General features: G+C 28.4%; 2 protein-coding genes and 2 pseudogenes across 6 annotated transcripts in view; 2 read left to right on the top strand and 2 right to left on the bottom strand.

Moving 5' to 3' along the window:
• Positions 1–8,247: 8,247 nt before the first annotated feature.
• On the bottom strand, positions 8,248–8,750 carry LOC112689467 (annotated as a pseudogene).
• A 15,391-nt stretch (positions 8,751–24,141) lies between these two features.
• Positions 24,142–27,253, top strand: LOC112689737 (annotated as a pseudogene).
• Positions 27,254–27,763: 510 nt separating this feature from the next.
• On the top strand, positions 27,764–28,297 carry LOC112689744 (craniofacial development protein 2-like). Its single transcript, XM_025563579.1, has 2 exons — positions 27,764–27,884; positions 28,011–28,297. The coding sequence occupies exons 1-2, from the start codon at positions 27,764–27,766 to the stop codon at positions 28,295–28,297; spliced, it is 408 nt and encodes a 135-aa protein (XP_025419364.1).
• Positions 28,298–55,805: 27,508 nt separating this feature from the next.
• The window catches only part of LOC112689440, a 132,017-nt gene continuing 115,733 nt past the window's right edge, over positions 55,806–72,089 (bottom strand). For 4 of the 5 annotated variants that reach the window (XM_025563161.1, XM_025563169.1, XM_025563184.1 and 1 more), the window contains one exon: positions 59,214–62,582. In XM_025563161.1, coding sequence (XP_025418946.1) covers positions 61,794–62,582 — 789 coding nt within the window. In that variant the 3' untranslated portion in view covers positions 59,214–61,793. Of the gene's footprint in view, positions 56,095–59,213; positions 62,583–72,089 lie in introns of those variants that run through there. The other variant, XR_003149127.1, reaches the window with a different exon arrangement.

Below are 72,089 nucleotides of genomic sequence, written 5' to 3' on the forward strand. Positions count from 1 at the left end.
ACATTTTTTTAAAAACATTTTAATTAAACTATAATAATTAAAACATTATACATTAGGTATTTGTAAATAATACATATACAATATTCCATCTGTTATTTTTTGATATTTGATATATATATATATATATCTTTTATCTGTCACTGAAACACCATACAAATACCTTATTGAAATATTATCAATACTTAATTTATTAATTGGTTTTGGTATTGGTATCTAGAAGTATATTATTAATAATTATTGTACTTAAAACAATTTATGTAATTTTTTATGATTATTCCGTAATGATTAGTTTCTTGCTGTTTATAAGTATGAAAATCCACTAATTATACATCATTTGTAAATATTTTTCAATAAATTGTCATTTCTCAAAATTTGCATTTTTTTTTTCAATAAATTATTAAAAAGAAATTCAAATTTGATTTCCGATATGACATAATGTAAACATTATTAACCAAGTTAGACCAACAATTTTCTTCAAATTGCACTCCACAGAAACTAAATTTATTGCATTTATCGGATTATCCTGGAAAACTTTATATGTATCATGTATATATATATATATATATATATCATTGGACTGGTCAGAAAAAAAATGCAATCAAAATAACAATATTTTTTTTTATAGATATTATTTATTGGTAAAGTTTTTAAACATCGATGGACGTGATGTATAAGTTAATATCATATTTGATGTATTTAATATTTTTAATATTATTATATTTATTAATTTATTATGACTGCGTATGGTTATTATAATAAAAATTAATATTATTCATACTTTTGTACTTACAATTTATAAATTATCGAATAGTTTATAATTGAACATTTTAATATAATTACAATAAATATACAAAGAAAATAAATATATGTATATGTTAAAAGATAAATAAGAATGAAAAATTGCTAATACTAAAAATTATGATATATAATCTGAAATCATACAAAACAGCAAGGCTGGGCATTAACGAGTTAAAACGTTAACTTAATTTTAATTAAGTTAATTAACTCGTTACTTTTTTTGTAATTAACTTTTAACTTAATAAGTTACTTTTTTTGTAAGATAAACTTGTTAACTTTAAGTTAATTTTATTTAAAAGTATTGAAATTAAGTTAATTTTAGTGCAAAGAATAATGCAAATTATTAAATGAGGTTTTTACTATTTTTATATGAATTTCCTGTAGATAAAAAAAATATAAAAATAACTTTAATAGTTATTTTATGGGATATATTTTATCATTATATTTGTATAACATTGTTATTGTATAAATACTATAAACCCATGGAAATCCTAAGAATATTCGATGAAAATAGTAAATACCCTGAGAGCGAGTGTCGATAAGGGATTAATCACAAAACAACTATGGTATAATTTTTAATTTAATTTCATTATTAAAATTGTAAATTGATTTGAGTATGAGTTCAGGACTAAGATTTATTTTAGAAAAGTAGATTTTTTGATAGTTAGTTATTACTTTTATTTATCATTTATTTATTTTATTTATATATTTTAAATTTCCTCAGTAATTTTCTTGAGCGTAAAAAAACTAATATTATGTGTGCAATTTTTTATTTTTCCAAATTAAAAAATTTTAACTTTAAACTAAGTTAAATTACTTTTTTTTTTTTAAGTTAAATTTTTAACTTAACAAGTTTTAATAAACTTGTTAATTTTTAATAAAAAATATAAGCAACTTTTAATTTAAAATAACTTTATTATTTTAAAATAACTTAACTTACGAGTTCCAAAAAAATCGTTAACTTGCCCAGCCTTGCAAAACAGTTGATTTTACTGATATTTACAAGCTTCTTTATTTATTGTTCTATCATCTAAACGTACTCAAGGATTTTATAATTGCACATTTTTTGAATAGATTTGTGACTTGACTGATCTACGAGGGGAAAAAAGGATGGCACTAATTCTTCTAGTGTGATGGCTCCCACGGAATACGGATGGCGTCACGGAAGTCGCGGCGATTGACGGTCCCGGGATATTTTTACTACTAACTGATGTTATGGTTAACCGTGTGACTACTGTATCAAACCAAACCCCAAAGTGATTATTGATAGAAAAGTTACTTTTTCCACATTTTCACATCAAATCGTATAGAACGTACCTTACACGAATACTGGTTATCATGAGACCGTGTATCACTCTTTAAAAATCAATGCTGATCCGTGCGAATGTGTTGTAGGTATGTAGTTTGTTCGGTATATTTTGTTTTTTAAGTAACATAAACTAATGGAATAAGGCTCGTTTGATTAATTACACACGTATAATATACTTATATATATATATAAAATTATACAGATAATTACGCACATTTAATGAGTATAACAGAAATTTGGGCATTGAATAATGTACCACAGTGACGATATTCATCTTCAACGATGTTTTTAGACGTTTTTAATGTAATAAATAAAATTGATTGACTTTTCTTGAAAAAAGTAATTATATATATTTCTTTTTGAAAATTTTCAGAAGTATTATGGTATAGTAGTGGTTCTAAAACCGGAAGGCACAAATATTTCTCGGGTGAGGTACAAGGCAAATATTTATATTTTATGTTACACTATTATATATATTTATTTTTAGATCAACAATGATTTATTTATATTTAAATAATAAGATAAATTTTATTCATTCATTGGAGACGAAATTAAACGTTTTTATTTTGATGGATATGTGACCCAAAATGTTTGGGAATCTCTGTGATATAGTATGTTTCGTGTATTTCAAATATTTGAATAATTAAGTCATGGCTTTGTGTTCATTCTACTTGGGATTGTTATGTTCATTTATAAACCACTGAGTAGTAAATATATCCTTATTCAAAATATATGATGAAACATACATACATAAAAATTGTCTACAAATGTAATATCATAAATATTGGCGTGGTTCAGATACCAGGATAGTATTCTGAATGCACACATTTTATAAGTATAAGGAAGGGCCGTTTATTTTTTTTATTTTCTTACCGTGAAAATTCCTTTAGTATAAAATATTTATATAAGCATACAAATGATATGTATGAAGTTATATAGTACCCTTAAAAAAAAAAAAAAATAGTTAACATTTATTTTTCCAGAAGTTAAAAAATAAAATAAAAATTTGAACCAACTTACTCTACAAGTAAAGTCGAGACTTTTTATGAACTTGAATATTAATAACCAAATATAATGTTTTCTGTTTACAATTTCGATGAAACAAATTATTTTTACTGGAGAAGAAATTGTCCAGGAACTTCGGTTATGTAACTCCTATTAATCTAAATATGTTACTAAATGTTAATACTTAATTTCGCTTGTATTTCTTTTTACAACACAATATAAAATATTATATGTATGTATACATACATACATATATATATATGTATATTAGGGTGATCCTTAGTTATAGAAGAAGACATTTTCTTTTTAATATTCTTTGGTCAGGTACCCGTCATTTTATTAATTATAATCACTAAGTAATTAGGACTAAATTTGGTCATGATTGAGGCACCTTCCCGTGCCTCAAGATGGTTGAAAATTTGCCATAGTGGGTAGTGTTTTATTTTGTGATTTTTATTTTGTGACAAAAACTATAGTACTTAGCGAAAAAATGTATATAATGTTAATTATATATTTTAACGTTGCTCATAAAATATATATTTAAAAGATTTGTCGTTAGTCTGTAATTTTTCAAGAAAAATAGTAAAATACCAAATATATATTTTATTTGTTTCAAAGTAGTTTTTTATATTTATTCAAGTGTATTCGATAAAATATTAAAAATACGAACAAATTTCTTAAATAAAAATCGAATAAAATTTAATTTCCTGAAAAAAAGGTAATTTATAATAGCCAGATTTATGTAAATAATTCTATTTTTTTTATTTTTTTTTTTTTATTATGGAAAAAGCCTCGGTAACGTGACCATTGGCTTGATTTTACATGATAATGGTAACTTAAATTAAATTGTACAGTTCAATATCTTTCAAAAATAAAATTGCATTTTGGATGGATTTTTCGTCAGGGCCCAGTGCGTCGTGAAGGTGTTCCGGTATGTTAAATTTTTGTCGTGCCTCTTTTGTGTCTACATTCGGTAATAATATGTTTGATTGTAGTTGAAATTTTACATGTAAGGCATATTTTTGGTGGCTCTTTTTTCATGAGGTGGCCATGTGTGTGATGCGTATGGCCTATTCTAAGGCGATTTAGTACGACTTCCTCTCTCCTTTTGAGCGACATTGGGTTATTCTATTTTTCGATAGTTCTTTTTATCTCATTTAATTTACTATTCATTTTAAGCCATTTTTTTTGCCAGTTATTTTTGATTTGGTTGTATATAATATTTTTAATATCTTTGTCGGATTTAATATTTCACACGGATAGTTGATGTGGGTTATTGGCTTTTTCCTTGGCAAGTAAGTCCGCTCTTTCATTACCAGTTATTCCGCAGTGTCCGGGAATCCATCCAAAGAAAAAGTTATCGTTAAATTTATTAGTCAAGTTGATTATTTTATTAATTATAACATTATCGTTATTAATATTACTAAGACTAGCTAGAGTGCTCATGGAGTCTGTTAAAATGATGTACTTATTATTATGCAGGTTGGTACTTATTATATAAGATAGGGCTTTATATATAGCTAGTGCCCCAGCTGTATATATGCTACAATTATCCGACAACCTTTCGGAAAGTTCAGTTTGTCGGAAAACTGCAGCAACACCTACCCCTTTGTCTGTTTTTGAGGCGTCGGTATATATATGTATGTGGTCCGGTAATTTGTTTATTAATTCACAGAATACATTTTTGTATGTAAGATTTGTGGTTTCTTTTTTATTGTAAATCGCTATCGACATGTCAAACGAGTATTTTGTCGTTATCCATGGAGGTTTTACAAGTATTTCTCTAGTCAATATATTATTTATTTCTAATTTAGTTTTTCTTCTTTTTCTTTTATTCTTTTGTACATGGGTTGTATTAATCTTTTGTTATTGTTAAAAGTATTTTTGAATCTGTTATTGAATACTGTGTAATAATTTGGTTTGTTCGGGTTGGTTGCTGTTCTTACTGCGTATTACAACATCAGTTGATTTCTCCGATTATTAAGTGGTTGTTCTCCAGTAATATTGAATTTGCTGTTTATGGGACTACTTCTAAATGCATCGGATGCCATTCTTAGGCCAGCATTATGAATAACGTTAAGCATTGTCAGTGCTGAGTTTCTCGATGTCATATACTCGTATAAGGGGGATCCGTAATCCAAAATTGATCTAATTAGTGAATTGTAAATGTTTATCAGGGTTTTAGAGTCTGCTCCCTATTTCGTGCCTGAAAGTACTTTGATAATGTTCAGTCTTTTTTTGGCTTTATCTTTTAGCTTTTTTATGTGTGTGGTCCATGTAAGTTTTTCGTCGAAAGTAAGACCTAATATTTTTAAGTGTTTTGTGTAAGGAATTATTTTGTTGTCCATTTTTATAATTGGTTTTTTTTTAATTTTTTTTTGTGTGAAAATATTATAAACTGGGATTTTTATGGTGAAAATTGGAACCCTGTATTTTTGCTCCAATCGTTTAACGAGTTGGTGTATGTCTGCAATTCTTTTCCTAATGTGTCAATAAATTTGTGTCGAAAGAAAATATTGCTGTCATCCGCATATATTGTAATTTTTCCAGGGGTGGGTATAAGTTTAGATAAGTCATTTATTGCGATTAGAAATAATTTTACACTTATGGATGAGCCTTGGGCAATTCCGTTATTTAGGTTATATAAGGATGAATGTTGTCCATCAACAACAACTTCAAATCTTCGGTTAATTAGGAAATTGTGTATGAAATATAAAATGTTACCTTTAACACCCCAGTCTAGTAAGATTGAAGTAATTCGGTATCTCCAAGTCATATTGTACGCTTTTTGTATATCGAAGCTTACCAGTCCCATGTATTGTTTGCATGCAATTGTTTCACATATTTCTGTATCAATGTTTACAAGGCAGTCGTAGGTCGATCTATTTTTTCGAAATCCAAATTGTTCTTCGGCGAGTAATTTATTTTTCTCTAGAAACCAGTTAAGTCAAACGCTGACTATTTTTTCGACTATTTTGCTCATTGTGCATAATAGCGATATAGGTTGTATCCTTGTACTACATATTTATTTTGGTTAGGTTTAACCACCGACGGAACGGTTTTTTGAATAACCAAAGTAACCTTTAAGTTCAGCAATGTGGTTTTCGGAAAAATTTGTTTCTTGTAAGCAGATTACCAAGGGAGAGTATTTATGAATTAATCTTTTGAGATCGTCAATTTTTTTATAGAATCCATTAATATTCCATTGTAATATATTATGATCTGTATTTGTTTTGTTTAAATTAATTTTATGCATGCTAATTATTGTGTTTGATATGGATGTTGGGTATCAGTTGATTATGAGTGTATTTGGTTATACATATATATATATGTAAGATATTGTAATATTTGGTGATAGAGTTAATGGCTTTACTAATCAGTTGGGTTATCATTAGATAATGAACGGCCTTCCGTATTTAAAGTAGTTGCTACGTTGTGTTCTAAATTAATTGATTCAAATAGTTTGTTTGATAATCGTGTTTATCTATTTTTCAAGCTTTGCGATTTAATTGCCAGCCTGACCAACTCAATTGAGTTTAGTAAAGTTTTGGTATCTGTTCCATATTGTTTGCAGATATCGATAGGGTCTGAGTTACCTTGTATTATTATATTTTTAAGTTGGTCTAAGTTTATATTTAGATCTTTATTATTTTCTTTTATGTTTCTAGCCGGTTCAATATGATTATTAACGTTGTCGATAAGTTTTTCTGTTGAATTCGATCTTATTAGTGTTTTAGATTTTTTGATAATTTGATATTTTTAAATTTTTGTTGCAGTAGATACGGTAATAGTTTGTTTTTTCTCATCGGTGGTCTTTGTTCCGGTTTTATTAATTACATTAATTGGATCTTGTGTGACGTTGGAAGTGGTAGAGTTTGATGCCGCTCTTTTAATACCTCCTTTATCGGTTGTTATCGTCGTCTGGTCAATTTCCATTTCTAAATTTTCATTATTAATAAGGTCATTATTTCTTATCTATCCAACTGTCATTAATGAGGTCAGTAGGTTCGTTACTATCTCCAATGTTGTTGGTCTGTGATTCAATGCTAAACGGACATTTTGAGGCTACATAGCCGGTCATCTTGCAACTGAAACACGTTACTTGATCGTCAGATATGAATACGGTGATTTGTTCCGTCATAGTTTATGAGTATGGAACTGGGCATTTTGGGTGTATCTTCTGCTTTAACAAATAATTGTCTTCTAAAACTAAGTATGTGGGTATATCCCTCAAGTTGTATACCTTCTCTGCGGCAGGTGATGGGGCTAGAGGGGATAATATTATGTTGACGTAATGCTTCTAATATAGTACTATTAGAGATATTGTTGTATACGTTAGCTAGTATGAATCGCTTATCTGGGTTATATAAGTGGCGAATAATAATAGATTTATTTTGTATTTCGATTGTCTTATGTTTAGATATAAGCTCGGTAACTAATTCTTTGGAGTTTAGGAAGATGCAAAATCTTTTTTTTTAAATTCTGGAAACGGAGATTATATTTTTGGGTTCAATGATGTCCCCAATCTTTTTTATGTATTCTATTTGAGAAACTTCATCTACTGCATCGAATACAATGGCGCTTGTTCTTTTTTTGGATATGAGCTGTTACCTAATGTTTCGGCGAATGTTATTGTTGGATTATAGGTGGTGGTGGTAGGATGGTTGGAGCTGTTGTTTCTGTTGGCTAGATGATGTCATATTACTTTTGGTTGTATTGGTTGTAGCTTTTGAATTTTGAGACGAATTGCCATTTGAGTATGGAATTTTTGAGGTAGTAACCTGTAGTTTGTTAGAAGTTGTTCTAATTTGGGGGAGGTGTACTTCGGTGAAACGGAGGTTCCTTGGATAGGAGGGGACTTACGATGAGTTAAACTCATTTTGTACGGAGGTATATTAAGATATTTACGTTATATTAATTCCTCACCTTAACTCGTATATGTTGGTATTATTAGTGGAAAAATCGGATAAAATGTCGTGATTTAGATAACGCACTAAACTTTTGTTTTCTCGACTGTCGCTATCGGAGTGTGCCACGGTATTGAAATTATTCTATTATAGCAGTTATAATGAGATTGTATTTTAACAATCCCATTTTATTATATAACATATTTTTTACATCCAAATGTATTTTAATTATTTATTATAAGTTTGTTTAAAATGTCATTACTAAATCCCGGGTATTGCTTCCTATAATCTTCAACAATCTAAAATTATAAATAATAAATTTTAATAAATTCTTAATTATTCCACGAACATAAAATACTAAAAAATTACTTGTAATACATATTGTTTTTCTTCCTCTTGTTTCGTAAATTTGTCGTTAAACTTCTCCATCAATTTCACACTTATTTCTGCGCTATCATTGACAACTTTTAATGTACTTATATTATTCTTTGCTTTTTTATACCCGGTGGTTGTTTTCCATAAACTTGGATCCGTTTGTAAAAAGTCCTGAGATACGAAATCTTTGAAAGAACTGTATCGATTTATTTGATATTAATGCAAATGGAAGATCTTTACATACAAAATGTTGAACGTCATCAAATTGGAAAACAATTTTTTTTTTTTTTTGAGACTCTTTCTTGTTCATCAGTATTGATTTCATCTTTATTTATTTCCAATATTTGTTTTGCCATTTTAGATTTTGTATTGTCATCAATGCGATTATCAAATAAAGAAAATACGGCCCATTCATCATTTAAGTACCAAAAATGGTTAATACATTTTTTTTATTGTTACTTTTTCTAGTTTTTAATTATGTTTTTTATAATTAACTTATTTTTTTTAATAAAAATAATATCATTAAGTGGAGCTGTTATTAGATTGGGAGCACATATCTATGCATCTAAATAACATTTTACAGTGAAACAACATATTTCTTGTAAACCTCTTTTTTCAATTATCGAGAGCTTTACTCGTTGATAAAATAACAACATTTTAAAACAATATATCCTTTTTGCCATCCATCGAGCTAAATGGTAAGTACCAGGTGGTCAAAAATGTATACCCCGTGGAGGTGTTTTACCTAAAAATATCATGACAAGTTCCATAAATTCTTTATAGTCATCTTTTTGATAATTATCATCGATTTTTTTTTGTACAAAATAATAAAACATCTTAAACTACATATTTTAATTCTTCAAATACTTCTGGGTGCGATGTCCATGTATGAAAATTACGTAAATCTAAATGCACTCAGTTACTTTTAAATCATTTAAATAATGGAATATCAGATAGTTTTGATGTATCAAAATCAGCTTGTAAAACGATTTCAAAAATATGGTGACGATAAGCAAAAAATAGAATATTTCGGTTTAACTTTTGTTCAAGAAGAACACATGTACCATTTAGACGACCACTATTTGATACAGTAGTGTCAAATACAAAAGCTTCAACTTGATCTAATAGACACCAATCGTTTAAAGTATAATACACAGCTGAACATATTTCATTTCCACTCCCAGATGGTAATTGTGGAACTCCTAATAATTGTTCATCATTAGGAGCTGTGATAATCACAGAAAGACAATCTATTGTGTTCCTTCTTGTTAATTCTGGAAGAAATTTTGAATTCCAATGTACAACGCAATATTGTAGATTTACATTTAAAAAATTAGATTTTATAGTTTCAGATAATTGTTCACAACACTTTTCTTGAGCTCTTTTAATTGAAAATCAATTAATTATGTACTCACTAGAATTGACATCAAACGATTCAGCTGCAGCTGTAAGTAAATGCACGGCATCTCGGTCACTTACTTTGCATTTATTTAATGCCGCCGATAAACGGTGGTTTATAATTTCCTTTCTTGCTCACTTGATTGTTAATGGGCCAAGACTTTCAAGATTTATAATTTTATCTTTATCAGTGAAGTTGTCACTGATGTATAGTCCATAGACACAACTGTAGTATAAAAATTATTAGAAACATTGTTTTTGAAAGTAATGATTTAAAATTATTAATTAACATTAATTTTAAAAATATAATTACATAAGCTAACTGTTGATTTCGATGAGATTTTGTGTTTTAATTCTGCTTTTTGTTTTTTTAAAGACAATTTTCAAAATTCAAGACCGGTTAATTTTGAATTTTTACATCCATCTATGCATCCATGACGTCCTTTTCACGTTGTTTTATTAAAAATAGTTTATCTTCGTGAATTTTTATAATATGTAAAGCATTACTATGCGCAATGTCAAATAAGCCATTTAAATTGTCTTTAAACGTATTCATATTTTTTTTTTTTTGTGTATCAGTATTTCTATTTTTATTTTTATCTAATTTTCTGCATTCGTTATAAAGCATTTTAATTTTTGTTACGCAATTTGATCGATCTTGAATTGGTATACGCGCTTTTCTCCAAAAAATTTGACATTCATCAAACATAAGACTAGCGCTATCGTGTAATATTAGTTTGACTGTACACATATTGTAAAAGAGAACACTCAAAATATCTCTTTTTCATGGAATCTTACTACCAGTTATTTGATTTTTCATAATACCAACCAAGAAAATGAATTGTCTTGACATAATTGAATATGTAAATTAAAATTTACACTTTATATAAGAACAATATTATAAATATTTTACAAGTTATAACTATGCATACTTTGAACTTTTTGTTTGTACTCCTCCCCAATAAGACATTTCTAAATACGCCCCTGATTATAATTGAGTCTTCATAGATATTATTAGAATATAAAATATTGACCAAAAAATAACATTTTTTGAAAATATCTTTTTTTTTATCTAGACAAAAATAAAATTATCTTTTATCTTTATCTAGATTTTTTTATTTATTTTATCTATTATTTTTATCTAGATGAATTTGACACGACCTCAAGTCGATGTAGATGTATTTTATTCCTTGGTGAGGTGGCCGGTCAAGTTTGAGTGGTGGTGTTATGGTGAGTTTAGAAATAAAATCGAATGAACACAATATGATGGGCAATTTGATATATATATATATATTACACAACGAAAGACCAACCACAAAACAAAATAAGAAGTCTATATAAAATAGGTAGCTTGGCGATGGTGGTAACAGAACAGTAAAGTCACGGTGATCGTTTCTCTGTCACGGTCGCGAGAGCAAAGTTGATGACTTGAGGCGACTGGTCGGTACGTTGCCACCGGTTCCAATAACTTTTCCCACCTCTGCCCGGTTTTCCGAGGTAGGTGGGTAGTATCGAAAACGGTGTTGTCGTTGCCCTGGTTGAGGCTGGGTAGAGAGCGGGTACGGCTCCACGATAGTGGTGTACTCAATGTACTTGCACCACAGCGGGACCGCGTCAAATTTGGACATATTATCGTTCATCTTTATCTAGATAAATTTTGCATTATCTATTTCTAACACTGTCAGTGAATAACAGAAAATTAAACATGTTGGCTGATTTCATTTTGGCGATAAATATTTAATGACACCAATATTGATAATTATCAAGTATAGTGGTAATAAATAGTTCTTAACACATGGTTATCGTCAAACAAATATTCTTATTACTGAAAATGATGATAAATCTAATATATCTTCTACGTATTTAATTAAAATTATTGTTTTCAAAATTATTATTTTATATAATCCAAATATTACTACAATACAATGGTTACTATACTGAAAATTTAACCATCACCTTCTTTAAAATATTAAATTGTATTCGATTTTTATGTAAGAAATTTGTTCGTATTTTTAATATTTTATCAAATACACTTGAATAAATATAAAAATCTACTTTGAAATAAATAAAATATATATTTCGTATTTTACTTTTTTTCTTGAAAAATTACAGACTAACGACAATTTTTTTAAATATATATTTTATGAGTAACATTAAAATATATAATAAACCTTATATACATTTTTACGTTAAGTACTATAGTTTTTGAATTAAATTCACAAAACTACAAAACTATCCTCTATGAAAAATTTTTAACCCTCTTGAGACACGGGAAGGGAGTGAGTCATCATGACCAAATTTAGTTCCAATTACTTACTGATTATAATGAAAAAAATGGTGGGTACCTGGCTTGAAATTTTGAAAGTTAAAAAATAAGGATTATCCTAATATATATCAAGGTTGGGTAAATTTATGTATAAAAGTTTTATACACTATAATGTATTATACATTTTTATACACGTATAAAACGTATAAATTGTTATTTCAATTTTTTTTTTCATAAAATATTTAAATTATTATTAAATATTTTTTAAGCATATCTAGAGTATAAATAATTTTTTTTTAGTGTTTTTACTGTAATTTGGATAAATTCTTAGAATTTTAATTACCTAATTTTGTATTGTTTATGTAGGTAATTAATAAATTTTTACTTTGAAATGTAGGTTTCATTTCATAAGTAATTCTTATTACTTATTAGTAATAGAAAATTTGTATTTAGTATTTACTATTTACAAATAAATCCGAGCCCTAGTTATTACCTATTACCAAGTAAGTAGGTAATTTAGAATGCATATTGATATTGAATAGAATAGTGGAATACTCTTAAAAAATAAATAGTATAATTTATTATGATTTAATCTTTCTTGATTATTTTGTTATCTTTTCAATAACGAATATAGAAAATTATATACATATATATATAGTACGTGCTATACATAAAAAAAACAGTTCAATTTGTAGTATTTGGATCTTGCTTTTAATTTGTATTCATTTAAAATTAAAAATATTCAATTAGAACTTAGAACTTAGAAGTGAACAATAAAAATTAAAACTAAAATTATTTAACTAACTAGTTATTCAAGTAAGAAAAAAAGAATCAGTATTTGCATATTAAGTGTTAACAGAGTAAAAAGTAAAAACTTAGTCACTTGTCATTAATTAATATAATTATAATATTTGACATAAGTTATTGGTAATAACTTATAACTAATTAATAATTATTCATTTCAGTTATTTGCTTAATTATTACTGGATCTTTGATGCGATTAAAGCCCATATTCCATATATAATGTTATGGTCGACCTCCAATTGATTAAAATGCAATATTTAAAATTTTAATTGTTAAATCTAATTTCTCAATAGAGTAAATAGCAAATAGAACCTAAATGCTAAATAAAAATTATAAACGATAATTCAAAATGATGACTGATAAGCAATTAAATAACTGATTTATTGAAATTAACAGTGTGACCAATGATCACAACAAAATTATATTTTATAATTATAATAATTGGATTATATAGTATTATACACCGATGATGTATAAAATATCCATGTATTATATGTATAATACATAGTATAATACGTAAATAATATACGTTTAATACATGCCAACCCTGATATATATATAAAATATATGAGCTTGGATACAAAAAAAAACATAAATACTTATCATAATATTGTATTGTTTCATCTAGCCACGTTTAATAATTTATCTTCCCGTCTATTTGTTTGTAGGAACTTCTTTCAAAAAATGTTATGATATGTGGAACACTATAAAATATACGGTTTATTATATAAAATAAGTAATGTCTAACCATCTGAAATGGCAGCCGTAGTATTTCCGTAAAACGTTTCGTTCACCACAAATACGTTCGTAAAAGAAAAGTTTGTCTAAAATTTGGTGGTTATAATATATCCAATGTTTCAGCGATGATTTATAGGGAAAATGTATTCATTTAAAGACTACTTTTTCTGTCTGGTATTCGTAGACTCTATTATTTTTTTCATTCTAAACTACTGAAATAATATATGAAACTTCTTTTGGATGACTTATTCAGATAGATTTAATTCTAAGAACTTCAAGGAAACTGTTATCAACAGCGTTATTCGTGAAAGAATATAACGACAAAAAAAAAAAAATGGTTGTGACTTAAATTAAAATTATTCAAAATCCGTTCGGCTTACACGTCTTAGTTACGGTTGGCTAGTTAATGTTTATTTTTGCAGTTCTGTATACCCTCAGGCTTGATTTACCGGCAAGGATTAAATGGAACAGAAGATATTCCAAAATAAGGCAGCAATAAAATTATAGCTGGCCATATTATTTTCCACTGTAGCGTATAAATGAAAATCAAATCGACTATTCACTCCAGTGATACTTTTAAGCCTCAAAAATGCATTTCGTTTCATAGGTTGCACGTGATTTTAATCAAAAGATTAAAATATTTTTTGTTAATTCGAAATGAACGTACTGGGTCAAATAAATCTGATCTACTATAGACCTTTTTATGATTGCAATAATTATCCCACCAAAGAACATATTTTAATTTTGTCTATTAAGTTTGTGTCATTAATTAAATTGTATTAGTTTGGGAGGAAAAATAAAAAATAAAATAAAACCTTATATAAAACCAATCGATGGGGGTGAAATGTATACGTTTTCGGTACAAGTAAAATCAATATTCAAGTATAATGAAAGAAAATATTGCAAGAATACTATTCACTCCTATCGTATTTTGATTAACGCAACGAGTAATAGTTTACGGTTATTGAATTAATAAATTAATTATATGAAATAAGGACTTAGTTCATAATATATTTTTTCATATTTTTTCCGTTGAACTGGTAATTAACCATAAATAATCAGAAACTTTTTAGTGAACTACTTGGACATAAAATTATTATATTTTTAATAGCTCAATCTCTATCAAAATCTTTAATATTTACATAATACATGGTATACCAATAAAAGAAAAAAAAATCAATTGCAGTTTATACTCAGTTTTTGCAACTAAATTAGGGTCACCAGACGTCCCATTTAAAACGGGACTGTCCCTTTTTTGAGTTCCTGTTGTCCTGACTAATTTCGAGTGTGACGCTTTTTATCCCGTTTTTAGAAGATTGTCCCGTTTTAATACCGTTATTTCCATATTATTTATTATATAATGTATTTATGCTTGTAAATAAAATATCTAAATATGTTTAACTATTGAAAACTTTGATAAAAAAAAGATATACAGCAAAAATAATTTTATGGAAAAGGTTGATGATTTGTATAGTGTATTTTTATGTCATGTAGAAAAATGGAGCTGTCATTTTGAACTGTTCAAAAATTTTCGTTGGACTCAATAATTAGATATTCCTACTTGGGTAGACGTTCAAGATAGTATTAAATATCTATTTAAAAATAAAAAACTTAATCAGAATTGTAATGTGTATGAGGAAAAGTTTTTTTATGAATATAATCGTGTAGTTCATGTGATATAAGTTAAAATTGTAGAATGGAAAAAATGTTCAAAAAATATCACAGAAAAATAGTGTTATGTATTTAAAACACTAGAAAAAAATAATATTTCTTTCAACAACTTCTCAACAATTATTGAATACTTATTGGTTATTCCTGGAAAAAATACATCTGTAAAAAGAATTTTTTTAATAACAAATGTATTGTAGACAAATGAAAAAACCGTTATAATGTTGAAACCCTTAGATCGATAATAATTATAAAATAACACTTCAAAAACATAACTTATTCACAATTTTATGAATTTCTTTTAAAATACCCAAAATTATTAAATTCAATACTTTCTTCCGAAAAGTACGAGATGGCAGTGGAAAGTGTAGAAGAAGGCTTCTTCTTTCTTTTTTTTTTCTTTCTTAGAAGAGTAACTATATGTAACCAGTGGCGCACACCTCATGGGTCAAGGGGGTCAGTCGATCTCCCGAAAAAAATTGGGCGATTAAAAATATTTGCAATTTTTTAGATTTTATTTCAATTTTGAATATGTGAAACTCGATTGTACCTAGGCTCATGCCTTAAGTGCTAATTTCCACTACCTCAAGCTCCAAAATTACCTTCATTGGAGTTGCTTTGATAATGTTCATGGGTAATGGGTGGGTATCAGTGGCGAAGCGTCATAGGAAACAATGAGACAATGTCTACCCACTTTTAATACGGATACATAATTTGGTTTTATTATATTTTATTTATTTTTATATAATATATACTTCTATATTTATCATAGTTTTACTTTTGTGCCATACCGTATTACTATTCTTAAAATAGATTAGTTGCGGAACGTTCACGCGAGCTGTTGTCCATTGTGGCATAGTGGTTAATTCTATAAACATCCAAATACAGATATAAAAATTAATATTATAAAACGACGCTTTGCAGCGTCTCGTTTTTCAAGGCACAGTGTACAGGGGGAATAGGTTATTGAGTGAAGGTTATCATTGCGCTATGAGGCATGTCTGGCGTTCGTATTTATTATTTCATTTTAATATACATTATTGTAATCATCATTGCTTTTCGCGTTGATGCGTTATCGTTCAACGCAATTTTGTTATCGTGGTTATTGGTTGGTTTTTATTTTACGGTTTATTTATTTCTGGTGTGATATTCGTATTTAAATTTTAAAATATTGTACTATTATCATTCGCCACTATGCCTGATGATTTAATTAATGAAATGTTGAATGATGGAATAGTAAACTACTCATACGAAAAAATATATGAAATAAAAAATAAAATACCGTGTCCCTTTTATCATAAATACATATAAAGTTATAAATGGGGAGGGGGGAAGATGTAACACATTATTTTAATGTCTCCCCAACTTAAATACTCGTGCTTTGCCACTGATAGGTATATATAATACGTCTGACCCATGTCGGTAAGAATGAGTGTGTGCCACTGTATGTAACAATACATTGTTTAATATTTTAATTGTAATATTAAAAATTAAATTTTTCTAACTGTTTAAAAAATTATAATCGTTTTGAAATGCTACATTAAATTTTTTGATGATAATTAAGAGAAAATATTATTTAATAATAATTAAAAGAAAATATTTTATTATTTTAGGTTATTTTATTAAAAAAAGAGTAAAGTAAAAAGAAAATAATTGTTTATAATATGACAAAGATTTGGACTTTAACTATAGAGATTTATGTGCACATAAGATATGTGTAAATGAATATGAATAAGGGATTTTTTTAGGGGGAAAAGTAATAGCTGTCCCATTTTTTATTTTTATAATATGGTCACCCTAGACTAAATAGAATTAAAAAATATATTTCTTTTTTAGCTGTATTTGTATACATCGCTATTTCATCTAATATATATTCTTATACAATTATGTGATTATTTTAAAAATGATATATTAAATGTTTAAAATTGTGTTATCAAGAGGTATTAAAATTGGCTAATTTCAAATCATTTTTCATTTAGGTACAAAGGTTTTGAATAATTTACTTTTCTAAATAAATCTTTTTTTTATGAAAATCTAATAACTATTGTTTTCTGTGCTCGAATAAAATAATAAATAATAATATAATTGATATTTATATCAACAAATGAAATGAAAACAGCAAACTCTGTATAATAAAATAGTTAAGTTATATTAAATATATATCTATATCGAATAAAAACCTAAACCTTATCAATGATTTAATCGTTAATTACTATAAAATCAATAGATTTCGCTGCTAATTTAATAATTTACGAGAAGTTGAAAAACAGGTAGTAACCGGAAGGCGTTGAGCATTCATTTGAATGTTACAACTTGCAAGTTATTTGAAGTCCAGTATGCTTGAATACTCAGAATGGAGAAGAGGAAATAGCTGTTATTTATTAATAGTAGTTGTCACGAATATTAAAAACTTTATTGTTTCTTATACGAGAATGTAACTATAATCAGCATAGTGGTTTATTAAGTATGAAAAAAATATACAAAATAACTGTATGAGAGGAGGTTTACAAATATTATGATGATAGTCTTATAACTTGTCATGGTTAAATATTAAATTAGTTTGACATATGCATATATATCTCTAAATGAAGAAACTCTAAAAAAAAATATTGTATTAACAAATTGCACACATGAAATAGTTATTTTGAAGAAAATGAAAGCTATAGTTCCGGAAAGTATAATTAAAAATACAAAGAGTTAATTATCTTACTCTTAATGTAATATAAATATTAGTTTTTTAGTTACATCGAACTGAAAAATATACTACTATGTGTGAAAATGGATGTAGGAGTAATTAATCATCGGGACTCAAATAGAAATGACTTGCCGAATTTTACTATAAACGCTTGTACGTTGATCTTACAGTATAGGCATTTCGATTATTTATTTTTTATCAGAATAGTATTTAAACAAAAATATTGGGAAACACATCATTCAATTCAATAACTAATTTTTTTTATAAATAATTTCACTAATTTGTATTTTATTAATAAATTATGAAATTCTCTTAATAATAAAATAAAATAAAATACATAAAAATAAAAAAAAAAACTATTAATTTATTGTACTTGTAAATAAAAATTATGAGCTATTCCCCTTGAGGTTTTTAATATAGGTCTTACTTTATATTCACCTATTGAAAATCTTTTTGTCTGATTCTTATATTTCCGTTTAATACTAACTTTATTTACAACAATAAATCATTCGATTTTCATATTTATTTAGCTTTCTTGCTTTTTGAGAATGTCTATTGACTCCCAAATAATTGGAGAGCAGTATTAAATTAAAAGCCCACTATGTCATTCTTTTATAGAATTATTTGTTCAAGGTACATTATCTTTGTGATGTGTGTAAAAATTCCATAAATCTATTGCATATAATGGTAGGCTTCTCTGGTTTCTACGGTTGATGCGTTCAATACAATAAATTGTTCGCGATTAATAGATTTAAATCTGAAAATACGTAAAAAAAATTAAAAAATAAATATGTATCAGCTGAAATATTTCAAAATTAAATAAATAATTATTAAGTTAAATTAAATAATTATAATAGTTATAAGAGTTGTAATAGTTATTCATGTGAATATTGCTACTTAATGTTTGATTTAAATTATTGTGAAATTTAAAAATCCGAGGTAAATTTGTGTGGTTTTTATTCAGATATACTAACTATATCACAACGAAAAAGATTTTAATCTAATACTTTCAATTTTGGTTTTTCTTCGTATACGTTGTAACGTATTAAGTAATTTAAGTTCTTGTTGATCTAAGAAAGATGCGCAGCTTGTACTATTTAGTGATGGTAAACTTTAATCGATGTGCAAGAAAACAAACTAATGTTGTACTTAATATAAAAGCGAAACAATGTAATGTTATAGTTGTATTACAAACATTTTAAGCCGAACGAAAATGAATAGAACAATTAATGTTTACACACTGTGAAGTATTTTATGAATATTATATTTAATTTTTCGGATTGTATACTAAAATGAACAATTATGATACACTTGTGTATACTTGGCCTCGATGCTGTGATATTTTAATTAAAAATTCTTATTACAATAATAATGGTATTTTATTATACAAAAATTATATACGGATAAATGAATAAAAAAAATAACTTAAAAATTTTATTTTATCAACAACCACTTTCTAACATTATGTTATAACAACCATGGAAGACAAATGTTTTTACCTTGTTCTCATAATTTGTATTTTAAATTCTTTCATATTAAATGGATACTCTGCAAATATTTTAATAATAATATTAGAAATAAGTTATATTTTCTATAATAAAGTAAAGTATATATTTTTTTTAATTAGATTTTGAATTAAAAAAAAAAAAAAAACCATAAAAAATATCGTATGTGTTAAAATTGAAGCAAATTATTAGATCAAAATGTTCACAGTAATGTTATTTCTATGACCATCTAAAATAAACTATGTAAGAATACTAATTGTAAAATATTGAAATCATTATTTTTTATCATCATTATAGAATCTATAATATAGATGGACAATAATTTTTGTATTCACATAAATTGAAAACAGTTCTAATTAATATATATTATTTTTGGAGCACCGTATGAGGTTGGTCCGGGTATTGACTTGTGTGTCGTTGGTGAAAGTGATTAGACTCCTGGGATAAAACTGCACTTTTTCTTACTCTACTCGTTCCTATAACGCTGATATTCCTGTCACAATAATCTGTAATAAATACAAGACGTGTCGATTACGCCTCTCCCGTGACACAATTTAAAATTGTTACATAAAAAGAGAGATGAAAGTCATCTGGACAGGATTTGACTATTGTTTGAATTTTATAATTTACAGCCCATGTTAAAGCTCAAGCTTAAAAACAATTGTAAATCAAGTTTAAAAAATTGTGTATTCCATGAAAAATCCGTATCGTGAAAAAAATACACAATCTGTTTAATAACAATGTGCACAGCTGTTATTACGAGGCTGAACAAAATAAATTATTTTGGCTTTAAATATTATGGTTCTTAAATTTTGCAATATTAATTATTAATATACGTAACGTAGTGTAACTAAATTCAAACGATGCATCGAATGATTAAGTAAAATAAACTTGACAGAGACCAATAATGTAAAACGGGCCTTTATAAAATAAAATTAATGATTAAAATCAATGGTGGTTTGGATAAAAAATAAAAATACAAATATTATATATTAATTTTTTTTTAAATTATTAAATTATACGATTAAATAATAAATGATAAACTATGCACTACAAATTGATAGTTAATTAATTTAAAAATATAAATTATATTGAAATTTAATTCTTTAAATACATAGAAATCTTAAAGATGCCTTAAAAATGGTTTTAAAGTAAAAATCACTTCCAATTATTGTAATGATATATAAGAAATTAATATCATTTTTTCGTTTATAAAAAAAAATTAATTTGAATAATTTATTTTTTAGTCAATTCAAAAAGAAAAGAAAGTAGAAAATAAATGCAAGTTGTTCAAATAAATTGGATAAATGTTCAATAAAATAATTTCGCACTATGTTGTACTTACATTTAATAAATCAACATGCTAGTAATAAGCAATGAATATCTTCAAATCGTAATTATTGTATTGTGGATTCATATAAATATTACAAAACAAATTTCTTCAAATCATATTTTTTAATTGAAATAATTATTTTATTTCTTTCTTGATATTTTATTATTCTAAGAACTTGTAAAATATTCGAATAAATACAAAATACACTAATTATGACCAAAGAACATTCGGAAAAGTAAATTTTGCATATAAATATATCAGTATCGTTGAAGAATTTTGTTCCCAGTTGATATTATGGTGTCACTGTTGTCATTAATTATAGTCCGATACCATATTAATCGTATAGCCATACGACCAAGTATCTGGATGCTACATTTATTAGAGACACGGTCATATCGCGAAGTATTGTTCAACAAATATACAAATATGAATGATATGCTCATCACAAAAAAAGACTACGATTAGAAAAACTACAAATCAAACCAGAAATACGTCAACTGTGGAGCAAACGAATCGTATTATCACCAGGATTGCCCATTAAATTTAAGAGCAATCACCCAAAGGTGTAGAAAGACAAACTATGGAACGAATTCTTCATGATGGATTTAAAAATAATTCAAATAAATGCATCAAGAAGCCACAAAGTCAACAACGAACACCTACACTCAAGTCAAATGAACGACAAACTAGTTGGACTCGAAATCCTCCATACAGAATAATATGATACAAAGGGAAAAGAGAGCATGACCACTTGGACAGCAATCGTATAGGTATAGTACTGAAACCAGATCTCGAAATGATAGTACTACAACACATGAACAAACACTTTACAATCGCTATCGTCGGTAGATTTATTCTTCATTTCATTCTACCCTTGTGTGGTCGGAAATTAGAATAGACCCATAGTAACTCCTAATAAAATACAATAAAAAGGAGGCAGTATAGTATATAGTAACCGCTACTACTGAACATTGGTGAGTTTTGTAACAAAACTAACGTCAATGGAAGGTATTGATGATGGCAGTTTGAAGTTATTTCAAGTGCTGGTTTATCAACTGCGATGTAGAAGGAGAGGGAACCCATCCATTATAATTTATTGTAAATCAATATGGATCAAGTAAAAGAATGTTTAAGAGTCACAATTATAGACATACTCGGAAATGTCAGTGTCGACAGGGAAAGTTTTATCACTTTTCAGTTCGTCGGTAAGCGAAATCCATGGAAGAATATTGGGACATGGAACATTATATCTATGCTAAATACCAGCAAACAGTGTTGTTTGCTAACCAAAATATTATCTATATAATATATATAAGAATAATAATATTATATATAAGAAATTAAGTTTAAAAATACCAAAACTATTTTCCCGACATGAAAATACAAACAATATGTCTTACCAAGAAATAATAATAACTTATTAATAATACACGAATTATGATTATGAATAGAAAATCTATATGTATAAAAGAAAGTCAGGTTATTTACAGAATTTATAATTCAAGAACGGCTGGTCATATTTTGAAGATCTCTGATTTATTGGATTCTTCTCCGTACAAGAATAAAAATAACTCTAATCATGGCAAGAATACAGACAATTATCAATATAAAATTATCTAGATAAGTAAAAATTTTACCTTAGATAAGTAATTAGATAACTTAGTGTTATTTATCTAGATAAGTCCCAACACTGAATGTAGGATACTAAAAATTAATGTTATTAATACTAATCATTTTAATAATGAAAATAACAGATAGATCATATAAAATTATAAAGACTTGTGCTTGATGAAATAATAAAAAATTATTATTAACCTGTTTCTTATGCCCTACATAGTATTATAGTCTATACGATAATATGCATATTATATATATTGTCGTAATCTTATTTCTTAGTAATATGTAATGTAGTATAATAATAAAAATTAACTTAGGAGACAAAAAAATACTTGATATTCTATTTGAACTTATCATAACTATCTGTAATACTCGGTAACATAGAAACAAAACAATAAAATAAGAATAGAATAAAAATATAATAAGAGTATAAGAATTATACTAACTTTAACTTATTACCGTTTAGTTCATTGGTGAATAAACACATATTTACTTTGTTGCGTGTACTGTTTATTCCCATAAAACGTCACCAAAGAAATGTAGAGGTATTGCTACTGTTAAACATGCCCGATCAGGTAAAAATGCAAAAAGAAAACGAATGATTTATGTTTGTAATTGGGTTCGTAAAAATGATCGTTAAGTTAAATATAATATTTGTCTGTAGTACTTTATAACTGTACATCAAACAATCACTATTATACTTTACAATATAATACACGTATGATTTGTCAACTATTTTGTTTATTGGAAAAAAAGTAGTGAGCAATCAACAACTATTGTTGAAACGCCTACATTAGAAGCTGATGGATCACTTTCACAAATATCATTTGTAATGTATGACACTCCAAAGTATGTAAAATTTTTGCTTTTACATCAGATTTTTTGTTTTCCCATTATTAAATTATTGTTTTCCTATACAGACAGACTGTAGTACCTGTAAAGAATTAGTATAACATTGTTGTAAAACAGGTTACAGGACTGAAATCGATTTCATGAAAATATAGTATACGACATATTTTTTAAGTTTTTACTCAAATGATCGGTTGGTTTTCTTTGTTTGGAAACCCCTTTATGTATTTTTATTATTATCTTCACTTTTTAATTTTGTATAAACACAGATCTTATTTAATTTTCTTTTAGCAATGCGTTATTTCAAGAAAATAATAATGATATAGATATAGATAATGCTCAAGACGTGACTAAAACCGAATATGTGTAATTAAGTTTTTTTTATTTTTTTTCTCTAGTAATTCATGACACTTGATTAAGTACGTTAAAAATTATAGAGATTTAGTTGGAAGACTCATTATTGACATTGGCTATATTTTTGAACAAATAACATTTTGTCGAGATAAAGGTGGCACAGATTATTCATATCTTGATATGACATTTATATCAGAGATTGGATCAAGATATTTTTCTAAATTAAATTTCAATATCAAATTTGCCATTATGATACTTCAAAATATTCCAAAAATTCATATGGAAATACTTGCCAATAAATAAGTCAATAGTAAATTGTAGTATTTTAGTATGTTTATCTACGTAAATAACTAAATTTTATAATACGTACCGAATAGTATTGTTTATCGCTAAAGGAATTGGATACGCACAGCTAGCTGAATTTTCTGCGGCTGTTGAAATACCATGTATGAAAAATGGGACTTACATAAATATACATGACAATCTTAGTACTGGTATACATAAAACCGCATGGGATTAAATGAAAAAAGCTGGTGTTGAAGAGAGAGAAATGGTAATCGATAATGATGATTTTGATGTAGATAGTACCCCCATGTGTTGTGTAATCACTGATGGCCAATGGCCAAAACGCAGTTATAAGTCTAAGTATAATGCATTATCAGGAAGCGTACGATATTATTTTTAAATGTTCTAAATCAAAAACATTGTCTAAATTAAGGTTTAATAAATAATCTTGGGTTGAAGATAATTATTGTTATTATTAATATTAAATAATATTTAGGTAACTATTATTGGGTACAGAAATAAAAATTTTTTATTCATTGGAATACGAAATAAGTATTGTGTTACATGCCAAAGAGCAAAAAATCGGAACGAAGTAGTCAAAAAACACCTATGTTTTTTAAATTGGAATAAACCTTCTAATGCTATGGAAGCTAGATGGTGTGGTCGAAGGATTTTCGTGCAGTTTAGAGATGCACGGTTTAAAATGTAATAAATTAATCGGTAGTAATATATATATAAATTATTATACAATTTATTTTATGAATAACTTTTGGTTCTTAAAAATATTTTTGAATGAAAATTATGTAGGTAACGGAGATAGTTCTGTGTCTAATAAGTTAAGGGAAATTTTGCCTTATGGACGAGACTTTTTTATTTAAAAAATAGAATGCCAAAACCATCTATTAAAAGGAATTATATTTAAAAATTGTCAGCCATACCATTAAATACGATATTTCCTATTACTTTGCGCAAGTTAATTCAGTCTAATATTTTAAGGTTTCGTTCTGAAATCAATAAGGCAATAGAATTCAGAAAACAACAACTAACACTTTCATCATAATAAATAACCGGTATACATTTATAATTATATTTTTAAAACCCCTTTCCATATTTTATAATATAACGCATGTTTAAACATTTTCTTCTTTATTTGTAAACCTTAAAATATATATTTCAAATAGTGTGTATTACAGATTAGACCAACATACAAATTGTGCCAGGTATTTTTGTCAAGGTAAAATTATTGTGAAACAAACTTAGTACCAAAGGCTGAAAAATGTAGAATAACTAGAGAAATAAACCAAATACTTTTTCGCCTAACAAGCAATGCATCTAGTCTCATAAATGATGTTGATAACAATCCTTGTGAAACTTTTAATAGCGTTATTAATAAGTATATTCGTGGTAAGAGAATATATTTTTTTCAAAAGAATTCGTATAATACTAGAGTGGAAGCTGAAATTATTGCGTACAACTCAAACACATATTTAAGACAAATTCATAAAACTATTCAAGATGGAAGTTCGAGTATTTTAATTCATATTTATTTTATTTTTATATTCAGAGCAAAAAATGTATTTGTTTTACAATTATGTATTTATTTTGAATCTCAAATTTTATAACTCTGAAAAAATAACCGTAGATACTTAAATAAAATCTTCTACGAATGTTTAAAGTAGTACTTACAACCTATTATTTTATATTTATTTAATATTTATTTTATAGTTTATTTTTCTGTTTGACGACTAATACATTACAATTTAATTTCAATTTCTGCTGATAATCATTAAAATTTAGTTGAATTAACATTGATTCCGGGCTTTATTTGAAAAAAAAAAAATATTATACGTTATTTACAAATAAAACATACATATTTTGAGATTATCATTATTATGAATTAAAACGTTGTACAACTTTTGCGTTTATCATTATTTAGAATTAAGATAATATCTAATTCAGGAATAGTCCGGATTGAAGTAGATATTTAATTACTGATAATATTCTTCTCCTTATTTAAATATTCTTATGGGTTTTGATTTAAGATATAAATGATATAAACCAATATTTTTTTTTAACAGGGGATGTATGTAAAAAATATTTAAAAAATATAAACCGTATCCGTCATAATAATAGAGTTAGATGACTAATGTTCCCTGAAAAAAAAAAATAAAAATAAACATAAAAATTGATCACTACAATCAACGTCAGCTGATTAAAACTATAGATTAGCTAAACCATTGGTTACTTATTGACTTCTGAAGATTTTGAAAAAAAAAACACATTTATGCAAAAACTATGTATTATAGATAGAAATACATTAGAGATTTCTACACGAGGATAAAGAAATAATCCTAATTGGTTCAAAGAAAGAAAACTTAGGTTTACAGCGTCCACTTTGGAAACATCTGTAAAATGCGATCATATACGAGCTGCAAAATAATAGTGTATAATCTATTGTACGCACCTAATCCTTAAACTAAACAACTTATGGTCATATTATGGAATCAAAGGTTATAACTAAATGGAGGAAATGTATAATGTAGTTGTTCAGTCTTGCGATTTATTTATTGATTCAAACATTTCATATTTAGTTGCTAGTCCAGGTAAACAATTAACATTTTTACTACAAGAAGTTGTTTTTCAGATTTCAATAATACCTAATTATTCTTTAAAGATGGGTTTATTGGAGAAGATGCCATAGAAAAAAATCAAATATCCTTGTGTTGCTCGTCAATCGAATAGCCTAGTTGAAGCCATCAACAACAAACTAGTAAATGTTTATAATTTTATTTGATCAATTAAAAAATGTCTTACAGTTAGAAAATAATGTTTATAAAATAAATTCTTTTTGTGGATGCTCTTGAATTTATGAGACTTGAGTATTTTATTATCTATTGATATAAATTTATAGTTGTCGAAAAATTGGTTATTGAAAAATTCAAAGATTGAATTAAAAAGAAATAGTAATTATTACTACCAAGTAATCGGTCAACTTCATATTATTCGTAGAAAACTGTGCAATTTTGTGGTGTACACAGAAAAGTGGACAACGGTTGAAATAATTGAATACGACAACACCATTTTGGAATCAAATGTGTGAAAAATTAACATCGTAAGTCTTAATTAGAAATTACTGTTTTCTTTTTAATCTATACATCATCCAATTGTATTATAGAACCAAAACCAGTATATTTTGATATAATTACTATTTTTTAGATTTTACTGTGATTGCCTTTTACTGGAGTTGTTTGAACCTTTGTACTGTAAAAGGATGTTGGTAAGTGATATAAGAGACCCACCCGATGTTCTAAAAAAGTAAGAAGACAGAAACAAAATTTTATCACTAAAATAATTACAGACTGTATAAATCAAAAATTAAACCAAATTATAAATTTTAATTACGTATTTAGTTATAGTCTTAAATTATAATAGATTCTTTATTTATAATTGATGTAGGTACCTAATATTAATCTTACATACATATATTATTGTATTATATCTATTCAACAGATAAACATTTAATAACAGCTATATAATATTTTATATTTGTTATACAAATAGTATATGTTTTGTGCCTATAATTAATTCAAGAAGCGCGTGTATGTTATAACCATAGCGGTGATATTCAACGTATGGAATTCCATTATATTATTATGATGAGATTTATCGAACACGACTATCCATGTAATAATAAAATACGCGCTTCCGTAATAAAACTCGGCGGACCGGCAGACCATCAATCATCAGATAGTGGGCGTGATTAAACGCGTGCATGCGCCGATCAAAACATCTAACAGCGCGTTCTCTCGGACTTCGCATTCGTTTCACTTTCGGTGTAGCGTCCTCTTAAACTAGAAATGAAGAGAGTGGAAATAAACATACAAGGGTTGATCGAAGTTATATGGTCAGGAAATGGTGATTTCTGGTCAGACGATTACCATGTCACCTATTCTGGCGATGAAAAATTAGGAAGAACTGGTACAGGATTTATTATAAATAAAAAATGGGGCCACCAAATAGTGAAAAAAATAACATATATCGATAGGCTTAAATTAATTAAGCTTAGAGCTAAACCAAATTATATTGTATGATTACTAATTCAAGTGTACTTCGTCATATCAGATGCAGAAAATGATGTAGAAGAGATCTGTTCTGTCTTAGAAGAGCTTTTAAAATTAGCAAAAGGAGATGATAATTTAATAATTATGGGAGATTGTAATGCAATAGTAGGAAAAGGTGCAAAAGGTCAAGAAGTAGGAGAATTCGGACTAAGAACTAGAAATGAAAGAGGAGACCACCTTGGTGACTTCTGCAGGCAAAATGATATGATCATAGCCAACACATTCCAAAATATTATTAACTGGCAAAACACTTATGTTATGATGTGCTAAAAAGAAGAACGAATTCGTAGAATAAATATCCTATGAGGGAACAAGCTGCTTGAACAAGTAGAACATTATAAATTCCTAGGCAGTATAATCAACCTAGACGGAAGATGCATCATAAAAATGAGATCCAGAATCGCACAGGTAAAGTCAGAATTTATGAAAAAGAAAAAATTGCTATGCTCCAATAAAATGAGTATTAAAATAATAAAATGTTTCATAAAAGTATATGTATGGAGTGTGGCACTTTATGGTTACGAAAAATTGGATAACAAATAAGACAGAAAAATGAACACTTGAAAGCTTCGGAATATGGTGTTGGAGAAGAATGCTGAGATTGAGTGGAATAAAACACCGTACCAACGAAAACATACTCAGTGAAATAGAGAAACAAAGAGAAATACTCAGTCATTAGAACAAGACGATGGAACATGATGGGTCATATATTGAGACACGAAAATAAACTAACCCATAGAATAATATAAGGGATAATTGAAGATAAAAATGTCCAAGAACTTCATTTGTCAAACAAATGATCTCCGAGGCTGGATTAACAAGTTACACTGAACTGAAAAGGCTAGCTGAGAATAGAGAAAAGTAGAGAGCGAATATCCATTTACAAAACAAATCTTGAGGGTTAAATACCAAAAAAAAAGAAGACCATATTAACTATGCGAAAGTAATGTAATAATCCATTGGTCTTAATTATGTAACGTATAAGTACATAGAACGCAGTGTACACATTAAAAACACACTTTTCTACTGAAATGATTCATTCGTCTTCGTTAGTTGTTCGTATTTATACCATATGATACATTTTCCTTATTAATGCTGTTCATTGGAAACTACCGAATTACGCGTGGGACAAGTTAATTCTAAAGTGATTACATTGTGTGTATATAGATGTTTCATCTTCGACATAATTCCTTACGGAGCAAACGTGACGTAGTGAGCATACTAGCTTAGGATTTTTGACGTCGATCAACATTGTTTTATGTCTATTATATTATTACAATTACGTACGGACTTTCGAGTGTACAGATGCTGAGAAATGCACGTTTGGTGTTTGATAAGATATTCAATTTTGATAATAATTAATAACTGTATTTACACCATAATATGTTATAGCTTGTAGCTTGAAATATAAGTTAAAATTTTTTGTGATTCGTATTTCATTACAAGTTTTTGGTGTTTTACAGCCATCTCCTTAAGAAATGATAACTGGTATATCGCATTAAAATACGACGATAACTTTAAATAAATATTTTTCGTTATTTTTTAATTAAATAACTTAAAAATTAATTACAAGCACATAATTTGTTAAGTAATTTGAGCTTTAGATATTTCATTAAAATTGAATGGCACGCCCGATATTGAAATAGATAAGTATGATGTATCACACAAATGTAAATATGCAATACTTCTTACGTTGGAAAATTATAATCGTACTTGGTAAACTTTATGGTTTATTTAATAACTGAGGTCCAATTTATTTATTTTCGTTAATAAGTTTCGATATAATGTAATAAACAATTTAAATATTTTCTTAAATAGTTATTAGAACTTAAATTTTTTCTTAAATGTATTGAAAAAAAAAACGTTTTCAAACTTTAAATTTCACTGAACTCATTTACAGTAATAAAATGTAATTGTGTTAATTCGAAAATAATAGTAAATTTAAAATACAAGAATAAATAGTTTTGTTAGAATCAATTTAAATGTATTTTTTTGTTTAACCATTGACATATTATATTATTATGGGTTAAGAAAATATCCATTAATTTTGTTACATGTGGATGAAACAATCATCAGGTAAAATAATTTTTCTTTACAACTCTATTCAATAGTTATACATTTTGTACAACTACTGATACTACATGATATGTATCATGTAACCTCATTTCATACACATGAATAACTAACCATGCTATTAAAATATTATACTTATATTGTCATTTTTATGTTTTATGTTAATAGAATGTACAACTCGTATTATGCATACTAATGTGTTATGGTAGGTATACAAAATGTTTTTTGAAAGCCGAGTGCGTCTACTTTTACATCTACCACCGTGTTTGTGAGAGAAGTTCTTTTTTTTTTTGCGCAAACACTTCACAACATCAACGGAGAGCAATCAACCTGCCCCCGGCTGCAACCTCATCCTGTCATGCGGGAATCGTTTTCAGTGTCGTCATCAGCTGAGCGCACTGCTTGAACCAATGCCATTATCCGATAAAAATACCACACACGTAAGTGCGTGAATTGATGCAACGCCATCACTATTCGGCACAGCAACAGCAATAACGCAACATTATATTTTGCAATGAAATGTATATTATTAATAATGTTATATCAAAAAACAATATGTGAAACTGAATTACTTTTACTGAGATAATATTTACATTACATATATTTATTTTTAATTTTATGTATAAACATAATCCTTGCGAAAACTAAAACTGATTTAGAATATTAAAACACGATTTGAAAATAAATATACATATAATTTTTTTTTAATCATCCATTATTTTATTATGTGTATAAAACTGAATAAAAAAATGTCGATAATCCTTGTTTATAATGAAAACAAAATGCGGCCATTTTCGTAATGACTATTATCATCGTTAGTTTTTACGGAAAAAATATTCCTTTTTCTAATTATATTATTATATTGAACAAAATATAAATCGGTTACTATAGATTTTTGACACATTATATACAATACTCAAAACCAGAAGATATGATCAAAAATATCGGTGAATCAGGGAGAATATTAGAAGACGACAAATATGTTTATTCAGATTATTAATAGATATAAAAGGTAAACAATGATAATATTCTATTAAATTAAATATTATAATGATTATAAGTAAAAATTAATTTTAGATGGGTACCCAAATTATGTACATGTATTTATATCATATAATGACGATATGTGACGCATGATGTACACACACGTAACAAAAATAATAAAATTGCATCGGTATGCACATAATCGCGAATATTATTTTTTCTATGATGGTACCAACTTGTTCGTCGTTATAAAAAAAAAAAACAGTGGTCAACGCGATTTAAGTATACGGCAGACGGTGTCTCTAAGTACAGAAAAATAATAGTAGACTCGAGCCTCGATCCCGAAACAAAATTGTGAAGATAAATGACGGTTTTTAGATTTGTAACACCCATTAGCAGTGAGTACTGTAACGATCTAGAGTACACTGTCATCACCACGAATAACGAGCTCGTGCGATGGAGCTTCCAGGCTATTGGCGGTATATTTAGAGTACGTAAAATGACTAAATTCTCAAATTGGGTATTAATCTGTGGTAGTTTCCATTTAGTTTAAATTTAAAAGTTTGACAAAAGTTCTGAAGCCAACGACGGAGACAGTTCTGTTCGTACACATAAATCACATATAAATTCTGGCAATACTATTGAAGACTGTGTAAAACGACATATAACCACTCTTTTGTTATGTGATATCGGATTTCGCTACAGCTCTGTGACGGAAATTTTGTTTTGATGTTTTGTTAATACCAATTGAGACATACAGCTCGGGGTTATTATAAAAAAATTGAGATCCTAAATCAATAAATGCTCATAGTCTACTGATCATATTTGTCATACATATGAAATATAACAATATCCATTATATTTAAGTTTGTGTTGCGTTTTAGGATTGATTATGTTTAAACTTATGATTATGTTGAAAGTATTACGATGGATCGTAAGGAGGTTTCTCCCTTTTGCCCATTTTGTAATATAGTCCATAAGATGTAAAGATTATACCACAAGAGGCCGCCTGTAGCACAACGTAACATATTACTCATAATTGAGTCAAACGTTGCTATGCACCGCCTTGTTCATATTCGACCGTCAGTAACATAGAACAGAGCACCAATAGAGAACGCATTTTGACAAAACATGTTAAATGTAACATAATGTATGGTTCGGGGAAAGAAGATTCTTAATATATAGGACTCTAAATATAGAAAATAGAAAGAGGAGATCCAAATCTATGCGTTGGTCAAAATTATAAGATGAAACTATTAAACAAGGAATTACACAAAAGTCAATTTGCAACGATAGAAAACAAAATTTGGCACATATACACATAAGATCACGTTTCCGAAGGGAAAAAACAACAAATCTCAGTCCTTGTAATAGTTTATTAAAGGTTTAGAGCTCTGGGTTCTAAGAAATCCGTACTGTCGGGCTGCCTAAACTGTATACTTGATCCTATATACAAACGTTCTTCTTGGTGTGTGTCTACTTATCGCTCTGGGTATGGAGTAATCCGTACTGTCTAGCTGATTAGGGAAGCACACATGCAAGACTATATTCCTCTACGTTATCTCCACCCCATATTTTACACACGGTCTATTTATTAACTGCCATGCATTTTGCCGCAGTCCACATTACCATCAGTCCATCGTTATATAAATACATCACTATCGTGCGTGCTGCCGCAGTCCACACTATTATCTCATCGCAATTATTTTTTTTTATTTAATTATTATTATTATATTTAATATATATATATATATATATATATATATATTTACAAAATATATGTTTACATTTCAAGTTTGTAAATAAATAAATTAAGTTAATGTTCATCAACAACAAATAAAGAAACGTGTTGAGTTACAAGGAGTAGTGTCAAAACAAGTGATGTTTTGTAGTATACTGACGAAAAATATATTTAAATGTACATTTTGAAGAAATATGGCTAGCACTGAAACAATGTACACATATATGACGAAATTATTTAAGACGTCTTGATGGAGATAGTAGGCGTTCTTCACATTTACAAAAGTTATGCAGAGCGTTACAAAGCCCACAGCTTTTGGTGAAATCGAACGAGTTAACTATAAGAAATGCATTTGTGAATTTTGAAACCTTCTTAGATGGAAATGGTGACTTGATCTTCGTAGAGAACATTTATGTAAAAAAACTTAATGAAATATTTCAAAGAATCTAATATCTTGTACAAACGCATTTCAGAAAATTGTCGATGACTGGTAACTTGTCGTAATTGTGTTGAGAAAATGTAGTGTTAGTATTTAATACGTAAATAAAAATATTATATATCCTTCCCTACTTGGAAAGTTAAAGCTCTTCAAAGCAACGATAATTTCATGGAAAAGTTCTAAATCGTTCAACGATTAAGGTATGTTAAATAGAATAATAAAATAACTAATATAATAATAGAATAACTGTTATATGAATACACTTGTAAATCCAATTGCGAACATTGTTCTATAAAGCCATATCAACGAGTTCGTGGTCTGGCGTTGTATAAAAAAAAATAGACTGATTAGAACCGCGGTGGTCGTGAGTCGGGTCTACCGTAGATCAGGGGTCACCAAATGGAGGCCCGTGGATGAATTTTAACTGGCCCACAGACAAGGAGAAAAGAAGCCGATAATTTAATATGTTATTATTATTTAGGGTGACTGTTGTAGTAATAAATGTTGCAGGTAATTTTTTATCTTTGTACATTATTAGGTTTTTTTGTTTGCAACAAATATTAGACTAACTGTTAAGTTATTTTGATAACTCAATTTTGTTTAATTTGTCATGTAATGTGATACATGTGAAATGAACGGTAAATATTTATTTTTGATGTATAACATATTCAGTTTTAAACAATATTTTAAGTAGATTTCTGTCAAACGTATTTGTATAATCCTTATTTCAGTATTATTTTCAAAATACTTTATAGCTATGTGTACGCATTGCTCGTCTAGTGTATGTTATTCGATATAATGATAAGTTCTGTTTTTTGGCGAGTTGCTGAACTGGAGTGGCATGTGATTCACGTATTGTTTAGTAATATATATTTAAAAACAAGTATATGACAATCGCGGATCGAATTAAATAGAAATCGGTAGATTGTTTATTAAGAATTCAATTTTATGGTCTTAATGGCCATCAATCATTGTTCGGTACATATTATAGTTATGGTGGGATTTAAACATATATTGGTGCCTATCGAATAGTATTATCATGATGCAATGAAAAATTAATGTTTAATTGTTGATTAACGAGTGTAGTATTATAGCGACGGTTTTCGTTATTTTGTTACACGATGCACGTGAAAGAATGGTGCGTTCTTTATTTTTTCGGTAATGAACTTGAAACGTAATGAAAAAGAAAACAAAAACCCCTAAATTTAGAGTTACACACAATGAAAGAGATGATATTTGATAACCTGAAACGAAATACCCTCGTGGCTTCGAAATAATTATTTTTGGTTGTTCCGTATTGTATTTCCCACAAAGCGATACGTTTTCGAGTTGTGGTTGATGATAAACTTTTGATATCAAAAGCTGATTAAAATACTATTTTAATTATTAAAATTTAGTAGAATATATTTACACTAATTATTATGTACCGCAAACAATGAAATTAGATCAATATTAATTCTATTATTATAATTGAAAATGTATGTAATTAAAATGTGCTTATTACTTGTGATGTGTATATTATGAAATAAAAAATAAAAATCCATAATTTACCATTTTGTTGTTTATTTCCATCCTTCATAAATTAATTAACTAAAACGCAACTAAAGGGTTATTTGAAAATTGAAATCTCATTTTGGATTGTGTTAAAAATATTATAATGCAGGATAAATTAGCTTTTAAAATAATATTAATATTGCTAATGTTTATAATTTACCTGTTTTCGGCTAACTGCAAAACAACTGAATGCTAAAGAATGGTTTTATGGATGAATTTTTTCTTGAATTATTTGTAAATTATGAATGAGTTCATATTATTAGCAGTACCTTATTTCGGAAATTCGGTTTCAAATAAAATCTAAGTAAGTTAAACAAGGTTTATTATTACTTCATATTTGGTTTTATAAAATGTACCAAAATAGATTTTAAAAATATTTCATATGAGATAAATGTTTATTTTAATTATTAATTGTATTTATACATAACATTAATGTATACCATTATTTAAGTTATGGATGTGATTTACTGTTAGATTTTAATTGTTTTTAATATTTGTCGATATAATAAGGGGGGAAAGAAAATTACCATAGAAAATGTGTGTGTATACTACTATAGTACCTACTATAGAACTATTTGAATATAACGATTTTATAAACGTTGAATACTAATTTAATATTGTAAACAAATCACTGAACCTTATCATTATTTATATTGAATAACATACGAGTACACTAGATGAGCAATGCGTACACATAGCTATACAGTATTTTGAAAATAATACTGAAATAAGGATTATACAAATACGTTCGACAGAAAATTACGTAAAATGTTGTTCAAAACAGAATATATTATACATCGAAAATAAATATTTACCGTTCATTTCACATGCATCACATTTCATGACAAATTAAACAAAATTGAGTTAGATCTGATTAGATTATTTGATAAAAATATTCTTATCGTTCTATGAGCTACCCATTAATGGTTTCGTATCTGCAGTCAAATTCATAAGCACGCTCGTGTACGCATTAAAATACGATTGTTTGGAATCCATTGCTTTAGCCTAAAATACGTGATTCTTCTTCGCGATTTTGTTCGGTGATAGAGGCTCGAGTATCTATATTAATCTAATAATCTAAGTCAAACAATAATTTTAGTAGTAACGTTTTTACCACTTTTAATTTTCTAATTTCTTGTCTCGTAGTTAATTACAGGCTTTTGTTGCACGTAAAACAAGCCGTTTTAAATTCAAAGACAATTGGTTTATTTATATATTTTACTAAAGATATGTATTGTAGACAGTTTAAATATCAATGTTTATAATTTATAACCGCTTATAACAATCATAAGGACTGTGTCTTATTGTCCGTATTGCCTATTGCCTAACGAATATTGTTAATATTCACTGATATTTTTGTAATCCAACGATAACTATTATCTTATTTGTCCAATCGTTACGCTTTTTATCAGTTTATCAGTTATATCATAATCATTCTATAAGTAATTTTCTTTTAACACACACAATAATTATTTCTTTAACATCTTTATAGTTTGAACTTTATCCCACTAAATAAGAAATTATTGAAATATATTTATTATTTTGTCTTCTACGTTGTAAAAAAAAAGTACAATAATTTTATTAAAATATTTAAGTATGGTAAAGCGTTCACTTCGGAATATTCGAATTACTTTATCATTAGTGTGAAAAAATATGTTAGGAAAAAGAAATAATAGTTAAATTAGAAATAATACTATTATGCCGTAATTCATATAATTAAAATATACTATTTTTATACCACAATTATACATTGACCAATAAGTGTTATAAATTAAAAAAAAAACATGTATATTATGAATCAATATAACGGATGTTCAATTGTTTGAATTAACTTTACACGACTAAAATCCGCAATACAATCGATTTTGAAAACTTTTATTGACCGACCTATTTCGGTGATATTAAATTATATGTAAATCCCGGTCTATAACTTTATACTACAGTAAATAGTATTATACAACCTTGTATATCATTAGCAAACGATAATCGTTTATCTACTTATATTATACTTTTATAAGCGATGCTTATTAAGCATATATTGTACTTGCAGAATTAATTCAAGTTATTATCACAATAGCTACATCATTGTATCTGTTGTAATACGAGTATTAAACTTCTATTGTGGTTTCAGTATCATATAGGTTTAATGATTATTTATCCAATTCTCTGAGATCATATTCATGCAAGTAGTTCATGCAAACATGTACGTGTTTAGGAATGTTTTTTAATTCAAATTCATAATTTTTCTACTAGTATTAAGTAGAATGGAGTTTTGTATTATCACATAATATATCGGTACTAAGAAAACATTAAAATATTCGCATAGAAAATATAAAATTCGTCAGTCATTATATATTATGCATAACCCGGACATAAAAACTACAAGAGAATAAGTTACCTTTATTCAACCATTTTTTTTATTTTTACTTTGTCAATCGTTTCTTACTAAACCTCTTCTCCTTACAAAAACATTTTTCATTGGATAGCACGGAAACATAGGTGAACATAGTCTTCTATATACCATCTACATATTATCGGTTCGAATATCGTCGTCGCTGATTTAAGTCGATCTTAAATTTTTTATATCGTTTCTCCCGGAACTCAGACATTTTCAATAGTTCCTGTGTACGAAATTCATAAATAATGTACGATCAATTTTTAGAGTTTTACGATACTTCAAAACTTTTTATCGTCCTGGAAATCGGCGCACGAGAACGTTAGGCGTGTAAAATATAGATAAATGTCATTAAACCGGTATGGTTTAGTGAAGAATTAAAAAAATCTGAAGTAGTGAAAAATAATATTATTCGCTTTCGGTCTACTGCAACAACGAACGACGACGTAAGCAAATAATTTGTCAAGAAAATCGATTCGATTAGCTTACGATCCGCAGTGTATGTAATATTTTTGTTTTAATTAAACGCGAGTGGAAAATCGCAATACAGGAATTTTTAGTGCTTGAAAAAATATCACAAGAAATAAACTTTTAACGTTGTTAAGTGTAAACGATTCTGTTGGGCGCAGTGATATCGAGTTTGACTAAAGAATATATCTGTAACCAGGGGATACACTTTGCGGTTGCGATGTTCCTAACAAAATGATTTTCGGGAATATTTTTTTTTAAATCTTTGTATCAATTTCATTCATTCTCCGAATATTAATTTTCGCCGGAAGCCGAGACACATCTGAATCTGTGATGAAACGGTTTTTTTTTTCATTTTCTCTTTTTTCAATCCGTATACATTCCAAGTCGTTAGACATGAGTCGGCTGCTCTTCACATCATATGTACCGTATACTATGTACCATATACCGTACGAACGTAAATAGGAAAAAAAAGCCAACAACAAGCAGTATGATAAATAAATATATTTGTACACTTGATGTACTTTGTATTCCACGTGGGTAAGACCTGCGTGTGTGCAACGCATTTAATCTGGATTATGATCGTACGATGGAGGCAGTAACGCGTCACTGGCGCCGTATTTTTAAAACATAAAACGCGCTTTAATCAGAGCCCTCGTGGCAGTGCGGATTATTCGTCGACGGATCGCTCTTGTGATAAACAAAACGAATAGCCCGTTGTATTACTCGTGTTTACTGTATGAAATGTACAAAATATCATTACATTATGGGTGTGTTACGATATGATACAATAATTCAACTCGCGTTTCACTTACGGGATGAAATATTTATTTACTTTTCTAGTCTATATGAATATAAACGTTTATGTGCACTTGTCAAAAGCAATCTCGTGGTACTTTAAGTATAATAATAATTATTGCATGAAAAACTTTTTTTTATAAATATCGTATTTATAAATAACGGTTACCAAAAACGATCAAATCAAATTAAATTACGTTAACTTTTTTACGGGAAATAGGTCATTTTAAATAAATAACAGTCGAATCAATATAGTTGAACATCATCGTTTTAAGAAAAAAATAGCAATGGCACTGAGAAAATTAATACATGTATCATGTATTAGTACTCGATGTTAATTTTGTTTTTTGTTTTTAAAACAAATAGTTTTTATTCAATCTGTTACAATATAGAAAAATAAAAATCATTGATAAAAGCAAATAGACACATATAAATAATAATAAAAATAAAATTACAGATTAGTTAGAATACAAGTCCATTGATATTGCTATGGTATATGATAAAATTAATTAATTAGGTTACAGAACTATTGTCGTTTTAGTCTTTTGATTGAGTTTCCTGGTTTAGTGACGGATGAAAGTTATGTATGTTAATATTGCATTTTATAATGTTTATAATTATAATTGAATATTTAGTTTATTATGTTTTTATATTTTTTTAAAAACTGAAGTTTTCCAGAAGCAAAAAACAGATATCAATGTCGTGATAAAAAAAAAAAAAAATGTTTTTGTTACAGTCTACGTATACATGTTTGTTTTATAAGTAAATATTTTTTTTCGAGAACAAGAAAATATTGAACTGTTGTTCCATTTATTTAACATATGCTACTACTGTTGTACTTATGATAGTGTTTTGGAGTTTCGGAGTTTCGGCACCTCTTTTGCGCTTTATACGGTTTTTTTTTTTTTACATTTTTTTGCCAAAATTGTGTTTTTTCCAAGTCGAGATTACGCGCGTGTAACCAATAAACACGTTTCGGGAGGGTCACGCAGATGATACGGAAACGATTTTTGTCGTTGCCATGTGTTTACAAAGGACGACGCAGTAGCTCTTATAATATAATATAATATAATATAGAAAATAGAAGCTGGATGCGTTCAAAACTCTCATAATTAGAGGATAGATGTTGTAGTAGTAAAAAACTAGTAAAATTGATTGCAGTATTGCACTACAAAATAACAACGTTTCGTTACAATTTATAGACATTTTATTTTAATTCTACCAAAAAAATATTTTTTATATTTTATAATAATAATTAATAAATTATCAATTGGAGACCCAAATTGTATTTCCCTTTATATTGTCTTCTATTTTATTTATAGTATGGGAGTACACTTAATTCACATAATTTTTGCGTAACGTAGATTAATTCGGAATGTCTCAATATGTATAAGTTTCCAAAAATAAACGAAATTCTGGTTTATTGATTTTATGCAACGGAATATTGGCGGATAACATGGCCTTACTAAGTATTTAGAAAATAATGATTTTTTCGTACATTTTGTTACCTGAAGTTGCGATATAGACGTTTTGGTGGTATTTTGTCGATTAACCCGTTAATGCTTTGCAGTTTCAATATGGTGTGTAACTGTATAACTCCGTTCAGCATTATTTCACACATTTTATAGAAAATTACAGATTCATAACATGAAAATACATTCTTACCGAATTCTAATACATATTTTTTTTTAAAACAGTGGAAATTGTTGGCTTAATTTTTGACATATTTACAGAACAATAACAGAACACGATAGCTCAAAATTCACGGTGCGACTAAATAACGGATTATTACTATCAAACTCAAACAGTCACATTTCACAAATTATTTTTGTATTGTATTGAATATCAACTGATATGATATTATCGAAATAAAGATAAGATACCATTATTACTAAATACTATACTACTTATTTAATTTTATTGCTGGAGATGTTTAAGTATAATTTTATCTAAACGTTTGTTGAGTTTCGAAATGTTTCGAAATGAGTTTCGCTGAAATAGTTCTATAAATGAGTAAATTTGACAGAATTGCACTAAAATTGAAAAAAATCCAAAAATTTCCAAAAATTGCACTTAAAACTTTTATATTTGAATTTGTACTTACATTAAACCTATTTAAAACTTACTTAGCAATTGAAAATAATTAATTGGAAAGGTAGAAGAAAAATGCAACAGCACCCATGCTCTACTCATAATTTTTATACGATTTATTCGGCACGTTATTTTTTTTTTGTTAGAAATCGATATTTTATAATACTTTGTACAATATCATTAAACTTTTATTAGTAATTATGGTAATAAAAACGTGAAGAAATAAATTATATCCTAAAAATATTGTAACACAATCAAACAAATAATAAATGTCTCAAGTAAGTGTTATTTTTATGAGAGATTACAAACTGAGGCAAGAAAAAATGTAACATTATACAATCTGCGACAAAACCGATAAGATGTAATATACAACCTGTGACAATTTAATTTATAGAATATAGTATGTAATATGGAACCTCTGTGTACCTATGTACGTATATCGTTTAATTAAATGATTGTTATGTTGGGTCTTGCGTACAAAATGGTAAAGAAATCCAATTGTATTTTTAAGTTTTAACGAAACATATTAAATATCGGTTCCTTTATTTTTGATAATACCAGTTAACACCTACTTAATAATTTTGGATGTCAGTAGATGTAGTTAGAAGCTTAATATTTGATTTTACGTGATGGAATTTACAACAATGTTTTGCCAGAATGGCAAATAATTTTATAGTGTCAAATAATTTCAAATTCTAATTTAAATTTGAATCCAAAATAAGTGGTAATAAAACATGCTAAAATTAATTAAACGATATATGTATGTAGGTACACATAGATAGGTTAGATATATCATTTAGGTACTAAATAGTATATAATATCGTAAGAGTATAAAATAAATTGCCGCAACTTGTACAGTATTTCTTATCGGTTTTATCGTAGATTGTTTAATATTAAATTTTTTATCGACTTTTAGAAAAAAAGTTAATTTTGCTTCAATTTATATACATCTATTTTGATTATATATAATTTAGTGAATTAGGTTAATCGGCATTATATTCTTTTGTAAATTACGAACACTACATTGATCGATATGCTAGTGGGTATACAACAGAATGTCGTACAATTTCTTCCGTTATCAATTAATAATTTATCATGAATATTGTCGATGAACTTATTTCTGTATCACATGGTACATCGAAAAAAAAAAAGAAAAACCAAACGTATAATACTTAAGTAGCATGGTTTATCACCATGCATAATATGTATTCAATATTCTTATGTTTTGTATTACGATAATCTTCGAAGATCTAACGCCAACAGCCGCTACTGTATCGATGTACTACTGTACTCTATTGATGAGACATAAACGTGAATACTGCGTTTTCCGATAGTTTTGATGACCCACATATTATTATATAATTTCAGTAGTAAATTAGAATTGTTATTGAATATTAAAGATACTATCTTGTAGAAAAAACTTCAATTTCCTATAGTAAAATAAAAGACTGCAACCGTTCAATAGTTCTGACAATAATAGTATTAAAGGTAAATTATACATTTTTCCTTATTAATTATAGTGATTTAATTGTTAAATTTTAGTCAGAACCGTATTATCATATACCAAATGGGTAAATAACGGCTTAGTTAGTAAATTAACCGTTTTATTCCAATAATTTTAATTAACAAATCATTAAGTTCAAAGAATATTCAAAGATATTTCAATATATAAGCTAAAAAACCATTATAAATTATAGTTTCAACATATTTATTATCACGTTAAAAATAATAGGACAGTATAAAATCCAAGAAAGTGTTGATTTAGTAAAGAAGAAAATGTATTCCAATTTTCTTAAAACGGTGTAGAAGCCAGAGCCAAGTTAATATAATTAACTTGTGCAGGATTTGTTTAAATTTCACAAAGCATTTTCATGTTAGCTAATCTATTTTGTGTTCGTTATGTACATGAGCATTCGTACAACATATAAATAGTGCAATATTACGTGCACTTGACTTCCGCTTGCATTATATTATCATACTGATCGGGCCCACTCATTGCACCATTATATTTCCAATCGTTTCCTTAAAACGCCCCCCCAAGACCGTGATGGCATGACTAACTTAACCGAAGCCACCGCGGTGGTGATAGTAGTAGTAGTGCTTGCGGTGGTGGTAGTGGTACGGGGTTTCCGAAGTCACGTTCACATCCGCATTATCAAAACAACGTAGCAATAACATCATTATTGACGACAACGAGTGGCTATAAATACATCTACTCACGTGGTATTAATATGTAAACCGTTGCGTATTTATTTTGTCAACCAGAACTCAACCGGTATAATTTTTCCCGAGAATTATCGAAAATCCATCGTTTTAAAATAATTTATGGGCAGTAAAATATCGCGTAAATGCGTAATTATAAAAACTTTATTATGCATATTATGTATGTATCATAATAATAAATTCAACAGAGTCTTTATTTGAAAACAGAGTAAATCGATTATAAGACACCAATCGATTGATCATTAATGTAAAAATAACTTGATAAAAAAATAAAAATAAAAATGTTGAATCAAATTGTATTTACTTCAAAGTTAATTGCAATGATTGATTTTTATTGACAGTTAAAAACAAGATTTGAAGTTATTGGTTTCGTGTTTATATTCATATTGTGTTGATCCTATTATTTAGATGAATATTTTGATTATATAAAACTATGATCTTATAAAATAATCGTTATTTCTTACCTGTATTTTACATTATCTTATGTAGGTGTTTATATTGGTGCTGATATAACATGAGTTGGGATTCTTGAATATATTAACTAAATGTTCTATCGAAAAATAAAAAACATAATAAAATCGATGTACCTCTTGTCTTACGTGGTACCATAAAAAATAACACCGATAGTAATTTTCAAGAACATCAAAATTGCTAAAGTGCATTGTAAAGGAAAACCACTAATGTTGTACAATATAATCATAATAGTATATGGGGAAATTGTTATATAACGTAGTAGATCTTTGAATAAAGAATTAATTTTATTGTTAAATTAAAGATATTCTGAAACAAAAGAATTATTCATTGTTTTGATATTATTTTTCCGTATATATATATAATCTTTGATGGTGATGTAAAGTTTTTGATCCTGAGTGAGGGTTTTTTTTTTAACTAATCTATATTCGTTTTCTTATATATCAAAAACGAATCTTCAAAATACTATAGTGAAGTTTTTACCGAGTACGTTCGTAAAGCAATTTTTCAAACTCACTCAAAATTTCAAAAAATACGATATAAAACTACTGATCAACGTCGAAATATCTTAAAAACCTGAACGTTTATATTTGATAACTAATTGTGTGTAATTATTTATTATTCTATAATTTTTCTAGGTTTTGAATAATAGAATTTAAACAATAATAATATTTATTATATAGGTTATAATGCTACGTGAACTGGCGAATTATGAAATGAATGGTTGTTATATTCCAGGATTAGAGTTTATATTTCCTGGACATCTGATTCGAATGGTCAAGCACACGCTGCAAGGGGTTGAAAAATTATTAATACAGAGTTCTTGATATTCCAATATTTATGTTTTTTTTTTTATTAAATAAGACGTTCACAGTTATGAAATTTTGGACATAAAATATTTAAATAAGAGTGTGATACAAAAAACATAAGAGTATTTATTTAATATGGTATTTTTAGTTATTATGTTAAAAAAATAACCCAAAATTAATATTTTTTTAATATTTATCATAGGTATTCACGTAAGAAGATCACATATTATTTTATATTTTACGTTGATAGAATATTATGAAATAGGATGTTTTACTAAATAACTGTTCTCGTGACGTTGGTGATATAGAGGGGGGGGGGGGGGTAAAATGTCCCGTACAATATTTGAAACCCCTGGCTGAGATATGGGCCATTGTAAATGGTACGTGCACGTGTACGTCTCGTAGGTTGTGCAACGGAGTAGACGCTACGTATATACACTGTTGTTATTACGTGTGACCTACTTCGCAGCTGCCGGTGATGTTATAATGCGATATGACTCGTTGGAGTGGGAACGTATGCGACGGGGAATTGTTTCCGGCGGACAAAATTACCTTCCGGTGGTGTGAATCGGCGACCGCGGAACCGTGTGTACACTTTTCTGCACATGCGATCGCTGTGCCGAGTGGATATAATGTACAGTACGGTAGTGGGCAAGGTTAAAGGAAAAAACCGTAACCGAAGTTGGAAAAAAATCTACCTCAATCGTAGATTATTTTTCACAGAGTCGTTGTTCATCAATGTTAAGATATTTATTATTTTATTTCGACGAGTTATTCACATCCAAGTTTGTGTCGACGATCGCCACTGTGTAGCGCGGATTAAACATATACATTAATTGAAACGATACAATTTACCTGAAGTTAAATACACCGTTTGCACAATGAAATAATTTTTTAACTCAATGGCTACAATAGTACGCTGTTATAATTAACTATTTGAGCGTAAACAGTACCGGGTAAGAGAGCATTTTTATTTGCTACATTATTATTTATTCATTTATTTAGTTATGTCAATAACGATTTCTAGAAAAATATTCTGCACAATAATACTAATCAAATAGAACTTCCAGGAAGTTAGGAAACTGGGAAAATCCAATTATATATATATTGTATATCGTATTACTAAAAGCACAAAAGAGAATTTAAATTTAAATCGAAAAGATAACCATGTTGAACCACGTCTAGAAAATATATATAGTAAACGTTGATAGTTTATTAGTCTGTCGCTTTTTAGTGAATCTTGGGTTTAATGTTAATTTCCACTTATTATGTCAGATAAAAATAAGATTTATAACTTCATTGTACCAGCAGCTGCAGCCAAAATGTTATGTTGAGTATATAATTATAAATTTCCATTTAATTAAGTTTTAAACAGTATTTTAAATATTAAATGGCACAAACATACAATTTTGATACGAAGAACAATCTAATCATATGAGACGATTAATACACACCATACGAGTTAAGAAAATTACTACTATACCGAAAACGAATCGACAACCTTTTGCAGGTAGTCTATTGTAGTATGCATGTTTTATTTATAACTGAAGAATTGTTTATACAGCGTGTGCAATAGAGATAGAGTCTTTTTGCATCGTTTTGTTTGCAATTCGTATCCTCTGCACGTGTTTTACGATAATCGTGAAACATCATTCTTGTGGTTAGAAATATATAATTCGATACACCGAGTGCAGGTCTAATAAAGATTAAACAGGACAGTTCGAAGAGTCAAACACGTAAAATACAATATGATATATAATACGGTGAAAGCTAACGACAGCATACCAAAGGATTAGCTTGTAATTATCGATAGCAGTCTAGCCTGCTGTTCCGAAACGGAAAGACAGTAGCGGAGGTGGTAAAGCAATAATTGGAGAAGAAAGACTCGAGAACTAGATCCGCGGTTATATACCTATTAGTCGGGTATGATCGGCTGGTGGATAGTTCATATGCTTACCCGTCCATCGTACACGAAAGCAGGTAGCGGAAGAGAGACGGATACACAAATCAACCTAGTGACGAAGAGATGGGTCGAGGGGCGTTTTCTATTCTCCTGTTGGTCTACGCAACTCCATGCACCGATTGAGGACGGTCGCCCGAAGGGGAGGGGAAATGGTCTGTTAAGTCGGCCGACGTGTCATCAATCTTGTACAGCACGGAACACTGAACGCGGATTCGTGTGTTATAGTTACGTTATTGTATACTGTTTACCCGTCGTCATCATCGGTTCAAGTCTTCCCTTTGTCACGGGACAGTGCTACCCCCGCTATTGCATCCTATCATCCACGTCTATGAATCACCGTCCGATAACGTTTACCTATATACGAATCATGTACGCGTGGCACAAAACGGGTACATGCTTTCAATGTTAATACGACAAACTTTAGCGAACAGTTTCCGGACTTTCACTACGAGTGGAAATAATTTGAACTACACCAATATCGGTAAAATAATAGAAATTTATAAGATTGACAAGGAATCATATTTTAAAACTTATTGGAATTTTATTTTTTTATTATTATTAGTTCGTGCCAAACCTTGGTAGGCGAGAGAGTTGTTCTTGTCAACTGTTTATTATCAAAATCGACCATTTTAAAATTCATTGTTGAGAAAATTCGTGTCATGGTTTACTCGCATAGTTAGTAATTACATCATAGTATTTCGTATCATTGTATTTATATTTAAAATATTTATGCACTCTAAATATCCATTTTTTTGGCATTTGAAAATTTATTGAGGTAACAAATAAAATATAAAATGAACTACTATTAAAATACAGATAATTTCTAAACTGTTCATAAGAACGCTCATTTTGTAATTATTCGAATTTTACTAAATATTCGTAATGTATTTTCATTTTATTGTGAATTTTTATTTTGTAATTAATTTTTGTGTATTTTATTGTTTAGTTCTCAACACAAATCTTCACGGTGTTTCGCGACCAAACGGTTATTGTTTTTAATTCTTTTTTTTTATTCAAAATTTGAACTGTTAATGTTTGTATCTCAAACCGGAATGTTCTTTAGGAAATTTTGATTTTTATAACAATCGAGCTAGTATAATTAGATATTTATAAGTGTTTAAAGTTCAGATAAAAAGTTGAGAGAATGGAGCAGCGAGAGGGACATCTCGTGAAATGTCCGTGCGCAATTTATTATTCCATTCACCTAAATCTTAAACTACACAATCATAAATAATTTACGTCTTGTTCGATGTTTGATTTCCACGTGTTGGCATTTTCAGAAATATATTTAGTAATAAAATAGTAATTATAACGACAGGTGTAATAGTATAAGTGAGTACTGCAAAACGCATGATGATTTTCTTTTTCTAAAGCTAACACAATGACCGAGATAATGAGTGTTAAACGTTATAAATCACTTTATATTTAGGCATAACAATAGGCTTATTATAATATTTTATCGTTATTTAAATGACGGCATAGGTGTTTAAATTTTCCAGGGCTTGAAGTAAAAAATTTCGATTGTTGATATTAATTTTTTTTAATTTCGAATTTGTTTCAAAATCGTTATTTTTTTTTTTTTAACTTTGGGTTCACAACAAGACGTTATCCATAACTTATAATTTCTCAAATGTTAATACATCATTAGCATAATAGTATTGTAGGCTGTAGCGACAAGCTACTGATATAGGTAGTATATATTTATTACCTATGTTATAAAACATTTCGTACTAGCTACAGTTATTATTACAGTGTTTCAAAAATGATAAAACATAATATGAAAGTGAAGCTAAAATGAAGTTAACTAGGGATACATCTATATGAAATGATTAAAATGTAAAATAAAGTTTTTTATTTACAGACTCAGACACAATTTAACTAAATATGAGAACAATATTTTAAATTATAAGTGGGACAAAATTTGTATTTATTAATCATATTTAATATGATGACATCTAGACGTCTAGAGAATCTGCAAAATTACAAAATAAAACTATTTTAGGTTATTTTATTTTATATTATTGGTTAAAAATATAACTCACCGGTAACAGCCAATGGAGTATTATAAATTAATATTTTATCTATATTAATACACTACAAAACTTCTATATAAAGTATATTATATGGAATAAATGGTGTGTATAAATACAACAATCGCTCATCGAACACTGATTCTTATCGTAAATATTTCAGGAAAACAAAATAGGTACTAATTATTTATTATTTTGTATAATCAATATTATTACCAAATATGGCAATTTTTACAAATTGAAAATATAGATAGACCTGTTGGCTGTTGAATTTTAAATTAATTAGAGTTAAAATCGTCTTATTATTAAAATTATTTTGATTTTGAAATAAAATATCAATTTTAACTTTTTTAAATTTTATCGATATTTGAAATTGATTTCAAGCTCTGAAAATTTCTCGGTTCAGCCCTGTACGCGTAACATCGTCGTTCGACGGCGCAATGAATAGGCAATTTCATTACGTTGGTGCGTTCGGTAGGCTAAATAATCGACTGCGTATTATGAATGATATTTAATAGTATACTCGTATTGTATATACGATCCATAAATAAAGAATATTTCATAGTAATTCGATGATATTGTTTACAATAATAATTTTACAAACGAAAAAATTAATTCCAATTTCTTAATGATTAACTGACTGAATACATATATTTTATGTAGAGACTATAATCTATAAATATTAGGTACACTAAATTAAAATTTAAAAATAATTTATAACCGTTACAGGAGTCATCATCATCAATTGTTATGTAAACGCAGTTCGTGAGTTGTTTCGATTTAGTTCCTGCCGTTTTCAGTGCTTGCCGAATGATCACGTGATCTAGCAACGATTAGTGATACATTATTTTACAGGGTTTGCGTATTGATTTTTATGCTACCCTCCGCAGAGGTAGAAAATAATTAAAATAAAATAAAATTCTTCAGACTACCGTTATTTAACCGACTAACATTGTAAGGTTTAATATTTTTCATTTAATGTATTATATTAACTATAGTATTTTTATTTTTATTTTGCTACAAGAAAAATTGTGGGATAAATGTATGTTTGAGGCTTCAAGTATAATAATAATATGTGGTACGATAAAAATGTTCACTATACCGCTTATTATAATATAATATAACCGAAAGTGCTATACCACAAGAGAAAATTAACGATAATAATTTGATCACATGCAAAAATTTGTATAGGGTTGGACTAAATATTGATTAATTTCATCGTATTGGCCTTCGGAGTATAAGCACACACTCACTTACTCGTGTGCTCATCCTTTGATGTGGGCGCAAACAAAGAAAAGACAACCGGGTAAATTATACGCAGCAAATATCGCCTAAGATGTTTTCTTTTAAGTTGATCATAGACTTTGTTGTATAGAAGTGTTCAGTAAATAGGAAATGGAAAATACAATAATACGCATATACTCGTATATATACAGTGCTTAACGATAAAGGTAACACGAAATATTTTGAACACACGTCCTTGTATGCAATTCGGGTTTTTTGTAATGTATAAAGGACATAAAATTACATTTATTTTTGATATACCTTTATTTTTAAAAAAAAAATTCTGCGCATGCATAACAAAATAATTTTTTTTTTTTAATGGAACACCCTATTTTTGAGTTCAAATTTGAATTATGTGAATTTTTTCAAGCAACTTTGACCTTTAAAATTTTGCTCTATCTTCAAAATTGACTGATTGAGAATGAGTTAAATTTTCGATTTATAACATTTGTATTTATCGTATTTTTCAATATAGACTATTGAGTTTAAATTTATTGACTTAGAGTTTTACAAATTTATAAGTGATTTCGTATGAATTTTTCTTAAAAATTAAGTGTACTATCCAGTGGCAGCTCGTTCTATGGAGCACAGAAGTACGTGCACACCTATATTTTTTAAGAATACGAAATATTACTCTATAACAATAATTGTATTATGTAATATTTACGAAAGGGATTAATATTTATTGACAAAAAAAAAATTGTTTTATTGACTAATTAGTTCTTCATTTATCATTATAGAATACTATAATAGATGATAACTGATAAGTGATAGGTCGTAGGTGTTGTGGACTGTAGTCCAGCTGTACGAGTTACGGTAAGAGCGATATGATGTCAAGCTACGACATCGGCTAGATTAACGTGGATTGAGCACAGTGAAAATATGCTCAGTTCGCGCATGCGCATTAACATTTTTATTCCCACTACTCGCATAAAAATGAAATACTTTTCGTGACACTTGGTTCACAGATGACGTGTGCTCATGATTATACAAACGGCAGCGTATATCAATGGCATCGCCTTGATGGTTATAGGTGAAGGATGGCGGTCATTCCCCGGACATTCCCGCTATTACAGACCGTTGTAATGCTTTTATCTATCTATATAGAACTATTTTTATCAACAACGTTCATCTATATGTATTTCTACTGACATTGTACACTATACCTTATTATATGTACATTATTATTTACCGTACAACCCTAATTAGTACTTATTATCAGTTCCAAACTATTGTAGTCCACAGATGATAGTCCACATTTAAAATTTTTGATATTGTTTGTTATCAATTGAAAAACTTATGATCAAAAATATTCCTAATTTTAATGAAAAGGTTATTGATATATTTGCTGAAAAAGAAAGAAAAGTAGAATAAGTTACAAAAATGTATCTGCCTAATATAATAATTTTAATCTATTTTTCATTATACACTATAAATATCTATAAATATATTATTTATATATATTTATATTAATATTTTATTTATAAAGTTCAGTTTTTCTGATGTACCTAATTTACTATTAATTCTTATTACCTATAAAGTATTAAATATAAATAAAATATATCATATATAATTGTGCACCATCAACTATTTTACCCGCGAGTCACCACTGGTACTATCATAAATACAAGTATTATAATTTACACTACTTCTATAGAAATTTTAACTCAACTGCACATAACGCATTAGTTGTTCGTGAATATTTAAAGAGAACTTTAAATCATAGATGGATCGACACTCGTGGGCCAGTACAATGGCCGCCAAGATCATCAGATTTGACACTTTTAGATTTTTTTATGGGGACATCTGAAGACGGTTATCTATTCTAACCCACCAAATGATCTTCAATGTTTGAAAAATAAAATAATTATTGTGTGTGCATAGTTAACTGAGGAACAAATACTTTCTACGGCACACAGAGAAATATTGCCACGGTGTGACCATTGCAAATAATGGTTTTAACTTCAAGAAATTTAAACGATGAATTATGAAATTTAATCAATACTCATCTGTACATAATTTAATTGTTCAATAAAATCAAATTTTTGTTTTACAACTGAATTAAAATAATATAATATATGTTAGTTTGTTTAATTTGTTTGTTTATGTGTTAGTTTTAAGTAACCAAAATTATACCATTTACAAGAAACTTGAACTAAAATTTCTGTAGAAGTAATGTAAATTACTTGTACTTATGACAGTACACTTAATTTTTAAGAAAAATTCATACGAAATCACTTATAAATTTGTAAAACTTTAAGTAGACTATTGAAAAATATGATAAATACAAATGTTATAAATCGAAAATTTAACTCATTCTCAATCAGTTAATTTTGAAGATAGAGCAAAACTAAAGGTCAAAGTTGCTAGAAAAAATTCACATAATTCAAATTTGAACTCAAAAATGGGGTGTGCCATTTAAAAAAAAATATTTTGTTGTGCATGCGCAGAATTTTTTTTTTAAAAAATTAATTTTTAAATTTTAATTAATTTTAACTTATCGTAAATAAATGTAATTTTATGTCCTTTATGCATTAGAAAAAACTCGAATTGCATACAAGGTCATGCGTTCGAAATATTTCATGTTACCTTTATCGTTGAACACGCTGATGAATATTATTAATGTAAACAGAGAGAGACCGGTAAATTCTTCACTTAAACGTAGGTACAGGTTCAAATTCTTATTTATTTTCAGTAAAAATGAAAGTACTCGTATTTTAGTATAATATTGATACAAGTAATTTTAGTTTATGACGACCGATAAACGACATATGAGACACCATTACACCAAAGCGTTAGTCATTTTTATATCATTATAATACGAAAAAGTACGTTTCATATTAGAATAAATGTAAATACATGACTTTATTAAGTACATATTTCAAACGTCTTGAAATTTTTATATACTCGTACATTGTACATGTATGAATGTATATCGAATATGTAATAACATACAAATAGAAGACATAATTTAATTTGATTCTTGGGCGACCATTTTTTCTATTTTCCAAAAGAGAAATTCTATATTTATTGTTCTTCAATGATTTTTATTTACTTTTCAATGAAATGTAGATTGTATATAACAATTAATAATAAAATAAAACTTCTATATTATCAGTTGGAGCGATATGATATCTTATATAGTACCTATATCATTTAAAAAATATAGTCAATAATGATTACATTCACGTTATATATCATTTAATTATTTGCATATTTATTAGTATGAAGAAATCAAGGAGTAATTTGATAAAAAAAATTTAGAGTTATCAATTGTCAAGTGTCTAATACAGCATAATATATTTATTTTTGTTTGCATATCCATCGCAGAAAAGTATTATTTGACTTTTTCCTTTTTTTTGACAACTAATAGAATATTAATATAACTTTTTTTATATATTTTTTGACTTTTTCGATTTTCGTCTTCTTAGGTGCTTATAAAAACTATAAAACTACTATAAAAACTTGAGGTTCTTTTCCCGGTTTTTATTTGTCGTGCGTAATCGCAATGGGGTTTATGATGGAACATGTATGTGTTAATTGTATTATTACAAACGAAATTCCATTACGCAACGCTCATTACCATATAAGTGGGACATCTAACCTGCTGCTATAGTTATAATAATAAGAAGAAGAATATATAGTAGTGGGCGTGGTATTTAATAGACATTTATGACTTAGCCCATTAATGTTTTTGACGCAGAATATTCGAATGTTTGTAGTTATTAAACATAATTTGTTTTTGACCATTTACGCTATTTGATAATCAACCGACTGTATACTATACAGGGTGTATAATAATAATTTACAACGATTATAAGGGGCATGCAAATAAAAGCACTATAGTAAATAAGAAATTAATTAAAAAGTGTTATATAATCCTGAAGGTGTATACATCTCTTCCGAGAATATTGTCATATTATTGCTTTTAACAATATTGATTATCAAACTCTCGGTCTACTCCGGATGGAGAAGGTATTTATTAAAATTGAAAATAACTATAGTTGGTTGGAACTATATATATATATATATATATATATATTGGTGAGCTATAGTATCTTATGAATAATATCTAGTACAGCATGTTATTATTGATGTCCTATATAATATATATATATTTATATATATATAATTTAAATACCACTGGATCACTGCTAAATGTATCTCAAAAACTATTCAACGTATGCATTTGAAATTTGCAATAGTGGTTCCACTAATACTTTCATCGTGCAAGAAAAATTTATCTAAAAATCACATTTTAAACGGTAAAAACAGTTTTTTCACTAATCGTATAAATATTTTAATTTTTTGATTACCCAGGAAATATTTTATTTGTTATGTTGATATTTTAAAATGTACGTGAATTATTAAATAGTATGAATGAATCAATAAAAATCAATAACATTCGACTATACAAATATTTTATACTTTTTTCAACCTAACATTTTTATGTTAGGAATTTGTGTCAGTTTTCTAATCTAAAATAATAAAATATCCTCCAGGGGAGACTGGATAATTGAGCTATACAAAAATAAATATTTGGTTATATGTTCCTTATGCATGCCTAAACAACTCAATATGTTAAACGGTATGTGTTCAATGGACTCAGAAACTACTGAACTATCTTTGATAACATTTGGTACAGAGATGAATTAGTCTTTGGGGAAACACATAGTTTACCTTTTGTTGCGAAAAAAAGTAAAGGGAAGCATCAGTAGACCTGATAAGGTCCAAACGAACAGTTTTTGTTTGGTTGTTGCTATAAAAAACCGAATAAATGGAAAGAAACCTCACATACCTCAGTGTACCCCTAGAAAATGGTGAACGTGTGTTTAATTGAAAATAATTTTCAAGAGCGACTATCTTCTCCTCCAAAAATAACACTTTTCTCTTTTTTATAAAAAATTAATTTGCAAGAATTTTTCTGTATGTTGAGGTGCAGATGTATTACACTTAGAACACAATCCAACTGAATTTTTAAATTCACTAGATTTGTTAGACTTTCCACCGCATGTTCTAATATTGATACAATATTAAAATATTCTATTATCTATAAAACATCAATCTACTACCATTCTGTAATGGTACCAGGCTTTCAATGTAAATTTTGATGTACAATACAACCGAAGTAAAATTTTAAACGGACAATTTAAAGACAAATATGTATTATTGTCATGCATCCCAATGATTCATGTATGATCAATAGCTTCTATGATGAGTAACACCCAAAAGGAGTTGAACACTCAGGAGTGATCCCGAGTTAACGGACAATGTCGAGTACTTATTGATCTTCGCTATATCTCAAAACTATATGAACTTAAAATTTAACAGGGTGGTCTCTCCAGTACTCAATACGCGCAATAAGTGGGATTTAAATAATATTGGAACTAGCAAATATGGTAATTCAGCGAACAACCAAAACTACCATACCAATTAATTTGAACTTTCGTTTTTTTTGTTTAGTAACCAACAGTTACACCAAACTTAGCTTTAAATAGTGTAAGGTAATAATCCATTCAAACCCATATCCCGACCAAGAATATGTTGTGTGAATCCAAGTAATGAAGCTAGTATATATAATAAACAATACACATGCAAAATCCGTGATGCTATTTCACTGATATTCTAAAATGGTAATTCTAAGGAGGCAGTGGTAATATTTATGTAATATAGATAACTTATAGTTAATGGAAAATTTGTAGGCAACAATATTCATGTCTATACTTACTTAAATAATTTAAAGTGAGTAAATGTGTGATACAATGCAGCAAATATACATAAGTTTGCTATCCAAATAATTGTAATTTGAATATAAGAATATTTATAGTATTTAAATAACGTACTGTATAAATTAATCATATTTTAATTTAAAATCAAAATATTTTTATTTAAATCATTTTTACGGAGAATGAGGAAAAAATGATCGTAAAAATGTATTGTTATAACAAACCTTACGAAAAATTACTGCCGCGATTGTAATCGTCAATTGAATGACATTGTATGTGTAAATGGTATTATTTACTTTTTACGACGATAGGTATTTTTTTACTTTATACGTCCACAGTTTGATATTTAATATTTTATGTGTTACATTGCAAAATTGTATAGTACTTGAATTAATTTTATTTGCTTTAATTTATATCATTGTTTATTATATAAAGCATATTTCTTCTATCGTTGAATTTCTAGCTTGAACAATAATCATACAAACAGGTACCAGACGTAATATAATATTCATGTTATTTTAAACCAAAAAAATGTTCAAAACTAAGGTTTTTAAAGATTATTTTCAAAGCCAAAAGTAATATTTATATTATAGGACACTCTATAACGACTTTTAAAACACAAAATTAAATATATTGTTTATTTATTATTGAAAGTTTTATTATAAATAATATACATTAATGCATAACTATTCTATAAATATTATTTTATAGTAAATAAACAAATCTTATATTATATATCTAATTAGTACAATATGATAAATATTGTCGGCATCATGGAACCGATAATTGAAAACTATCAATTTATTTGTTAGTAGTTACAACCGATGTCTTAAACTATCCTTCTAAATATATTATAAATGAATCACCATAAAATACTAATTTATATGTATACAGAAAATCTTATATATAATTATTTAAAATATTATAGAAAATTATTTTTTCTCTTTTATCCTCGTAATAGAGCTTAAGTTTACTGTGGTCCGGTAACCGCTTTTCATCCTTAAAATATAAACTAACTCTACAGTAAAAATATAAAACTTAAATAAATTAATGATTCATAAAAAAACTAAAGCTAAAATTAAATTAATCATATTATCTATTCTAATTTTAATAACAATATTTAATTACTCTTTTAATAATTTAAATACTAAAAATAGATAAATTTTGATAAAATAATATTACCATATAGTTTTAATATTTTTAGACTTCATTCTTATAATAATATAATAATATATGCATATTTGGCACTTTTAGTGTTTTTTGCTGGCAGAGTAAAGTTTTTTTTTTTAAGATAATCATTATAATTGTTGGTTAACTTATAAGAATTAGTTATTTGTCTGAATGTTTAGAATTTTGTTCAAGTTATTTTCATATTTAACTTTGTACAACTCGAAAGGCAACTTAAGTTATCCTTGTTTAAAAAAAATATATAATAAGTTATACTTTTCATAGTTGTTTTATAATTATTATTTTCATTAAACTAATTTATGGGCTAATGATCGAGATATTTTATTTCAAAATAAAAGGTCATCTTTCTCTGTTTGAAAATTATTTGATTATTTATAAATTCAGCTTTAACTTAGTAAGAATAACAATTTTGTACTCAATGCATTATGTAAGAGAAAAACAAGTTTTATCAAATTCACTTTAAACATTGAGGACATATGAACATTTAGCAATAATAGTGTAGTGGATAAAATAACAAATCATTAACTTGAAACTCACTTATACCTATGCACATTGAAATCTTTTTTTAACTCTTAATAACTACGTGAATAATATAATACGATAACTTTGAATATAATTTAGAACGACAAAATATGACTAAAATAATTTCAATTATAGTTTTATTACTACACATTTTTTAGTGTATTCAGCTACTTTCAAGAGGTTAAAAAAATAAGTTCTCTAAACTAATATTTATATATATATAAGATAATATAATTAACTGTAATCCACTTTTAATTATTTTAAAATTTTATTTTATTTTTGGTGTATAAAAAATTCGGCTTATTTATAATTTTTATAGATACACACTCACACATAAACACAAACACGTTTCTATATGTATAACTAAATATCATCATAATCGATAAGCGAATAATTTACAATAGAAGTATGATTTAACTAATTGCTTAAAGATGATTTGGTGGTGAAACTTTTACAGTACTTCAGGGAAAATCATATGGACGGGATATCCGAAGAGTGGAAGCTGCAGGCATCGAAGAAATTGAGATTTTTTTTCAGTAAAACAGAAAACACATCATTACCGTGGTTATGGCGGTTGTGAGGCTTCCAATAAGAAATCGATGACAATCATCGATGCCCCGGCGTTATTCAGCATCATTTTTTATTTTTTTTTGTGTGTGTATGCGATAAACACAAACTTACAGATACACCTGCACAAGTACGGACACACACTTATTTTCACACAATTTCTAAACTCACAAAATAAACATAAAAATAGACGAGCATAAGGTATGATTGGTAGAAGGAGAGAGGATGTTCTAGACGATTCTGCCTGACCGGACAAAGACCATTTCTATCGAATGTGCGACGATGGTGGTTATGACGCATTGACCACGGCCACAGTGGTTAAAACTTACGACGCCGAAACGTGACGAGGTTATGAAGGTTGTGGTGGTGATGGTGGTGGTGGTAATGGAGAGGTGACGTCGCGACGACAAGAACCCATTAAGAGAGCATAAAACAAAACGGAGTGAGGGGCGGCGTAAAGTATACGTTAGTGCGTGGGTACACGCTTGCGCGCGTGTGTTGAGTTTTCCCTTTGTCCTTTATCGAACTTCCATTTTACCACTACCTCAGTCAATGTTTATGTACCGTGTACGATTGTGTGTGTATGTGTGCTTGCGTACGTGCGTGCGTGTGTGTGTATTGCATTTGGACTCTGCGGGTAATTTTTCTAAAAAGAAACGCAGAGGAAAAGGGGATAAGGACGCGGTAAATATCTCCTCGCTATTCACCATCGTATATATATATATATTATACATATATATATATATATATGTATACGTGTATACATACGCGCGTCATTAAGTCACCCGTAACGTTCGAACGGTTTCCGATAATTGGTCTCTGACTGTATCGCGTGCCGTTTATATAAGGAGCTTCGCTGCAGTTACGACGAATAGATAGAAAATGTACGCACGCACTCATCATTATCCACAGTGACCATTGTACTCGTTTATTATTTATTTGTTTTTTCCTCGGCACGCTTATAATATATAATAATGTCTCGCATACACCATAACGGTTGTATACATCGTAATAATAATAACTAAACCCGAGATGATGAAAAAATAAAAAAAAAAAACAATGAAAATGCTCTTAAAAATGGTCGTTTGGAAACAATGTTCTGCAAGTCCATAGAACACAATATAAAAAATACTATTTAAGTATACAAATTTAATGAAATCATTTTTACCCTTATGAACAGCAAAACTGATTACAAATATGGATTGGAAATGAAACAGTTGAGGTTTAAAATCATTAAATGGATTTTTCTTTAGAAAAACAATATTGCCTCGTTTTAAGTACCCGGTATCGAAAATACCTTATAAGCAGATTAAATGTTCTCTCGGACAGTGGATTACTCGTACACGAAAAATGGTTATGAACTATTGACACAACAACGTCAAATATACTTTCAAAAGAAAACTGATCAAACCAGTCCTTAAAGTTTGGTTTTTACATACAAATAAATTTTTAGCTAGAAAATCGATTAGTTTAAGGTCATCAACAGTCCGTCATTAATAACAATGTACACGGTCCTATCGACCAAATTAACTATTTAATTGAAAAACACCTATTAACACGTATCTCGGTCGTACTAATCCTACAACTAGATTTGTAGAAAAAAAATACAACCAGTGATACACAAAAACAGTGTGTAGTACCAGTAAATAGCTATTTTATTAATGTTACAAAAAATTATCCTTGTGGGCACTAAAAGTTAGATGAGTATGACATACAGAATTGAGCTCAATTTACGATTTTACTGACATGTAGACTTGTCACATCAAAGTTGTTAAATTTTATTTCTGAAATCTCCTTATTAATTTCTTTCACCCTTTCACCAAACATGACTGTGCATCGTTCCTTTAATGTAATTATATAATGTTTTTTTTTTTTTATTTTTTAATAAATTCCCTCGTGCGAATTAAAAAATAACATTTAAAAACATTAGTCTGCTCGTATCAGGTTCGGCCTTGCGCTCTTAAGATATTACTATTATGGTATACATCAGTTATCCAAAAATAAGGTTAAAACGAAGACATAAAAAAAAAAAAATAACAAAATAAATTAGTTATGCATTTTGATACTGAGAAAAAAAAAAACGGTTTATCTGACTACAATTTTTAATAAATTTGTCATATCCCAATCGTAAATATTCCTCTTATACATTAATTGGATACATTTTGGAGTTTTTACCTTGAACTGAAAAAAATATTCGTATTCTGTATTGTAAAACAAACCAAACGCCGTATCAGTGAGGAGTCATTTGGCTCTCGTAAGTATTAAATATAAATATTATATTGACATCGGAACTAGAGAAACTATACGCATTGGTTGAATGCTTTTTGAAGTATAATGAGTTATGGAAAATGGGTAGAAGTAAAATTCTTGGATAACCTATAAATTATAATATACATAGCTATAGGATAAAATAATTAAAAAAAAATAACAACAATGACGTACAACTGCCGGTATTATCCCACATGCGCTTTTCGATATACCGCCAAACGTTGTTTATTGCAATTTTGACGTGATCCTTGCGCGTTCGGTTAACAACGTGTAAATCATAAATTACTGTCGTTTTGAGGATAACAGAAAACAATTCTCATTTATCTCGGGTTTCGTGAGATAACCGATTACTCAAGGTGAAAACGGCATGAAAAGTTGATTATAAAAAATAATAATGCACAATGAAATTGCAACACTCTAGATTGTTCGAAATCAAATATATTATGTTAGAAATCGCCAAAATACTAAATACAAATTGTTCATTCGAAAACATGATTATTCGAATGATTTATGTTCCCCTTGAGGTTTTAAGCATTCGCTGTACATATACGATACATTTTTACTCGAAAATGCTTGTATAAAATATTTTTGATTATTGTGTAATAGAATATACATAACATTAGGCAAATATTAGAGAATTAATACACAAAATGTAGATTTTACATGAAACTTTAGATGAATTCAAATTAGCAAATAATAAATACCAAATTGGTACTTCATAATTGTTGTAAACCATTGGATTGTTTGAATAACGGAGTTGAATGAGCCACAATGTTATGTAGGAGCTACTCAGTAAACCAAATTATACTATAACAACACAAAATGAAAACTTTTCTCTCCGAAAACAATAATAACATTTCGCTAATAAAAATTAATTTTATGTGAAAATACGTATGGTCGTATTTAACGTAAAGAATTTTTGATTGGGCGTATAAACGTATCTAATATGTTATTTATTTTTATTTCAGGCTCAATAATGCCTGATAAAAATTAAAACTTGTGTTTTGTTTTTGTTAAAGTTGTATTTTTAAATAATCATAGTAATTTCAAGTTCAATAATAATACCTGACGACAGTAAAAGTATACGGCTTATTGTGTTTACATACGTATCTGTCTAAAATAACCTTGTAATGTCGGTATTGATCACTCGTGGCATTTTTAACGATACAAATTAAAATATTCGGTTATCGAAAAAGTTAAATCAAATGTAAAACACTTAACTCGCATTGTGTGCCGTACGCATGCGCTACTCACTCATAATTTTATAGCAACCCTCCTCCTACTCCACCTCTTATGAAACATTACGTATGTCAATCGGACACACGACCGCGAAGCGTGTGATATATATATATTAAATCGTAAATTATAATACTTATAATACTCGTATTAAATCATCATCGAAAATGTTCAAACGTCGTAACTCATTTACCGTGCTCGAGTGTTGAGATTTAAAGACGGCTGTATCACCATCACGCAGTAAACGGCCATCGGTTCATATCCCACGCCCCGGCGTCTGACGTTAAAAGAGTCTCGGCCTGTGTCAGAGTCTATGCCCGCTACTAGACCTGGACATGGATCGGGACGGTATTGGGACGCATCGCGGATCGGTCGCGGTGATGACTGGTGCGCACGCGAAAAGCAGATGGACGACTCGAACGTTCGGGTTTCGAGTGTAATCACGTGCACCCCACCACCATGTCAGCGGACGACCTAGAACGTTGAAATACACACGAGACGCGCAAACGTTCTCGGCGCATGGCTCGTCTCGGCTCCTTGTTCGGACACGTTTGGGTGTACGTCGTGGCTGGAACTCAACGTTTGTTCAAACAAAACCCGTACGGTGAACGCGGTAAACCGTACTAGATTACCACCAGGAGGTTGTTTATCCGGTTTCCTGCGGAGAACGCGCATACGCGTTCCGGTACGAATCGCCGACCAGGCCGGAAACGTTTCCGATCGGCGAGACGCGACCGAACACGTACGTACGACGGACGGACGGCGTTTGAGAGCGTTGTTTGACGAGAGAAACAAAAAATCAAAACAAATAAACGTGTGAACGTGAAATCGATAGTAAAATGGTTTGCTATGTACACGCGCGCTCGGACAAGACAAGCGACTCGCGGGATCGTCGCTGTACCGTTGCACGTGCGTTTGGTGTTCCGCGGCCGTGCGCTAGACGTTGCTTATCCTTAGCATGCTGGACGAAGGACGCCGCTCGGCCGTCACCTGCGCGATAACGTTGTTGAATGAAGGCCGACGGTCCTTGAGCGTGATAGACGTGGGACACAGATGGTCCATCCCACAGGACGTGCGCCGACCGGCCGCGCCACCGCTGAAGCCGGGGCCGCCGCCGAGCGATGTGGACGGTGTCAGGAGGAAATCGCGTTTGGCCGACGCCCACGATGACGACCCGGACTGGCCACCGAACGGCATGTCGCACAGGCAGGGCGCGGGTGGCGTATTGGACGATGACGACGAGAACAACCGTTTCTCGGCGGCGGACGCGGAGCCCGGTGACGGGAACAGGCTGCACGACCTACGCTCCTTGACCGCGGATACCATCAGCGAACCGTAACCACTGCCGCCGTAGCCACCACCGCCGCCATAGCCGCCGAAAGACGACGCGGCACACGACACCCGACGATCGGCTACCGCGGCCACCGCGGCCGCACCCACCGTCATCGGTAACATGGATCGACTGGTGCGCGCGGGGCCGCACTCATGCTGCACCAGCGACTTGATGTCAGCCGCTGACTTGGCCTTGCGCGGACGACCGGCCATTAGCGTGCAGTGGCCGGACAGCGGCGGGCCACAAGCCCCCGGCAACGCCCCTCCACCGGCGAACATCGAGTTCTGTCGTGGTCGAATCTGCAGCGCCCGGTGCGTGGGCTGAATTGTTTGGAATATGGCCGAAGGTTCCAAGCAGCTGTTGACATTGAACTTGGAGAACGACGTACGGTGCTGTTAACAAAAAATTCAATATAATAAGTATTAATACAATTTTTTTTTTCAATCAGTTTATTTACGAGTACGATATGCACACACAAGTGTATTTCGATAAGTAAATCGGTAAATCGAACAAGAGGATTTTTATACAGTTAATAAAATGTATTTCAGATAGGATTACGCTGTACATTTCACTTACACTTCATACACACGCGGTCGTTTTCAAAATACGATCATAGGTTTTAAATGTATAAAAATAGTGTCACAAAACCGTATTAAGTCGCTGAACCTGTAATATATCACTAGTTTTCTTTCCTTCATGTATTCTAACTGTAATCGTGTTCATGAATGTATGAAAAAAATAAAAAAACAATTTTATTTAGAGAAATAAAAACGTTCATATTCCATTTTACTTATTTACCGATGATCTCCTCTACGTCAATATTTTGACTGAATTTCTAGATTTTTTTAGTGAGTATGGTCCTTACACAAATTGTATAGTAGAATTAAACATCGTATTATCATACTGTATAGTATTACTCATATTTTAATTAGGCATTTGCCGATACCACTTTTTACCGATACCCGATATTATAATCAAAAGTAAAAACTAATTTGATCTTTAATATATTTCATAAAGAAATCAACTTTTTTGGCAAAACCATGAACCAATACTAAAATTAATTCGATACTACAAACCGATAAAACAGATACCGGATATTATAATCACAAATAGTTTTTGCAGTATCGGTCAAATATCGGTTTTAAAAATAAACCGATACCGATATTTCCGATACCACCAATATCGTCCGATACCAAGTATCGGTTTTAGGATCGGTCCACCCCTAATTTTAATGAAATTTAAAAACCTCGTAGGGTATTAAACTGAAAAATATTAAAGATATAAATACTGTCTATTAATAAAAATATTTATCTTTTATCCGTTTAGAGAGTATAAATTATTTTATTGCGTGAAGAAATCTTTTTTTTTTTTGGCGGAAATTAATAATCTCTAGCAACCGTATCGAGCTTGGTTTGTTTTTGTTACGAATCACAAATTCAATAGGGTTTGTTTTTTTTTTTTTTTTTAGCAAGAACATGATATATTTTCAAAAAAGGCGTATAGTATAGTAAGACCAAAATATCTAAACAAAGCCCGACGCCCGTTTTCCATGAAATTTTGTTCAAGATATAGTTTAACCTAACCCGAAGCGTTCGAGTTTAAAACAAAAATAATACACCACTTTTATACCTTACTGAGCATCCTCTTTTCTCTTTTTTTTCTCTAAACGTGGAATCTTCCGACCTGTTATGTTTTTGTTTTTGTTATACGAATGCTTACTTATGGTCCCCTACTTGTAAGTAAAACTCCTACCAAATGTTTTTATAAAATATCATTCTCGAGGATCATCGACACTACATATATACACTCGAGAGAAAGATACGTGCTTGTGTTATTTTCAGCTAATAGATATGTTGTATAATTATATTTATACACCATTTTTAAAAGTATTTAATATCATAATTATTAAAAATGCTTTCGACTTATCTGAACATGAAACACACGAGGCAACCTTTTTATACCGGTTTATAATAATATATATTGTGTAATCATGTGAAACACCGGGTTGTTTGCTATTCCTGATATAGTTATTTTTAGATTCCGAGTGAAACATTTGTATATATATATATATATATATATATATATATATACTAGCTGACCCGTTAAACGTTGTTTTGTCATATAAATTTTTTCTATAGAATATTTTGCTAGAAAAATAATTTATTTAATATAAGTGTATAAGGTTGTGGTATATAAGTCTAAGAGGTATGGAGTACAGTGAACGGCGACGGAATATAAAAATGAAAAAACATCAAACATTTATTTTTTTAATAATTTATTAAAATTGATCCTTTAAAATTATATATATCACTAATTATGACAATATTAGTAAAAAACAATATCTATCCATTATGCAATAGAGTGTACAATATATTTTGCTATCTTATCTTTTGCCAACACAAACAAACTGGATGGTTCGAGAGTACGCCACATATAATTGTCCGTGTGAAAACAAGATGTGCTCAAATATAAGCCATAGACAGATAACGTTTGGCCTTGAGACTTATTCATAGTCATTGCAAATGCCAATTCAATTGGAAATTGAAGGCGTTTAAATTGTATTGGCACATCTGTGGATATATAGGGATTCGCGGTAGTAATATATTATCACCTCAGAATTTGCCATTTAAAATGATGACTTCGATAACATATTTCATTAATTTTTTAACGACTCATCGCGTGCCGTTGTACAACCGAGGTGGGTCAAATTACGAAGCAAAATAACCGGAGATCAAACTTTAAATTTTAAATTATGCGGTGGCATGCCTGGTAAATCCAATGAGTTTAAAAACTCTGTTGGATAATTTACAGCTTCAGTACCATCGCAAACTGTATCTATAGATTTGCATGACACCAAGTCTCCTGGTAACAAATATTGTACCTTGAGATTCAATTCGTTGAGGTGCACATTTTTTGCTGCTAAAATTGCTCGTTCTGCCAACCACTCATGATTTGTATTTTTTCTGTGTACATTGGGAAATATCTGGTCAATGAGAGCATCTTTCGAATAAAGGATTGTGCAGAAATTGGTCGGTAATTTTATATATCCCGTTTCATATGTAGTAGCTTTTCCATCTCCAATATTTAACAATTGTTTTGAGAATCTTCTGCACGCAGAATTTTTTTGATTGAATCGCAAATATCGAAATCGTTCGCTCTCTATCTTTACATACATTTCGACCATGAATTGTAAACAATGCTCATAACATCGTAGAATAACTTTGTCCTGATCGCATCTAATCATCAACCGATATGCATACTTATCCTTCGAACTAATATTCTTGTTTATTTTGGCACCCGTTGCGGGATATTGTTGTTTAACATTAAATTAAATAATACATTTTATGCAATACCCATCATTTAATATTCAAAATAAAATTAATAGTTTTTAATAGTTTTTTAATAGTATCATTTAATAATTAATTTTCAATTGCACAGTTATCGACCGGGTCAAAAATTATTAAAATAAACTACGATGTATTAAACAATAGCACTTAGGAGTTTAAAAAATAAATAAGAACTTATTCGTAAACCTACCACCAAATTTATATACAAAATTTCATTAAAATCGGTCAAGCCGTTCGGAGTATGGTCACAAACACTGAGACACGAGATTTTTATACATATAGCTATATATTTCCGGCTTCTCCTTTGTGTGATTTATGTTTCCGAATTTTTTTTTTCATCCAGCGGCTTAATCCCTGTCGCAGTGAACCTACGAACGATTTAAAAGTTCGCAACGCAAATTTTTGACAACTCTTGATAGTTGGGTATTATATGTGACAGTACATCTGTCATTTATTTGTACATGCGATAAATGAACGAAGACGGATGTCTATCGTACAAAAATGGTTAAGCTACTTATGAAAATATGCGAAAAGATAATCATATTTTTACAAGTTAAATTCTATTTTTTTTATATATATACATACATATTTTTTTATATAATACTGTAACTCTTCCAGTCTCTAGTTTACTAAAATATGAATTAAACAATTGTTTTCATTTATTATGAACTATAATCAGATAAATCAGATAGATATCAGTTTATTTAACCGGGTCTTCATTTTAAGATTCAATCAAGTTATTAATTGTAGAGAATCGTTAGAATCATTACTGAAAAATGTAGTTTCATTCACCGCAAAACTGTCTTATGTCAAAACAGTGTAAACCAAAATTTAAGTTTTAATTATTCTTACGCTATACTTGTATAACTTGTATAGTGCATAAACAAATTATTTAAAATATCATGTATGTTAAACATTTTTAACATTTTTCGATTTATGGAAGGATTTTGTATTTTTTTATAGACCAAGGAAAAATATTTACTTAACACTTTATTCCATATCTTTATTGTTACGCAAATAAATTTTTCAGGCATACATATTTCATACAGTTTTCATTAATTAAATTTCCAATAGGGGTATCCAGAAACATTGTGCTCATAAATACATCTACACAATAAAACATTTCAAGAAATAATTATATTTCTATGTCTTATTTTATACTTGTATTAGAATTTAATAATATAATAATTGTTCTATCCATTTTTAACGAGAGCCATACAAAAAGAGCTGAAAAAGAAGATAATATGAACATTTTAAAATTATACGCAACTTTTTACGATAAATTTATATAGGTTATAAATATTTAACGAAGATCGCATTCAATATGAAAGGATATAAAATAAAATATTATATTATATTCTTGTGAATTCACTAAGATAGAATAATGTGATTAAACAGATTTCAATTTGCCAAACGCTGTTTCACGAATGTGTGTAAAAAATAACGAATAATACAAGATATTATAAACCAAGTAAATAATAATATTTCAGTTTCACTACAATTCAATAGATTCTAAGTCGAGTAAGGATAATATTTTTTTCAATTTCGTTATTTTTTATACTTAAGTTATTTTTTCGAGTAGTATTACATCTGTACTGGATGCACCATATGGTATTCCATATTATATCGAAAAAAATGACACAGATGGTACTCTAAATGTTTTTCAATTATAATGGTACTTAAAGCAAATTAAAGATAATACTGAATAGTGTGAAAGCAAACGTTTAGTTTGTTAATAATTATTTTAATAAAATTAATGATTAGGTTAAGTACAGCTTGAACACATTACGCAAGGTTCACTTTTAATAATTTTACCAAATACGTTTATATATTATAAATATTATAACGTATAGTCGAGTTTTAAATCATAAGAGATTCATTTCATAATATTCAACGTACGTAAGATATATTTATACATACTTAAATTGCAAGTAACTATCAAATCAATTCTATAAAATCCAAAATCAAGGTTAATGAAATTGATATTGATTCTAAATATTCAAGCATGCATAAAAATGGTGTGAATTAGTTCAGTAAATTCCGTTTTTAAAATTTAAATTACAGAAAATAAAGTTGATGGTTGTTTTCAATTTTATTTTTAATAATCAGAATATACATCACATACATTCTGCATACTATGTTACATTAATTTTTCCTCAAAATAATCGTTTTATAATATAAATAGTTCATTATTTTAGTTAGGAATTAATTATTATTAATTTATATAATATTATTAAGTATCCAAGCTAATTATATAAATAAATTAAATAAAAATAAAACATTTGATGAGAAAAATAAAGGGAATTAATAAAAGACCATGAAAATGATATTAAGAATGTAATGGAAATAAGTTATATTGTGTAAAAACCAATTCTCAGATTAACAGAAATAAAAAAAAATAAAAAGTGGATAAGAAATTAGCCTCTAAAGAAAAAGTGATAGTATATTAGACAGAAACTACAAAAAAAAAAAAAAAAAACTACAAATATAAAAAATAAGAACAAATTACATGGAATGTAAAAATATGACTAGATAGTTGTGCCACACTCTATATTGAGGTTAGGCCTAACATCTTTTGAAAATTTAAAATGGAGCCCCGCTTCATATTGGGCCGAAGTTTGGCTTACTTAAACGTATAAAAGCTTAATTACAAAATTAAAGCCTAAAATCAATATTCTTTAGGTAAAAATTACTATCATCCCTTCCGTGGATACACTATAAGGGTCAACATTTAGATATTGTAGAATTTTTAAATATTTTTCGCTTTACTACATTTTTAGGATTTTGCTACTGATTATAGCTTTAGAGATTGTATAAGGTAAGAATATAGTTTATATTATAGTTACAAGTTAGTACAATAATGTTTGTGCATATATATTTGTGTAGTTATGTTATATGTTATTTATGTAGTAATGTGATACATTTAACGATACTAATTAACGATTACAAATATGTAATCATGATTACTGATTATTTTAAATAATAGCTAAACGAATAATAATTAATGTAATTTGATAAATTAATCGTAATTGATAACGTAATTTAGTATTTAATTAATCGATTATGCCCAAAACTGTGGTGGAATCGGATATACGTTTGTTATATATTCATTTTAACTATAATTATTGTATATTGAAGATAAATTCAGTCTTCAAAACGTCAAAACAATACGCAAAATTCTAGTAAATATCTGAACAAAAAGCATAATACTGTAGAGCTAAACGTGTCTGAAGTATCTAAGTCTGAAATCTATGTGGGTCTATTATGTATACACTCGAGATGGAACCAAACCTTTCTAAACTCGTAACAATCAAGCTGTTTGGAACATATCGCTTCACGTAATAACGTTTGACATTTATTAAATATCAAATAAGCACCTAAACAAAATACAAAATATAAATTATAAATTGTAATTAATTGTATATAAATACAATATATAAATATATAAAGTATAAATCAATTAACAAAAAACATTTCGATAACATTCACTTTAATTTTATCATATTTGCTTATTGTGCATATAACACAGATTGTATACATTATTATTTTAATAGCAAAAAAGCTTATAGACGTTTGTCATATAGAAAATTTGTCGTAGTAACATCTTTATATCAAATATACATGTCACATCCATTTAAAGCAATCGTTTTTTTTCGCGAAACGTTTTCATGTTGTGAATATGACGTTTTCCAACTTGATTTTGATGATTTTTTTATTTTTTTATTTGCATTGAGAAATGATGAACATAAATTATACTTTATGTACATAATGTAAGTAAAATTAACATAAATGGATTGGATTTTCATTTTATAATTGAATAGCTGAGTTAATTTATTACGAAACAAAACAAATGATCACTTGAAATTCATGAAATAAACATCGAAATAATACAACTTACTTTAACATTATATACCAAGCACGATTATTATTATTAACTCAGTTTTTCACATTTGATAACAATTGAACACAATTATGAACATTAAAATATTTATATTTAAAAAGCAATAAGTTGACTAATTGAGAAAAAAATTAAACTCTCCCGTAAAATTTTACTAAAATTTTATAGCTGTTGGTGCTGTAAAATGACAAATGAAAAAAGTATAATCCATTTTTATATCAAGCCTGATTAATAACATGATTTATAATAAGTTGGTGGGTAAAATTAAATAAACAGCAGAAATCATTTTTGACAATATTGATTTTATTAATTTATGATATTTAATGATCTGAGACTAAAATAAACTTAAAAACTCATACACGTATGTTCTAAATGTAAATTTATAGCAATTGTAAAAATTAATAAAATGACAGTATAAAAATATGATAATCTTCATTTTTAATGATAAAAAGAAAAACATTTGATCTAAATTTGCATACTTTTGATTAGATATTAACGTGTATCTTTTATCTTTTTACTGGTTCAAACTATAATTAACAATACATTATACATAATCATATTTATATTTTACTAAAATCATAACTATAATTGATATAGAATTAAAAATGTAATACAGTTCGGCCGAAACTTTCATCATGAACACACACATTCACTACAATATATCATATTCGCTCCGTTATCGATATGCATTCTCGATAGTATTTTATTACGGCCATTATAAACTATAAGTTCCAACTTATAATAACATCATAATGATAAATAATGCGCAGAATACCGGTACCGCCCCGCCGTGTATACCGAAATCCACAAAACGAAATTTGTCAGCCTCGTCGATTTTACCAACTGATAAAAAAAGTCCATGTTTCACCAAACCGTTTATCTCCACTCGGCACCGATGACAACAACAACGTAGCAACAACTATGTCTTTAACCAACCCAAAGGGTGATCCGATGAACCTGTCTCACAATAAACGAGACATGGGGTCTCTGGCTCCACCTATCTACGTCAAAAACATTTCAAATTACTCCGCCTTCAATAAGGTATTAATCAACATCACCAACCAAAATGGTTTTACCTGCAGGTCAATGCCGTCACACATCATCATAAAACCAGCTGGTCGCCATAACTTTAATAGAATTATTGATCATTTACGCAAAACTACTGCTGGTTTTCATTCTCGCACCACTGTCACCTTTGTACATACAGGATCGTAATTAGAAACCCACACTTTTCCACCTTAAGTAATGACATTATTAATGCTTTAGCTGAATTAAGACACTCAATTAAATACATATACAACGTCAAAAATAAAAACAAATGTCCTTTGCCCTTATTCTTTGTAGATATTTGAACACAGTAAAATAATGAAGTCGTCCTAGAAATAAAATCCATACTTAATACCAAAGTCTCGATTAAGAAGCTACACAAGGAGAAATGTGGTCCCCCATAGTATCACAACTGTCAATCACGAAATAATTACCATCAAGAACCTAAATGCGTAAAGTGTGGTGATAATACAAACAAGTGCTCCAAAGACCCTAACATTACTGCCGAATGTGTCCTTTTCAAATAAAAACACACAGCTAACTACAAAAGATGCCCAGTTTACAAAACTGATCTCAAAAAAAAAAAACAATTACACGATTCACTCCAGCCAAAGACTTTGATTACAACGTCCAGTCTAAAACTAAATCTTATGCCAAAACCACCAAAAATCAAAACTTGTACACAGAATACAAAATAGCCTATACTCTTTCAAGTTTTATAACTAATTTAAAATCACTAATAAGTCCCCTTATCTCTCTTCTGTCAATAGTCTTAAACGCTCTTACAACTAACAGTAATAATTAAATTAAGAATAGTCTAATTTTATCTATTATAAATATCAATTATAAAGTCAAATATTAATACTACTATTACTATTAAATATGTATGAATACAAATAACAAATAAACATATGGGCATTATTATATAATTATAATTAGTTTAGATTATAAAACTCTCAAGTTGTAATAGCTATCAGCGTGTTGAAATATTTCGATTTACAATAAAAAAAAAAAAAATTAAATTAAATTAATAAAATGATAAACAAATTTCAAACAAATTTGCTTAACAAGATACAGATTTATTAATTTGTAGCTAAAGATTAAATAAATATCAGACTTTATTTTGAAAGAGTATATAACATATTTTCAGTGTATAAATCAAATATAAGTTATTTTAAATTTAAATATACATTAATTACATTAAATACATGTTAAAATGATTATATACTTGGTTGTTATGAAAGTTGGTTATAAATATTAATTTAAGCTATGACCACTTGAACATTATTACAAATGACAAATTTCTATTGCATGGTTAAGTCGTTAAAAGTTATGCAAACCTTATTTCATCTGGTTACAAAGTACTGAAGACTTTCCCAACCCCGTGTAATTGTAGTTAAGTTATTTTTAGTATTTTTCCCTCAGTTACTTATAAAGTACATACATTATATTATGTCATACATCTTCACATACTAGAATGTTTATTGAAAATTGCCTCACATTATATTTTTATTTTTTAGTTTGATACAAGATTTTCGTTTTTTTTTTTTCGAGTAACGTAACAATCACTATATCAATAAAATCATATACTTCATGACTGTAGGTAA

Source organism: Sipha flava, unplaced genomic scaffold (assembly GCF_003268045.1).
Source record: "Sipha flava isolate LNK unplaced genomic scaffold, YSA_version1 112_pilon_pilon, whole genome shotgun sequence".
Lineage (NCBI taxonomy): Eukaryota > Metazoa > Arthropoda > Insecta > Hemiptera > Aphididae > Sipha > Sipha flava.

What these genes read in the sequence shown, in the direction of transcription:
- LOC112689744 (XM_025563579.1), top strand. Translation starts at nt 27,764, where the DNA reads ATGAAGAGAGTGGAAATAAACATACAAGGGTTGATCGAAGTTATATGG. An exon ending in TGAAAAATTAGGAAGAACTG is followed by an intron (nt 27,885 to 28,010) that starts GTACAGGATTTA and finishes TACTAATTCAAG; the next exon opens with TGTACTTCGTCATATCAGAT.